This window comes from Mercenaria mercenaria, chromosome 10, assembly GCF_021730395.1.
Source record: "Mercenaria mercenaria strain notata chromosome 10, MADL_Memer_1, whole genome shotgun sequence".
NCBI classification, from domain to species: Eukaryota; Metazoa; Mollusca; class Bivalvia; order Venerida; family Veneridae; genus Mercenaria; species Mercenaria mercenaria.
Window position 1 is genome coordinate 58,491,632 of NC_069370.1, and position 72,089 is coordinate 58,563,720.

The 72,089-nt window shown below is 34.9% G+C and overlaps 3 protein-coding genes and 1 long non-coding RNA gene across 4 annotated transcripts; 3 read left to right on the forward strand and 1 right to left on the reverse strand.

Moving 5' to 3' along the window:
* Positions 1-11,524: 11,524 nt before the first annotated feature.
* LOC123561434 (uncharacterized) lies at positions 11,525-20,475 on the reverse strand. The gene is made up of 3 exons (XR_006688417.2): positions 19,651-20,475; positions 12,418-12,495; positions 11,525-12,164 (listed from the first exon to the last, which is right to left on the reverse strand). It is a non-coding gene; the product is annotated as an uncharacterized LOC123561434 (long non-coding RNA).
* A 2,570-nt stretch (positions 20,476-23,045) lies between these two features.
* LOC123561433 (uncharacterized) lies at positions 23,046-28,898 on the forward strand. The gene is made up of 3 exons (XM_045353800.2): positions 23,046-23,872; positions 24,083-24,188; positions 24,388-28,898. The coding sequence occupies exon 3, from the start codon at positions 24,808-24,810 to the stop codon at positions 27,493-27,495; it is 2,688 nt and encodes an 895-aa protein (XP_045209735.2). The 5' UTR covers positions 23,046-23,872; positions 24,083-24,188; positions 24,388-24,807; the 3' UTR covers positions 27,496-28,898.
* A 10,235-nt stretch (positions 28,899-39,133) lies between these two features.
* On the forward strand, positions 39,134-40,078 carry LOC123560692 (uncharacterized protein K02A2.6-like). Its single transcript, XM_045352859.2, has one exon. It carries the CDS (start codon positions 39,134-39,136, stop codon positions 40,076-40,078), a length of 945 nt encoding a protein of 314 aa, XP_045208794.2.
* A 2,114-nt stretch (positions 40,079-42,192) lies between these two features.
* LOC123561432 (uncharacterized) lies at positions 42,193-50,125 on the forward strand. The gene is made up of 4 exons (XM_045353798.2): positions 42,193-42,293; positions 43,686-43,743; positions 46,018-46,096; positions 46,403-50,125. Exon 4 carries the CDS (start codon positions 46,487-46,489, stop codon positions 49,184-49,186), a length of 2,700 nt encoding a protein of 899 aa, XP_045209733.2. The 5' UTR covers positions 42,193-42,293; positions 43,686-43,743; positions 46,018-46,096; positions 46,403-46,486; the 3' UTR covers positions 49,187-50,125.
* Positions 50,126-72,089: the final 21,964 nt, after the last annotated feature.

Sequence of the window (72,089 nt, forward strand, 5' to 3'; positions counted from 1 at the left end):
CACATACAGGCACTGATCCCATTCTGTTGTGATTACAGGAGCTTTCTTAGTGTAGACAATTAATTGCCTTAGTTGGAAGGCCGGTGCGCCATGCTAAATGCAAAATGCCAAATACAAAATATTTAATGAGAAATGCCGATTACTTAATGCTAAAAATGCCATTTACCTAATGCTAAATGCTACACACCAAATGTATTATGTCATAGACTTAATGCTAAATGTTAAATGTTAAATATTTAATGCTTATTGCTAAATGATAAATGCTAATTGTCAAATTCTTTAATATTACGGATTAATGATTTCTATTTCTTAACCTAATGATTGTAACTTTGAATTATACAAGAGATATAATAATTATTTTACCAGTATGACTTGAAACAAGAACATGTTCTACCGGCCATTAGAACATTAGACCGAAACTGTTTACTCTTAAAATGTTTAGATTTTTTAACAGAGACAAATTTATATAACTAAGGCCAATGACTCTTGAAAAGATGGATTGAAAGGCTGCATGGATTCATACACTGAAATATTCAGCTCTGTTTGAAATAAGCACTTAGCAATTAGCATTTGGCATGTATTGTTTCGCATTTCTCAGTTAACAATTAGCATTTATCGTTTGACGATTACCATTTCACGTTCATTATTTGACACTCAGCATTTGGCATATAGCATTTTCATTAGCTGTTTGTCATTTAGCATTTAGCATTTGGCAATTAGCATGGCGCATCGGCCTTCCATAGCTATATTACCTCCAACATGCCAAACGACATTTAAAAACTATGCTATATAAACGCAAATTCTTTCTAACAAGTCATTTCTCTGCCACATGTACATGTGCCATATACACAGACCAGGTTGTCAGCTAGTGAATATGGAACGCCAGAGCGGTCTTATGTTCGATGAATACGTAGTATCTTCTTTTTTTCACCTTTACCCCGCTAAATTTCTAAAATGGACTGGTCCATCATTCAATTTGGGTAGTACCATTTATTATTCGAAAGGGTGATCACTGAAACTTGACTGACTGAATAGCGATCTTGGTCTGTACTATGAGTAAATGCAGAATCACTTGCCGCCGCAGGCTAAAGGTTAGAGTAGTATCTTCACAAGATCTTGTTATGTCTAGTAAATTACAGTGTTATCATGTTGACTTGCAATACTTTCATGTCTAACGTATAAGCTATCTTGTCAGCGTGACGTACTATTTTTGTTAAACGACCATCCTATTTTCTCAATGTAGCATGCTATCATGTCTAGTGTGTATATTATCTTGTCAGAGTGACGTACTTTTTCGCTAAACTACCATCCTATTTTCTCAAGGTAACATGCTATCATGTCCGTTGTGTATCTTGTCAGAGGGACGTACTGTATTGTTAAACGACCATCCTATTTTCTCAAATTAACATACTAAGTGTCCAGTGAACATACTATCTTGTCAGAGTGTTGTACTATTTTGTTAAACGACCATCCTATTTTCTCAAATTAACATACTAAGTGTCCAGTGAACATACTATCTTGTCAGAGTGTTGTACTATTTTGTTAAACGACCATCCTATTTTCTCAAAGTAACATGCTATCATGTCCAGTGTGAATACTATCTTGTCAGAGTGACGTACTGTTTTGTTAAACGACCATCCTATTTTCTCAAATTAACATACTATCTTGTCCAGTGAACATACTATCTTGTCAGTGCTGTACTATTTTGTTAAACGACCATCCTATTTTCTCAAAGTAACGAGTTATCTTGTCAAAGTGACATACTGTTTTGTTAAAAGATCATCCTATTTTCTCAACTTGAGTAACATGCTATCATGTCCGGTGTGTATACTATCTTGCGTGACAGAGTGACATACTGTTTTGTTAAACGACCATCATATTTTCTCAGAGTGACATGCTATCATGTCCAGTGTGTATACTATCTTGTCAAAGTGACGTACTGGTTTGTTAAATATGGAAGCGTTAATTGACCCCCGAGTTGACATGAAAATAACAGACATGTCAGGATAGATTATCTCGACATGTCGTGTAATATCGTGGCATCTTGGAAAATATTAAGACGTCACGCCAGAACTGTTTCTGGTCTTGTTGACAAAATTTCTACAACTGGTCATGATTTATGCTACGTTTACCTAAATTTACTCGATTGTTGACATAACTGGTGTCATTCAAAATTGTTTAACACAGGAAAATAGGACGGCATGCTACACAAGCAAATAGACATCATCCCAAATATTATGTGAAAATGTAAATAACGTTATAGTTTACGTTAATATACTGTGTTATACCTTGTCTTCTTGCAAAATATTTAGACAGCATGAGCCAATACCTTTGCATTATTTAAAGAAGTCGGTAGTTTTGTATTAGCTTTGGAATTCTGCCGTTTTCTCTGGAAGGAATGACTGCATAAAACTACGGTAATTATTTCATATTAGTACTATTGTTGTTGTTGTTGGTAATGTTCTTATTCTCAAATTTCATTATTTATGATAATATTATTGAAGCTGTAAAGACCATAACTCTCCATTTACATTATTGCTTATTGAAGAGTATAATTATTTCATCGAGTTCTAGCGGAAAGGCTATATCATCCACAAAAATGCGACTAGTAAAGCAACGATCCTTCTTTAATCTAATGTTCTGATTTCATTAGTAAGTCTTCTGACACTCCAATAGGAATGCCATCACTCTTTTAGTATTCGTTTGGTAATATTCTTAACAACATCAGACTTATCATATCATTGACCCCCATGAAGATTTATTTGAAATTGTCTAAATCCTGATTTTTATGAATAATTGTTACCAGATTTAGAAAATTCTTGGCGTTTCGAATATATGATATATTGAGTATCTTGAGATATTTTTCAAACCCAAATTGATAAGGAAATCAACTGCTTTTCATAAAAAAATGCTGCTTTCCAATGAGAAATACAACTCATTTTTATTTTAAAAAGAAAATAAAATGTTTTGATATTTCTGTCAAGTGTTTACAAAATGTTATGTAAAATAATGTAAAATAACCTGTTCAAATTGCTAGTTCACGAAGGATTTTTGGCATTGGGACTGATTTATTTTCACTGCAAGTGCATCGAAACGTCATAATTACAAAACTGGCTGCCTCCTTTTGTTAGCCATTTTCTTCAATGTCAAACTGCCATGACGTTTTGATAATTTGTCTGATTAAGCAAACATAAGTGCTGAATGGTTAGATTATGGATTCCTTATTAATCAACGTGTGGCTAGATGCTCCTCCCCCTTTCCTACCTCTCTAATGAAGTAGCTCATTATACAAAATGTAGAAATGTGTTATTAATATATTAGAGCGGGTGTGGGTAATCCCGAACAGGGGGGTAATTCCGAACACATTTTTCCAATGACATTTTTGTATTCTTGAAAGGCACCAATCTAATCTACGGCGTCACATACAGGATAACAACGAATTCCATATCATATTGCAATGAATGCAAAGCTTTGTCGCGCACCTTTTCAAAATAATAGACTAGAACTTATAAGACAGCTTGCATGCATGTCGTTCTTACCTGTTTTCGTATTTTGATGTAAGTAGTATGTACGGATCTAAAAGTAGTGGTTTTTACCGCTGACAATGTTTTGATGGAATTCTTACATCACAAGTGTCCCGTGGGAAGGGAGTTAACTGCATTTCTCATTAAGGAAAACGTTGAAAGATCAAAGAAGCCGTTCGGAATTAGACACACTTGTTAATTAATGTGTGGCTAATTCCAAACAATCAATGTATGAGGAACAGTTTATCCAAAATAAGTATATATAAAGACTTAATAATATACTATATTTGAAGCAAATAACTAGAGCTAGACTATAAATTAATAAATAAGTAGATAAATAAATATATATATAAAAAAGATACAGTAACAAATAAATAAATCTACTACTTCGTAAAATGAGTTCAACTTTCTTTCATTCATATTAGCTCGTTTTAAACATGTGAAATATGATCCGTCTGTGGTAGAGGAGGCGGCGACTGGTGTAGCAATAGTATGAGCTTGACAAGAGTTGCAAGCATTTTTTGGATGCCAAGACAACCCTGCACGACAAGGTCCACGTTACTGTATGCATGTGAAAAACCCTACATGCACCAATTGTGGATGCAGATTTCACCCTAAATGTGTGGCAGATGAATTACTGGGCTATACAGACGAACTTCTGTTTGAATGCAAATACTGTTGATTTAAACACAGATTCTAAGACATTTTTAACACTGCACACTGCATCATGTATAAGGGTGTTAATACCATATTCAGTTTTCGGACATTAATCATGTAGAAAGTTGTCACAGATGTTGTGCTGTGCTTCTGCAAATTTAGGTTTAGATACAGATGCTCTGTAAATTCCAGTTATATGTTTTGTTTTATAAAGTTTCTTTGTTAAAAATGCAAGTAATACCGTAAAGAATGTCTGTGTTTATCATTGTAAACAAACAAACGTTCTGTTTTTAAGAAGTTGGAACTGTTTGGAATTAGCCCCACTGTTGTTCGGAATTACCCCCTCTGTTCGGAAATACACGTCCAATAGGTAATATCTTCAATACACTATACTGACAATATCTGTATACTTATATAGTTCGGAATTATTCACACTAAATCTGCTGGAATCACTCTATAAACAAGTTGTTTTTAAATGGCAATATAAGTGGGTATTTCCGAACATTCAACATTATTGCTTAACTGTTCGGAAATACCCACACCCGCTCTAAATGCGTAAGAAATTCCTGTTTTGCCATTTCAGTTATATGCTTGCCTGTTCTGTTGTGAAAGCTGCGTTGCCTGGTTTGGTGTAAACAAGTTCAAAGACGTGCTAGTTACTTATCATTTCCGGCTTGGATATATTTGGAAAGTTATGGTATATTTTGTATTTTACACATGACATTGCTGTAACTCTTCGACATGCAAGACAAACTGTAGGACACCTTTGGGAGAGGAGATATAGGGCTGGTTCAAGTCACCTTATGTAATAAATGAAGTGAGAAAGCTGTGCAACATATGGTATAATATGGAACATGTTTAAGTCATCAGACAGAGTAAATGAATTGCTAGAAATAGCCAGGCATATATTAAAGACCATGGATACAGTGATGTGATTATAAGGTCAAAACGTCTGTAAAACAGACGTACATATAACACAAGACAAAAGCGGGCATGCATTTAGACGATCACCTAAAAGTTTAAAACTTTTGGAATTTCAGTCGTGGGGTTATAGATGGACACTCAAGAAAAATACTAAAGTTACGAGTATGTTATAAAAATCTGCCAAATATTGGTTGACTATATTAAGTCTACACTTTAAGTTCCGAGGGTTGTTCGTGCACTTATTGCACTAGATCTTCAAATGGCATTAAAATATTATTATGGTGATAGTAGTTGGGATAGAACGCGCATTTTATGCAGGATGTCCAAATCAACCCGCATTTATGACAACTTTACAATGTTTTAGACTGTGGACATCTACTTCCGTGTGAACTAAAAGGCCGAGTGGTTCAGGTCACTGACTTCGAAGACTCACTCGGGGCGTTGAATTCTTCATGTGAGGAAGCCATCCAGCTGGCTTACGGAAGGCCGGCGTTTCTAGCCAGGTGCCCGCTAATGATGAAATAATACTCGGAGGGGCACCTTGGGTCTTCTTCCACCATCAAAGCTGGAAAGTCGCCATATGACCTTTAATTGTGTCGGTGCGATGTTAAACCAAAAAAAAAAAAAACAACAAGAAACAACAAGAATGATACATGTCCAAGACTCCGCTATAAGGATACATTTGGCAAGTGCTCGAAAACAAACTGGATTGGACAAAGATAAGTTTGAATGGTCAAGTAACACTTTTGTTCAGTGCAAAAACAATGTATCTTAACAGGTTGTAGATCTATGTATGTAATGATTCTTTTAGAAATATAAAAGACTACCGCTTAGTGTATAAATTGTCTTCCTTGAACACTTATACTAACATTGCAAGAGATGCTAACTAATATAAAATGTTGAAGATATGGTGAACAATCTAATTATAATGACTGGCTATTTTTTTAGTACTAGTATGTTAAAAATATCTTTTAAATGTGCTTTTTTTTTTTAAATGTGTTGTTTGAATATTATATTGTTATAAGTTGCTCAAAACTGTATAAGGCAGGTAAAAAGAAATACTGCTTATGACTGAAGTGTTATTCAGTAACAAAAACAATAGAAATTTGCTTTCTATTTTTATTCACTGAATAGCATGTTTCAATGACAGAATACCATAGAAAATGGATTCATTCAATATTGATTGAGAAGAGATGCTGTTAACAATGCCTTATTGTCCCAAGTGTAAAAAAGATCAAGAAAATATGCTTTAAAGGACCCTATATCTTTTGGAGCATCCTAGGCCTGCCTAAGGCATCATCTGCATCCATATTTGTTGTGTGTGTCTTAAAGATTGCAGATATCATTATAATACGATAAATAATCAATTATATATTTTAGAGTTGTCATTGTGAATATTAAAGGCCAGAAGAGATCTGCCCAAATACTTTAATGCTTATCTTTTAACAGATTTTATTATATAGTAGATGTATCTGATAATAAGTCGAACAAATGACAGCGAAATACAAATTACACCAAATACGCAAAGAACTCCTGCGCACTTCTGAGTAATATAGACCTTATTAAACTTTCCGACAAATTACATCAAATTGTAAATAAGATGCATACAATTGACATCATTAACGCGTTTATTACGATATAAAATAAATAAATTCCTTTTAAAAGTTTCAAGTAGACATGGCAGCCCGAGTATGAGTAAAATAAACGCAGTTGATTCAAAATCTATACATGGTGGAGCTGTCGTTTTTGAAATGTCCACTTTCCAACAATGGCCTCCTTCTTTGTATGCATGAAAATAAACTTCTTCTCGCACTTATGTTTCAGGCAAAGACATTAATCAAGAGCACCGCCTGATGCAACTATTTCAGTATACAAGAAAAGTGAGCCTACAAAAAATTTCCAATTTTCTTAATACATAAAAGGTCACAATTCCGACAAAATTTATGTTCTGTACCTGCATTCATGCCTAACAATGATACATTTTAAAGTAATGACTCATATTGTATTCAAGTAAAGTAGACCTTAACAAAAGTTTTAATTAGGAAATTCAATAGCCTAGTGGTAGAGCGTCCGCTTCAAGTGTGGGAGGTTGTGGGTTCGATCCCCAACGGCGTCATACCAAAGACGTGAAAAATAGTTCCAGTAGCTTCCTTGCTTAGCGCTCAGCATTAAAAAGGAAACTGGCTTCTTCTCTCATACCCTCGTGGCGATGGATTCCATCAGGAATGAGGTGCCGAGGGTGATTAATATAAGTTGTAAAACTTCCTTCACAATCGACCTGACATAAACTTTGTATAAACTTATGTACACAAAAGGCCGTAGTTCCGAAAAATGTGTGCAGGAGTTATGGTTCCTTACAAACCTAATGATTATCAGTGTACATAGTTTAAACGCTATAAATGGTCTCATTATTAAAGTGGAGTGGAGTAAAACATACAAAAAGGTAATTTCTATTTTCTGAAGTATAAAAAGGATCATACCCTTACAGAAGAAAAAGGCCTGCTGCGTACTCTTGCTGTGTACATACAGCGTATATGATGCGTACATGATGTGTACTGAAATCAATAGTACGCAGGATATACACCGCACATACACCAATAGTACGTTTGTAGTACACTTTTGACATGCAAATGAGCTCTGCCGCGTACTACTTGCTGCGTACATGCTGTGGACTACATAGTACACAGGATGTACGCTGGAGGAATTTAGTATGCGAGAAATAGTACGCAGCATGTACGCGGCACATACACTTTTCACATGCAAATGAGCCTGCGGTGTACTACCCTTGCGGCGTACATGCTGTGTACTCCTGCGGCGTACATGCTGTGTACTCATGGCCCGAGTCCTGCAGCGTACATGCTGTGTACTCCTGCTGCATACATGCTGTGTACTCTTGTGGCGAAACTGCTGTGATAATGTAAATTCCTTACCCCACCAACTTTCGTATGCAAATGCTGATCATTTGGACAGAAAAAAACAGAACAAAGATAAGTGACATGCATCAATAAGTATTTACCCTTACCAAAATAATGTAGATTGATGTTATCAAATAAATTAGTATGCTTTTCTCCATCCACTTATCAATGAAATAAATCAATTTTTGTAGCATGTAATTTGGTAAACATTTGAAGAAAATGGCGTAACTGCATCAAGGGGAAACAACTTTAATGCAACTAAATATAAGTGTTATGATTTATTATAGACGATGTGTGCGTAGTATGTATTTATTTTGATTATAATCCATCTGAGAACAATCTAGGACTGGAATTATATAAGCATTTATACACTTTTACGTCCGTAAAAAGTAGCGCACCAATAAATTTTGGATTGATTTTTTCCAATGGGGCAAGCGCAATTAGCCAAAAACGTTCTGAAAATATACGAGCGGCAAATCCGATGAACAACTTTTTAATTTGGTGAGGCCTTAATGAGTTAACATAATGAGCATTAAAGCCTTTATAAAACATGATAGAGTGGTGTTTTGCTTAAGAGTATTCAAATAACAGTGAGAGCTATTAATTCTTCTCATTCGGGCGCTGTTGAGGCATTATCTTGGTAATTATTTCATGTATTACAAAATGTAATGCAACGAAGTTCAAATAAGGCTTTTCAATTATCCAAGTTAGAAAGCTCCAGGATTAATTCAAAATGAAAAAGAATATATTTTTACACTGCATGCAAGGTGCAGCTCAGAAATCACTAAGATGTAAGCTTCACAAATGAACATTGCAAATAGTTTGGCAAATTTTTATTGTTCAGAATACCGGTAATCTGAACTATTCTATGCTATTAAGATAAAAGTTACTCGGAAATCAAGTTCTTGCTTCAAAAAAAAAAAAAAAAATGTACAAATCCTTCCTGCATGAAGTCCCTCCCGCGTATATGAAGTTTACTTCAGACTTTAACTTATAAAAAAAAAACTAAGTATAAATGCCAAAAGAAATTGTACAAGTCTTTCCCGCGTATATGAAGTGTACTGCACAAATTTCAAAGTATCTGCGGTGTACATGCAGTGTACTATTTTCTTGTACAAGTCCCTCCTGCGTACATGCAGTGTACTCCTTAAATTTTCAGAGTCTGTGCTGCGTACTTGAAGTGTACTAGTGACCTCCTGCGTACATGCTGTGTACTCGTCGAAATAGTACACGGCATGTACGCGGCATGCGGTATATGTAAAATGTACTCCTCTGGCGTACTACTGTGTTCGCGGCATATACACAGCAAATACGCAGCATGTACGCCACAGAGGCTTGCTTCTGTAAGGGTAAACATACTCATATAATGACAATATATCACTGTATGTAGTTTCAAAGCTATTGCACTAATAGTATTCAACCCAAATGGACCTAAACAAAAATTTGAACCATAAAATTCATTTGAAACGGGGCACCACAAACAAAGCAGTGTTTTTAACATTGCGCTCTTAGTCGATATCCACCAACTTTGTATTAAGTTGGAATAAAATCCCTTCAACACATTATGATGCATGTCTCGAATAGGTGTGCCTTTACCTCGTATAAGCCCGCCCGCTTAGCTTATTAGGGAGATCTACAGAACGCGGGGTCGTGAATAAGACTCCCCGGGCGTGGGGCTTGTTCTGCATGACGATTTTGGTAACAGACATTGTGTCTAAAATCATTCGTCCTCCACCTTTGATTCATGTGGAGAAGTTTCAACTTGCTTGCAGAGAACAGGTATATTTAATGGAGTTATTTCAAAAAGTGACTAAAACTGAGTTAAGGGTCAGTACAAGTCCTTCCAGTACTGTCAATCAATGTTAAATTTCTATCAAGCTCTTCTAATTGTATTGGAGATAGTTATGCTCTGCACAAATGTTTTATACGTAAACCAGATAAAGGGAGATAATTAAAACCGTCATTAAGGTAGAGTAGACTGCATTTTCTCTCAATGGTGTCTCCCATTGTGTGAAATTTAAAGTTCTTCGCCTTTACAATATCATTACAGTAGTTTAGGTAATATGAGTTCTGCCCAAGAAAGAAGAGAAATGCTATCATGGTCATAGAGTGCTCACCTGAGATTCAGAGCTTAATCTGGAAAGTTCAAGAGGCTTTATAAGTAAATTAATGTGACAGATTACAAACAGTTCAAACACTATATTATTCCTAGAATTTAAAACTGGGTGGAACTTACTCACATGTAATTGGACTGGGCTTGGGTTGTTTCCAAAGGTTCTTTGAAATGGTCATCTGCATCAAGCAACTCATAAGAAGTTGTTTAAAGATACCTTCATATTTAGCTCAAGTGGCCCCTTAATAGGGTCACAGTTGAACAAATGTTGGAGAAGACCGTACAATGATGCTACAGCCAAAGTTTGATAAATATCCATCAAGCCGTTCATGGGGAGAAATCGTTTGAAGGTATTGTTATTTTAGCTCTAGTTACCAATAAAAGGGACCAAGCTCACTCATTAAAAAAGTGGGAGAAGACCTTAAGGATGCTATATAGGGAGTTTAATGAAGATCCATTAAGCGGTTCATGAGAAGACTTCGTTTTAAGAATTTTCTATTGTTAGCTATTGCATCCTCTAGAAAGGTCTAATCATACCAATCGTAATAATTCTGCTACAGACCATGTTTGAAAAAAATCCAACGAGTGACTCACGAGAGAATTGCACGCTTTAGTGCATTCTTTGGCCCAGGATGTGTTCAGTTTTGGACCAGTATCCAGCAAAATAAAAAGCAGTAAAATCACAGTTTACTGAAATGACTTTCCGGCTTTTAACGATACAAATATATATAGATCCATTTCATGACCATAGATCCATTTCATGACCAGATAATCTCTGTTGTTGTATATTAAAGTCTAAAACCACATCAAAATTTCACTTAGGGTAATAATTGTGTGGTGTACTAATGCTTTGCAGCAAGAATACCACTCTAAAAGAATCTGGATCCGGCATACAAAAGGTTGAAGAGGGGAGGGTACTTATACTGTTATTATCTGTTTAATATTTAAAACGTACACATAAAACTTTTTAGAGATTCACAAAATCATGCCAATATAATAAAAGAGATTCCGAAAAATAAAACCTTTTCGATTTCATTTATAGTGCATATTACTTGCAATGTAACACAGTGATTTGTATGACAAAATGCAACGTGAAAATATGTGAAACGGCAAAATTCTACAGATATATAGACGGACAGATGGACACCGTAATTACTTATAGATAAGAACAACCAAACAATTTCATGAGATTAGGTTAAAAGCTTGTGAACGTAATAAGAAAAGGCACAATAGCACAGTCTTTTTTCATTTTTCTTCTGTTCATATAGATGTTATGAAATCTGCAGCTCCTCTCATGTTTCCTAGCACCGGCTTAAGCAGAATTCCTATACATTGAATATGAAATTTTCTCAATGATCAAAAGGACCAAAAATATAACAATACTACGTCAATTAACAGGGAAACTTTTATTCAACTTTTACTCTTGTTCTTCTGATAATATATGATTCAAAAACAAACTAATAACATTATAGATATTGCCTATACCTAATACAGCACATATTAAGGAAACAAATATAAACCTTCATGTGTATCTTTACAGGTATGCCATGTACGTGTCATTATGTACAATATAAACAAAGACAAAATGTCCTTTAAATTAGTAGATACAAGATGGTAGAATCTTTATAGCTGGTTCAACGTTATATAATAAGATGTCAATGACTTAACATTGATGCTGCCTTTATATCCAGAAACGCATCGGTTTCTAACATTCCAAATTCAAGAAGCATGTAAACATTTCTCCATTGTGTCCTACATTGAAAGAAGTAAACAAACTTAAAATGCTTCGCACTCTTCAGTATCTACCTTGATTGTAATTATATCGAAATTGCTGTTATATTATCAAATACTTTCTAGTTATAAATGTTTCTGACAGCTTCAATTTAACCCCACATTTAGGGCATTTCTTCCCACAGTGTTTTTGGAAATATGTAGTGCACAAGGTATACAGGCAGTATGGCCGCATAGATAAAAATACCCTGTAGGCTCTCTATCAAAACAGACTATACACAAGTTAGGCTAATGAGAAACCTAAAAACAGAAACAAGAAAACATCAAAATAGTAATTAAAATGATCCTTGTATAGCTAAATGATATCAACACATAGGTTCACCAAATAGTATCATACAAAATAAGTTTGGTTATAAAAATATACCATTTGCATGCCTTTAGCCAAGAAGTAAATCAAAATAATAAATCCAAGTTTCATAAAAATTATTCCAATGCTTTTTTTTAACAATCTAATTATAATACTGCTGAAAATGTACTAGAATTTGATATATACCCCCATTTGATTATATTGTCTTTCCACCATGCTCGTTCAGTACATCATTGTCAGTCTCTCACCACTTCCTCTGGTGGTCTGAATATATAAATGACAATTGTTTGTAAAACGAGGTTATTCTATTAAAATATGTATACAAATGTTTCAATAGCTCGGTTGAACAGTGTCGGCTATAAGAGTGGGAGCACTGGGGTTCGAGCCCCGGCCGCGTCGTACTAAAGACATGAAAAAGAGTACTTGCAGCTTCCTAGCATGGCTCTCAGCATTTAAAGGATTTTAACAGGCGGTAAAATAAGCACAGTTAAGCACAGTTAAGTATCTATTACTGAACACCTTGTTTGTCGCAAGAGAGCTTTGTGGCTTGTGTTGTTTGTGACGTTAAATAAACTTCTACCTGTTTATGGCTGATACAGTTTGACTGTTTTTATTTCATTCCATTCATAGTCTAGAATTCCTTATTCATTCAATTCCGAAAAATCGTAAATTTTTATAGTATCCCCCAAATGATTTATACATTTGTAAAGACTTACCGATACAGGCACGCCCTGCTGACTACACACTGAATAAAAATAAGGGTCAACATAAAAAATGGAGCGGTAATGAATGTTAACATGGCTTTGTCGCCAAGAATTATGTTGGAAAACTGCATTTGTTTACTGAACATACACACATTAACATTTTATTGGAATAACTGTTGTCATTTGTGCAAGTGTAAGTCGACTTTTTAATTTTCATTTTGTCTTTTTAATTCAAGACGTAAAGCTACGTAAGTTATATGGCGAGTTCACTTATATATTAGCAAACATAATGCGTTATATACAGGCATGTCGTCTTTCTATGACTGTAAATTGCTACAACAATACGTAACATATACATATTTATACATGTAATAACACCATGTCGAGATAAAATATGTCGAAAAGTCTATCGTTTTCGCATCAAGTAGGGGGTCAATTAACGCTTCCATAGTTAAACGACCATCCTATTTTCTCAAATTAACATACTATAATGTCCAGTGAACATACTATCGTGTCGGAGTGACGTACTATTTTGTTAAACGACCATTCTGTTTTCTCAGAATAACATGGTATCATGTCCAGTATGTTTACTATCTTGTCAGAGTGGCGTACTGTTTCGTTAAACGAACATCCTATTTCTCAGTGACGTACTATTTTGTTAAACGACCATCCTATTTTCTCAAAGTAACATGCTGTCATGTACAGTGTGTTTACTATCTTGTAAGAGTGTTGTACTATTTTGTTAAACGATCATCCTATTTTCTCAGAGTAACATGACATCATGTCCAGTGTGTATACTATCTTGTCAGAGTGACGTACTGGTTTGTAAAACGACCATCCTAATTTCTCAAATTAACATACTGTCATGTCCAGTGAACATACCATCTTGTCAGAGGTTTGTACTATTTTGTTAAACGACCGTCCTATTTTCTCAAAGTAACATGCTATCATGTCCAGTGTTTTTACTATCTTGTCAGAGTGACGTACTGTTTTGTTAAACGATCATCCTATTTTCTCAAATTAACATGCTATCATGTCCAGTGTATATACTATCTTGTCAGAGTGACGTACTGTTTTGTTAAACGATCATCCTATTTTCTCAAATTAACATGCTATCATGTCCAGTGTATATACTATCTTGTCAGAGTGACGTACTATTTTGTTAAAGGACCATCATATTTTCTCAGAGTAACATGCTATCATGTCCAGTGCATAGACTATCTTGTCAGAGTGACGTACTATTTTGTTAATCGACCATCATATTGTCTCAGCGTAATATGCTATCATGTCCAGTGTATATACTATCTTGTCAGAGTGACGTACTGTTTTGTTAAACGACCATTCTATTATTTCAGAGTAACATACTATCTATATAGTACATAAATCCAATGTGTACATAATGCGTTAAATGTGAAAAAAATCTAATCTGGTTATATTGGAAAAGGTTCGTTTCAACAGCTACATACTTCGGAAAGTACTTGAAACACAAGATAGAATTCGAGAAACATACTAGAGTGAAGAAAACTCACTCCTTAAACTAAACGAGGAGCCTGCAGGAAATATTTTGACTTTCGAAGAATCAACTTTAAATGTAGAATACCCACATCCTCTTTAACCTCAATAGTGTAATTTCCGCACGGAAAACATATCATAGAGTTGATATACGACTCGTGAGCAAACCTATGAGGAAAGAAATATTCGTCAACATCTTAAGGGAAATTATTCAGCATTATAGTATCCGTCATTTTAAAGCTTGTTTGTCAGAAATTGCGGATTTCCAGACCACATGATCTAAGAGGCGAAGCGATCGGACATTTGGCGACTGGTCAATTACCACATGTGAGCTTATTGACATAAATCTTTTCACAAGCCAGTCTAGCAGCTTTACCCCTAATAAAATATGCGATCCCGGTTTTCGGGATCTCTGGTCTCTTTAGCCCTCACTGGAAATTATCGAAATCTCTCGTAGACATGGGTGCCGACTTGAGACAAGTTTAAACTTTATTGTCTTTATAAAGATTTTGATTAACTTCCCTTTTTAATGTATACGTATCGAGCTTTTCTTCCGATTTCATTGATAATTTCGAGTTTTACACTTCCGTTTCATAGACATCAATTTTCAACCATCTAAACCAAACAGTAAATTTTGAAACTGTGTGTAGCTTTGGAATTAAATTAATTTATTTTCTATCTATTTTGGTTGAGCCAGAGACAAAATCTTAAAATCTTACATGAATTACGCGCCATTGATCACAAGAGCAAATGATCAGGTGTTAAAGGTTTGAACAAATGCATTACTTAATTATACCCCCATCACACCAAGCTCGTTTTCAGTACGTTCTAAAAATGTAGCCGAACGGGCTCAAACTGTGTGGCAACGGAACAGACGTAGTAGCGACGTTCTACAGTCTGTCTAAGAATTTTATGGACTGGCTCGTACGGGGTTGAAAGGGAATGGTGTTCCAGAACTTTGAGCCTACTCAAAAATGTCTGCCGATCATTTAAGAAATGAAATGATTTTTTTTCGGTGTTCATGCGAAATGAACGACAGAATAGGATCGGCAATCCATGAATCGCGCCGGAAAAAATAGTTTCATTTCTTATATTTACATTATATTTCCTTTCCATTTGTAAACAAGATAGTGTTATGAACTGCACATATTTTGCGGCGGCATTTAACATTAAAATCAGCTTCCCGGCCATTCTGTGCACCAAATGGAACAACTTCGACGTCATCTAAGGAACGTTCTCCCTGACTATACGCGGATGTCGTCAAAACAGCGGCCGGTTATCACTTAGCAACGATGACGTAACTTTCGCGCCTTTCCTTTTGCTGTTCATACGAAATGAACGTCACAATTTTCAATGGAAAAGAATAGGGCGAATGTAAATATTCCGTCCTACAGTATGACGGACTGACAACGTACTTAAAACGAGATGGACGTACTAAGAACTGAACCGCCGTACTTCGATCGTACTAGAGACGTGGTATGACGTAAAGCGATCGGGCGTCAATTTTAGTACGTGTGCACACCGACCGGATCCGTTTGTAGCTCGTTTAACCCGTTCACAGAAAGACTTAACTCGACCGCATTACATCCTTAGTGCGTCGTTATTCCGTCTGAATACGATCAAAATAAAATACTAAGTTTGCAATACGTTTCTAAACTGTTCTAAGAGTTTACAATATGTTCTCAGTACGCTCCGCACGTTTTAAGTACGTTTATTACGTTTATTCACAGTTCCTACAACATCAATCCCGTCTGCAGTACAATTACACAAGTTAGGGTATAAATACATGCCGTTGCCGTACAGGTTCAAGATTTGGGCACAAGGTTTAGCCAATTTTATGCCTTTACTTTTTTCTTCTTTAGTTTCTGACTCTGTCCTCCTTCATCCTCGGACTTGGAGACAGAGGCGTCAGAAGGTGCGGGGAATAAATTACGACGCTCATCCTCTCGACTTGCACGTTCAGGGGCTGACTGTATCGGCTTCTGTGAGACATTGGTCTTTTACTGCTTTAACACTTTACACCCCGTCTCTGTTTGGCTTCACTTTTCTTTGGAGTCATATTGATACTTGCCTACTGCTGTGGATTGTTTTGGTGTCTTGAGAGGTTGAAGAGACAAACGAGAATGAGAACTAGGCGAAACGTGATGGCTTTAATAGCCATCGGGCCAGAGCGTGCTTGCAATTTACGTTCTAAACGTACTAGGGAGAGATGAGGACGTAAACAGAACGAGTTAAACTGTCTGTGAGCGAGTTGGTCGAGTTAACAACTAGTTAGAACGTATTTCGACGTACTCGGAACGAAGAAGGACTAGTTACGAACTTCTTTAATCTGACTACAGACGGACTTGGACTGCCTTCAAACGGTGTCCACATGAGGTGAACGGGCAATTTTTAGCTCATCTGATTTTTTGAAAAAAAATGATGAGTTATTGTCATCACTTGAGCGGTTGTCGGCGTCGGCGTCGGTGTCGGCGTCTGCGTCGGCGTTGCCTGGTTAAGTTTTATGTTTAGGTCAGCTTTTCTCCTAAACTATCAAAGCTATTGCTTTGAAACTTGGAATACTTGTTCACCATCATAAGCTGACCCTGTATAGCAAGAAACATAACTCCATCTTGCTTTTTGCAAGATTTATGGCCCCTTTTGTACTTAGAAAATATCAGATTTCTTGGTTAAGTTTTATGTTTAGGTCAACTTTTCTCCCAAACTGTCAAAGCTATTGCTTTGAAACTTGGAATACTTGTTCACCATCATAAGCTGACCCTGTACAGCAAGAAACATAACTCCATCTTGCTTTTTGCAAGATTTATTGCCCCTTTTGGACTTAGAAAATCAGTTTTCTTGGTTAAGTTTTATGTTTAGGTCAGCTTTTATCCTAAACTATCAAAGCTATTGCTTTAAAACTTGCAACACTTGTTCACCATCATAAGTTGACCCTGTACAGCAAGAAACATAACTCCATCCTGCTTTTTGCAAGATTTATGGCCCCTTTTGTACTTAGAAAATATCAGATTTCTTGGTTAAGTTTTATGTTTAGGTCAACTTTTTCTCTTAAACTATCAAAGCTATTGCTTTGAAACTTGCAACTCTTGTTCACCATCATAAGCTGACCCTGTACAGCAAGCAGCGTAACTCCATCCTGATTTTTGCAATAATTATTGCCCCTTTTTGACTTAGAAAATCATTTTCTTGGTTGAGTATTATGTTTAAGTCAACTTTTCTCATAAACTATCAAAGCTATTGCTTTAAAACTTGCAACCGTTTTTCACCATCATAAGTGGACACTGTACATCAAGAAACATAACTCTATCCTGCTTTTTGCAAGAATGATGGCCCTTTTTAGACTTAGAAAATCATGGGTAGGACAATATTTCTATTACACAAAAAAAATCAGATGAGCGTCAGCACCCGCAAGGCGGTGCTCTTGTTTCCGGACTGAACTTACTATAAACGGACTTCAGACGGGATAAAGACGCGATGGACGTATTGAGAACTGTTTATGAACTAACTACGATCGCATTATTACGGATATTTTCCGGCCAAAGTACAAACGTTCTAGCCATATCGCAGCCAGTTTTACAATATTTTAGGAAGGGTTGGGACGTTTTGAGAACTAGTTTGGTGCGATGGGGGCTAAGCAATTAATCAGGTTGATAAATATGAGCCCTGAGTAACAAATTTTAAAGCAGCCGACATTCGGTTCAAAACTGTCCGCGGACATATATAAGAACGGATGCTATGAAACAGTAACCCTTAAAGGTAGTTAATCAGATAATGGTCAACTTAAGGATTTCTTCAAAACTTAATCAATTGATCTGTTACACCGAGTTCTTAATACACATCAAATTTTCACTTTGATTTTCCTATCCTGGTTGCACAACCAAGATAGCGTTATTTTAGCATAAGGCGTAATAAAAATGTTTGTTTCTGGTAACTTGCTCAAAATAATTAGGGTAGGTAGGTCGGTAATATATTTATATATTTTTTTTGGGGGTGGGGGGGGGTAGGGGGGATTTTTTTATTAAGTGGGACTTTTCGGAAATTATTTTTGTGTCAAATAATGAATACAAATACAATTAAAAAGTTGAAAAAAATCTCCAAGGCCATAAAAACATTTAGGGTCGGGCAAAAAATTTAGGGTAGGTCGGGATACCGGAAACAAACGCTTTTTACGCCTAAGTATCATCAAATAAACATGTTTTGCCTAAGGAATATTATGAATCAAAGCACAACTGCATTTAAGTTGTCATAAGTTTGCGCTGGGAAGCACACACTTTGTCAAAACGTTTAGAAATGCAAGTTTTATTACCCCTTCCCCCCCTCCCCCCACTGTCTATCTCGGTTCCGAAGCTGCACGCTGTTTTAAAACTTGCCTTTTGTTTCAGGTTGTTGTAGTATCCCAACATTTATCAAATGCAAATGTAAAACTAGAAATTATATAAAAATCAAAAGAAATAGTCCATTTTTCTACTACTTTTATATCAAAGGGAGGTATTTACAAAATTTCATAAAACGTAATAAAATATAAGCCTACATTTCTAACAGGGATCTTAATGGGTCTTATTGTTTCTTAAATAACAGATTATATATGAAAGCTGAAAAATGTCGTAAGTCGTTGCTCAAATATGATTGATAACCTTTACTGAAACGAAATTTATCTCATACGAGGGTGGGATCAAAAGTAATGTAACCAATGGTGTTAAATGACACCTAAAGGTTGGATTAAGAAAATCTTTATTTCAAACCTTCAAAGTAATCTCCTTTGACAGATACACAGCGTCTCAATCTTTTAATCCAATCCTTAAAAGCTTTCTGATAGTCTTTTTCAGGTATATCACTAAGGAGGTTAAATATGGCGGCCCCCAACTTTTGGCAAGATGTATATTTTCTGCCTGCAAGCTTTTTCTTGAGACGAGGGAAAAGGAAAAAGTCACAGGGGGCTAGATCCGGAGAAAAGAGTGGGTGTTCTAGAACATATACTCCCTGTTCATTCAAAAACGACGTCACAATCCCAGCCCTGTGACTCGAGGCGTTGTCATGTAACAAATGGATGCCTCGGATACCCGTCTTTGGTCGGCGTTTCTGGAAATACTTGAGAAGCTTTTTAAGAACTTTTTTCTTATAAAACTTGGCATTCATTGACTTGCCTTTAGGTACAGGAACCTGGATGGCGATTTTAAGTAGTGAAAAATATGGCATACATAACCTTTTTCACACTTGCAATCCTTTTGGCAATGCAAGGCCTTCTGGCATTTTTGGTGAGCCATACTCGGTTACTAATTTTTCGATGCGGTTCGAAGAAATGTATCCAAGACACATCACCTGTTACTACATTCATAAATGTTTTTTGATCGTATCTTGGAAACCTTTTCAAAAGCTTGCGCGCCATCTTAACGCGCGTGCGTTTTTGCTCATCATTGAGCAAATGCGGGACCCATTTAGCACATTTCTTCTTCAATTTCAAAATATTTCGCAGAATGCACAACACAGATGCTTTTGAAATGCCAACCATGCCCGCAATCTGCTGAGAAGTATATCTTGCGTCAGAAAGTACTATTTGTTTGATTTTTTCAACAATCCTTGGATTACTTGCAGACTTAGGTCGACCAGTTTTAGGCACAATTTTGACAGACTCCACGCCTGCACAAAATTTCTTAATCCATCTGCAAACTGTTGAAAAGGACATTTCATTACTACCATAAACAGCACACATGTCAGCATAAATGTCCTTTAAACCTCTTCCGAGTGAAGCGCAAGTCTTAATGTAAGACCTAATTTCGTTCTCATTTTTTTACACTTTTACCAACCATTTTGCCTAACCGCCTACGAGTAGGGTTTGTGCAAATGTGAATTGTGAGCGTGATATTGTGTCTACATGTATAGTTTATACGTCGATTGAAAGCTATTACAACGGGGAACAGGTGCAAGGCGTGAATTTTGTACTCGCGCTAAAAATAGCGGTTATCAATAGCCAGTGGCATTACTTTTGATCCCATCCTCATACTCGTACGTTGACCTATCAAGCGCGACAACTGTGGGCTGAGCGCCACTAAATCAGGCTTTCCTTTAATTCATATAAAATCCACTAACTAAATAGGCCTAGGGTTATTTCGACATTTTCTAGAATATCAGATTTTCAGACAATTATATTACCATAAAGAACTGTCTCACTGCTATTGAAAAAGAAGAAGAATGGGGATGATAACTTTTGTATAAGAAAGTTACACTTCATTAAATACACTCTGTTTCGATTCTTTCGATGTCTCTATTCGAGGTAAAAAATCCTTACGCCGCCAGTTTTATCTAGCATGCGATAGGAGCAGACGGATTTTGACATACTGAAACACTATAGAGTAAAAGAAAACATGACGCTGTCGAGAAAGGACATGAGAAAAGGAAAAAAGGCTAGGGCTATTTATAATTTGACAACTGGTGACTAGACCAACTTAGGCTTATATTTGATTTGGTAGTGATCAGCCTACGTATAGTAATATGTTCACAATGGTAACTCTAACTTTTAGATGAAATGACCACTATAATCTTGTAACTGTCTAGTTACACTTGTGGTATATGCATGCATGGCTCCCAGCAAACATTTCACATCAGTCCTTATATTCAATACTGATCCGATATCGACTGTCACATCGAGCCGACATCAGGAATTCCACACTCTTACACTTTGGACCAAGATCAATGGTATAGGCTTAAGGAACTTGGTCAATATGATGCCGTCTTAATATACCTGACTCAGTATATGGTTTAGAAAACAGTTTATTTAAAATAGTCTATTAATCATATCAGTTAGATCAGACGCAGGACTAAAGTTTTTTTTAATATCTACCTACTGGAGATATTTAAATAATAATAAAAAACTTCACAGACTTTAGTTTTATATAATAACTGCCTTTGAGTGATGTCGATATGAGGATTCAATAACCTTGAAAAAGTGATATTGATCCGACGACAAGATCGACCTTTTTCAGGTCGATAAAATCTCATATTAACATTCAAATTTCATATCGGGTGCTTGACATCATTTGTGACGTCAGTTTCATGCATGTCGTCACGTTTAAAAGTTCTTCTTTAAGGTATTAGGCCCCTAATAGTAATGTTTAAAAAATGGCATTTGCTGGGTATATTCTTACAGTTGACCGTTCTTCGCACTTAATTGCAAATTTTTAAAAACTTTTACCTTGCCGTTTTTTATAAATTTTGTGTAATTTATGGTATTTCCTCAAGCTCAAGTAGAGACAAATTTCAAAGTGGTGGCCTTTATCCAAAACGTTTGCAGAGAATTCATTATACCATTATTTTTTATGAAAGAAACATCAAACTATTGGTAAACAATTATAAAACTTAAAATAAAAATTGTCAGTATCATTATTTCTAGGGTGCCTCGAGTAAACGGATTTAATGAGACATAATTCTAACTCCAACATTGAAAAATTAAGGTCGAATCCTGTGGGTCTGTTTTGAATTTTGCTCACTTCATTCAAAAATAACCATGGGGCAGAAGTAAAACCTACCTACATTTCTTCCACAATATGTAATCTAAAGAATGAAGGCAAAATAGAGAACTTTTACCGCATGTAACTCAGTATTTTTAAAGATGTCTAACTCTACTCCTTCTGTTTCAGAGGTAAATTCACTTTGAACAGCAAGAAATCGCTTATCAAATGATTTTTTCCCACTTTTGTACAATAAATCAATAACAAGTCTTGAAAGAAGTAAAAACTTACAAGAAAAAAAGGAAAATAAGGGAAAAAAATTTTTGGTCCCAGTGGGGCTTGAACCTACGACCCCCTGAAAATTGCAGTCAAAGTAGGTTTATGGTAGAAATTGAATACTCTTCAAAAAGGAGGTACTCTATTATGGGCCTAATACCTTAACAACATTATTTTCAGTTTTTTCTCAAGTTAAAGAACAAATTTATATCATTTATGTAATAATTACAAGTGTAGTATGAGTATGTAATAAAAAGATTATTAGATTTGCATGGAGATATATACACTCGTTCTTTCGCGGAATATTGCTCCCCTGCAGAACTCGTGTGCATATGTATCTCGATATAAATCTAATAACCTATAAATATTAACCGAAACTAAAATGCAACAGTTGTTCTTTTTATTAAGTAATGAACTGGAGCAATGATCTTCTTTCCAGGTAATGAAGGAATGTATCAATCAAAGAAAGGTAGAGGAACAATAACTAACTAATAAAAAAGTTACTTTTGATCCAGCATCCTTCTATTTGTAAGCAAGTGTCATGAAGAAATTGTGCTTTTAGCATAATTCATCTTGTGTATCTGATTCTGATGGATGGACAAACACACAAACTAACGGACAGAAAAACGGACATTTAAAGCAACGTCTTAAAGTTACCCCTATTCACATTCCGTGTTCATGAAAAAGATCTCGTACTTTACACATAATTGTTATGAGGCTAACTGCATAAAACGTTCATAAGCTTTAACTGTACTTTCTGACTCCTATCATTGTACGATGTTTGACAGCCTGCATCTATAGTGTGACCTTAACCTTTGACCTGCTGACCGAAAACAATCTAATATAGCTATATACAGACGTTGACAGCCGTGGTAGTGATTGCCCGGGGACCAACTGGCTGATGCACAAGCAATAGATTATACAATTTTATTTGCGTAGGCGTTGGAGTATACAAGAGAGGAAATCAGTTTGTGATACAATAAACTAATTAACGGAATAAAATATGAAAGGAGACATGAATGTCAAGTATATATAATTATGGGGGAATATGAAAAGCTTTTAACGTAGGTATAATTTCCGCTTACAGGATAATTAAGATACCTATATTTTCCTGTTTTCGCGGTCGTAAACTGAACAAAATTAGTTCGTAGCTGAGAATTTGAATATTGAATGCATATGAAGATTTGCTGATTATCTTATATCTGTTTTGAACGGAAAACACTTTATAGAATATCTTCACCAACTCCCCTCCTCCACAAAGAGAAAAAAACAGGTGTTAACGTTTGTAAAATATCTAACCTTAAGGTTTAAAGCATATATAATGATGTGATATTTGAAATAAACCTGCTTGCATTTTGACCCCCCACATTTTTTAAACTTCTTACTAAATGTTAACTCCCAACTCAACTACCAGTGTATTTCACATGATCAAAAGTTCTAAATATTCCGGAAGAAAACAATCCTGACGTACTTCAGAACAATGAGAATGTGGGAGCAATTTTAATTCTGATAAGTATAAACTTATGTCACGTTGAGATAGCAGCAAAACTGTTGAAACAAAAATTGGTGGGACATGTAGATCACCAGCTCCAAGCTATGTACATCTATTAAGAAATCTATCAGGAAAGAAAATGGAATGTCGAAAATCTTCTTATGGTTGATTTAATATGAAATATGAAAAGTAGCAAGAAGCTTCATTCAAAAGTAAGTAAAACATTTACACTTATATTTTTATGACATTTTGCTAGTCATTTGGTAATGTCAACAGCAACTTACTATACTAGATAGAAGGTTTTTATTAAATCAAGGTAGCATTTTAGAAAATAATATGTAGCTTTATTTTTTATGATTGTGAAAACTTGAAACACTATTATAGTAAACCGAATCATTTGTTTTATTACATTTGTTTTATAGATAATCTAAATCCAATGGTTCATACAAGTAAAGTGATCATCGAATCAAAAAGATTACGAGCTGAGTCGGATAGTCAAGGCTGTCTTTCATATTTTCTTAGCTACAGGTAAGAAATGAAGAGTAACGTTTTCACATTTGCTAGAATAGTATTCGCATGTTAAAATATTTTTGTTGTTATAAACGTTTTATCAAGAAAATATCATAGTGCCATTTGGCGAATTAAGAAAACTGTGGTTATTTCAAAATTCATTATGTTAAAAGCTTTCAGATGGTTATATTATTGGTCTTCGTGTATTTATTTGTAGATTGCAGACCGCCTTTAATCAGGAAAGTCAACAACCCAGAAATACGTAGAACTAAATTTCGATTGGAATATAAAAGACAGCATAGTTGACGTTGACAACATGTAATGCATTTGACAACTTGTGATGCATTTAGAATCGACTTTGTGAACTAGGTGTTAACATCTGTCTTACTTCGATAGAATTTGATAACTGATTACATGAAAGTTTAAAGTACTACTTATTCAGGCAGACAGTTTACGCGAGGATGCTGTTAGTAGAAATGTATAAGTTTACAAAGTATATTATGAAGGATTCGTTGTAACTTACATAAACGACATTTAATGAAAAGTGTACCGCGCTTGGTTTTCGTTTAATCTAAATGTGAACTATTAACTCCCTCATGTTACTACACAACTGAAAGATTATTGATAAAATATAATCATGTCATTAAGTAAGTTATCCAATTCTTTACGTGAAAAAATTAATCCTTTTAGTGTAGAAGATGACCCGGAACCGAAGACAAGATGCATCTACTGCAGAACTAAAGAAAGACTGCGTTGGTTCAAACATCTACAGAAAGGCAGTCATATATGTATGGGTGGAAAGAAATTTATGCTTAGCATCGGCGGTCACCAGGTTGTTGCATATACGCATCACGCAATTGTGAAATCCGTCCAGATGATTTCTCATTCTACAGCTATGGTGACTATGATTCATTTCTATACGACACCGTATGATGTGTCAATACGGATACAAGAAACAACGGAATTGCTTGACCTCCATTACCATGAAATATATATCATACGATATCGGCACCCGACACATCAACCGGATATGATAATCGAACGGGCCGAGCGGCTTATAGGACAGAACAGGCAAGCAAAGTACTCCGTCTTTTCATGTAATTGTGAACATTTTTGCAACTGGTGTTGTGTTGGAAATGCAAAAAGTTTTCAGGCAGATGGTGCAAAGGATGCTTTGAATAGCATTTTGACTGGCATTACAAATGTTTGCGGTAAAAGTTTCGGTGTTGTCTGTCGACTAGTATTATTGTCACTTGAAGATGTATCAAAATTAAGTTCATCTTGTCTGATTAATGTTCCTTGGGGCGTGCTATCGGTGTTGACGATCCTTTATCTGCTGTTCGTAATTTATCAGACTTTCAAACTCAATGAGGACAGAAAGAAGGGAAACACATGTTCGTCTTGTACCAGTCGCAAAAAAGTAGACATTTGGATTCAGTTTGTCGCATATTGCGGGCTTCAAGCCGGTGGTCTTGGGCTGCTATCTTTGATTATGTCTGTAGGAGCATCTAATGGCATTGTTCTCGGTTCACTCCTTGTATGCAGTGTGTTGTCTTTGGTTTGCATATCAGGCATTCCGAAACTTCGCAAAGCGTTTCTTTCTCCCTTCCGAGGTCGATTACTGGAAATAAAGAGTTTGAGAAAAGTCTGGTTTGGCGATGTCATTTCTTTTCGATCTTGGAATTTGTCGCATTCTAGCGTAGTTAGTGCTGTAAAGGTGTTCCCTGGTACAGACAACAAAAGAGGGGAAGTGAGGATCGTACACTACTCTAAACCCGGCATATTTGGCCGTAGGAGTATTGTTGAGGAGGATAAAACTATTGATCTTGACATTGACAGTGTCTTTGGACATGATTATTCCGGATATAATGTACATGATCCAGAAATCGTAGTATACAGAGCAAGGCAAAGACTTGGTGAAACAAAGTTCAAGATGGTCTCCAATCGATCTTGTCATTTCTGCCACTGGGCTAAAGTAAATGAAGACTTGAGTGATAAAATGAATGGCGAAGACAAAACTTTCGAGCATATTCCTGCACTTGTTTATTTGAGAGAAGTAGATCCAGCGGAAACATTATCTAACTTGCCCACTCAGTCTGTTCATATCGACCACACTAGAGGTAGAAAACATGCCAGTAAGATTATCGGAAAAGTGTGGGCCCGCATCAGAGACGATGTGCAGGCAGGACAACTGATCGAGTTTAGGCACAGAGGGCTTTGTCATAAAGCTGTAACTACTAGTGTACAGTTTGATGTCAATGAATTTTCAAAGTTATCTGTTACACTTGTTCATTATGGAAAGGAAAGAAAAATCTGTGAAGAGACATTAGACTTTGATCTTAACAATGAAGACGTATGGATTTATAAATACCATCCGTTGTACCAGCATAGAAAAGACGATATCATTAAACGAGCGAGAGCAAGAATTCATGAAAGAAAACACAACATATTACAACATCGATCTTCTCATTTCACGAGAGAAGTTGTTGAAAAGGGACATATTTCCACTGTATTGAACATAGCAGAAATCAATCCAGGTGACGTCGTATGTTTTCCATACTGGTCCTTTTCACATGAGGCGATCGTTTCTAATGTTGTACCAGGCGATTCAAAAGCAAAGTCTGTCGGAAGGATGACCGTCATTCATTATACGATTGATGTATTAGCTCCACGAACTATAAAAGAAGAAACTATTTTAATAGATCTTCAAAAAGAAAGGTTAAGTCTGATAAATTATGATGGCTATGTTACATACCCTCAGAACAAAGTGATCGAACGGGCAAGGTCAAGAATAGGCGAGCAACGTTTCTCGATCTGCGGGAACACGTCAGCTGACTTCGTGCACTGGGCCAAAGTGGTACAATATCCTGTGATAATGTCAGAATTTCATCATTCTCAAGGGGTTAAGGGAGATAGTCGTCTGCTCGTTCCGAAGGCTGGACTTCGCGTGGAAGAGTTCCAGCGTTTTAGTGCTAGGGCTTGGTCTGACTTGTCTCCAGGTATTATTGTGGAATACAGATCAAACTTATGTAAAAATCAAGGTATCTTGTCCCATGTCGATGAAACAAGAAACACAATTGAAGTGGTTCAATACGGTGCAGACAGACTTTTCTCATCAAAGGTTCTCCGGGTGGAAAACATGAAGTTGGACTTCCGTCATGATAACATTTGGATTTATCGTGGACATCCAAAGCGATGTTACAAAACAGAAGTCGTTCTAGCTAATGCTTTTAGGCGCCTGGGAGAAAGGAAAGCTGACACAGGAAAGAGTTCCTGGGATTTTTGTAAGGAATGTGTCCTCAAACCACAGTCACCAGAAATATAGGGATATTCTTCCATTCTGTACTACTTTAGGCTATTTTATTGGCTTTATTTCGGTTTAGGGCTAGTTAGGTGGTATATGATGCTTTGGTGTTTCAATATTTATATTTTTATTTTACCAAACTCTTGTAAAATAATCAAGGTTAGACAGTACACTAGCTACACACCTGTCAAGTTGATATATTGTTGATGCATTTTTGTAATTGTTTATTATATCAAACCCTCACGTTTTATACGTCAAATTGTCAGACAGGGCATCTTAGAGAATTACTATATATTGATGTTTTAGATATCTCGAGTCAGGAGGGCTTAGAAGTCCGGCTGGACTTAGACCTAGGAATGGGTCTCGTAGATATTGTAAGGTTTTGAATATGACACTTGTTAAGACTTAAGAAGTTACAAAATGAATTATGAAAGTTATGTACGAAATATTCTACTGTGTAAATAAACTTCAAAAACGTCCAGACTCGTGTCGTGTTATGTTACGTGACACTCTGCAGTACGTCCGTGACAAACTGACATGTTGTGGGCCAGAATTCAAATAAAGTTCACTGTTTTGTTATCTACATCGCTTTTGAATGTGCTACTCTGTTCAAAATATTTTGTCCCATTCTTTTTTCCCATTGGATGTGTGTCTTGAAGTTTGTATCCATGTGCCACTAACTTATCTATATCGACAATATATCAATATTTCATATAATGATGGAAAAAATGACACCAACAATCATCGAATAGAATAACAAGATGGTTGGTTTTTAAATCGCCACTGTCAGGTTATCCTTTTTTAAAACACATAAATTGCAAGATACTAGTATTGGCTTCCAATACTAGACTAATACCAGGCAATATTGGGCAATACTAGACTGATATCACGATTTTGTCTTTTGATAAAGTATGTTAATGCTTCAAGAGTTGAAAAAAGAGAAAATTGTAACTATTGTTTAATTGGTCATACCAGTACATATTACAGCTACATGTATGAGAAAACAAATGACTGTATACATGAAACGACTGAACTGCACAATGTTGATTTCATTTCATGAATACGAGGTATCATGCAATTGACATGCTCTAATGAAGTACTGGTATGTACTTATTTAAAACGTTTAAAAAAACTATTGTATTATTTGATTTGAACAATGTTAGTCCCAGACAATGAAATATAGTATGTATGGATATTACCTGAGCTTACACCAACCATGCGTGTTATACTTTATTGTTTCATTTTCAGCGTATACTTAACGAAATATATAAAAATCATAGGTGACCGATTATAAATGTCTATGAGTGTATGTATTACCTCATGTTGTAGTAAGACGTATACTCAGGTTAGATTTGCGAGAACTATTTTCTTGTTCTCAGTTATTATGAAAACTGTAAATGTATTAACAATAAATATATATATATATTAAAACAGCATTGTGTTTTATGTAACATTTTACTTATTACGTAGCTTTTTAGCTCACCAGAGCACAAAGTACTCAAGGTGAGCTATTGTGACCGGTCATTGTCTGGCGTCCGTCGGTGTCCGTCGTGCGTGGTGCGTGGTGCGTCGTTCGTCGTCCGTCAACATTTGCCTTGTGAACACTCTACAGGCCAAATTTGTGACCAATCTTCATGAAACTTGGTCAGAATGTTTGTCTTGATGATCTCTAGGTCAAGTTCGAAACTGGGTCATGTGGGATCAAAAAATAGGTCAGTAGGTCAGATCAAATGAAAAGTTGTGAACACTCTAGAGACCACATTTTTGATCCAATCTTTATGAAACTTGGTCAGAATGTTAGTTTTAATGATATCTAGGTCAAGTTTGAAACTGGGTCATGTAGGTTCAAAAACTAGGTGAGTAGGTCAGATCAAAGGAAAAGCTTGTGAACACTCTAGAGACCACATTTTTGACCCAATCTTTATGATCTTGGCCAGACTATTAGTCTTGATGATCTCTAGATCAAGTATGAAACTGGGTTATGTGGGGTCAAAAACTAGGTCAGCAGGTCAGATCAAAGGAAAAGCTTGTGAACACTCTAGAGACCGCATTTGTGACTTAATCTTTATGAAACTTGGTCAGAATGTTAGTCTTGATGATCTCTAGGTCAAATTCGAAACTGGGTCATGTTGGGTCAAAAACTAGGTGAGTAGGCCAGATCAAAGGAAAAGCTTGTGAACACTCTAGAGACCACATTTGTGACTTAATCTTTATGAAACTTGGTCAGAATGTTAGGCTTGATGATCTCTAGGTCAAGTTCGAGACTGGGTTATGTGGGGTAAAAAACTAGGTCAGTAGGTCAGATCAATGGAAAACCTTGTGAACACTCAAGAGACCACATTTTGACCCAATCTTTTTGAAACTTGATCAGAATGTTAGTCTTGATGATCTTTAGGTCAAGTTCGAAACTGAGTCATGTAGAGTCAAAAACTAGGTCAGTAGGTCAGAGCAAAGGGAAATCTTGTGAACACTCTAGAGATCACATTTTTGACCCAATCTTAATGAAACTTGGTCAGAATGTAAGTCTTGAAACTGGGTTAGGTAGGGTCAAAAACTAGGTCAGCAGGTCAGATCATAGGAAAAGCTTGTGAACACTCTAGAAACCACATTTGTAACCCAATCTTTATAAAACTTGGTCAGAATGTTAGTCTTGATGATTTCTAGGTCAAGTTCGAAACTGGTTGTGGGGTCAAAAACTAGGTCAGTAAATCAGATCAAAGCAATAGCTTGTGAACACTCTAGAGACCAATTTTTTTGTGATTCAATCTTTATGAAACTTGGTCAGAATGTAAGCGTTGATGATCTTTAGGTCACGTTCAAAACTAGGTCATGTGGGGTCAAAAACTAGGTCAGTAGGTCAGAGCAAAGGAAAACCAATCTTTATGAGACTTGGTCAGAATGTTAGTCTTGATGATTTCTAGGTCAAGTTTGAAACTGGTTTATGTGGGGTCAAAAACTATGTCAGTAAATCAGATCATAGGAATAGCTTGTGAACACTCTAGAGATCACATTTGTGACCCAATCTTTATGAAACTTGATCAGAATGTAAGCGTTGATGATCTGTAAGTCTTATTTGAATCTGGGTCACGTTGGATCAAAAACTAGATCAGTATGTCAGATCAATGGAAAACCTTGTGAACACTCTAGAGACCACATTTGTGACCCAATCTTTATGAAACTTAGTCAGAATGTTAGTCTTTATGATCTCTAGGTCAAGTTTGAAACTGGTAGGATCAAAAACTAGGTCACCTGGTCAAATCAAAGGAAAAGCTTGCGAACACTCTAGAGGCCACATTTGTGTCCCAATATTTATGAAACTTAGTCAGAAAGTTGGCTTGATGATTTCTAGGTCAAGTTTGAATCTGGGTCATGTGGGTCAAAAACTAGGTCAGTAGGCCAGATCAACTCTGGTTACCTGGTCAAATCAAAGAAGACACGTGAAAACTTCAGAGGCCACAGTTGTTACTTAATCTGTATGAAACTGGGTCAGAATGTTTGTCTTAATCATTTCTAGGTACAGTTTGAATCTGGGTCATGTGGGGTAAAAAACTAGGTCAAAAGGCCAGATCAAAGGAAAATCTTTTCAACACTCCAGATACCACAATTTAAGTTTGAAACTCATGAGAATTAGTCAGAATGTTTGTTTTGATAATCTGTAGGTCAAGTTGGAATCTGGGTCATGTGGGGGTCAAAAACTAGGTTACCTGGTCAAATCAAAGGAAAAGCTTGTGAAATCTCTAGAGGCCACGGTTGTAACCAAGTCTTAATGAAATTTAATCAAAATGTTTGTCTTGATGATCTTTAGGTCAAGTTCAAGTCTTGGTCATATGGGGTCAAAATCTAGGTCAGTAGGCCAGATCAACTCTGGTTAGCGATATATAGGGCCATCACGGCCCTCTTGTTACAACTTTGCAGACAATGTTACGAATGTAAGTGTTTTTCCGTAACGTAAATAAATATGTTAAACGTATTGAAACGATTTGTTTATTTAAGATTACTAACAAAGAAAGTATTTTCTCCAATTCACAAACTATTAAGTCCAACAATCACAAGCAGGTCATCCACTCCCCCTCCCCTTTTGTTAAACCCAAAACAAACAAACAAAACATTCTAGGAACGATCAATTAACAACAAACGCGTTAGAATATATAGTCTTATGTTTGAATCAGTAGTCTGATGTTTGAATCAGAAATTCTATAGATTTCAGCAGTTGTCAGTGTCATTTAAAACAGTCAACAAGATAAATTACCGCCTTATCATCAAGCTCTTAAGAACAATGCCATGCTCTATTCAGCTTATGTTGGGCTCATGCCAAATCCCCTTATGCGTTTGCTTTTCAGACTGCTTAACGTTTAGGGGGATTGTGACACAGAAAAATAATAAAGTGGTAGATATTGGTAAAAGTAAAGTAAAATGAGCCGCACCATGAGAAAACCAACATAGTGCATTTGCGACCAGCATGGATCCAGACCAGCCTGCGCATCCGCAAATGCACTATGTTGGTTTTGTCATGGTGCGGCTCAAATAATAATGTTTTTCCGCGTTATTTCAGAAGCGTTATTGCGGTTAACTACCTTTTGCAAAATATTTTGGTTATTTATAAGAATATCTTGCAAATATTTTATGTCAAAAAGTTTGTACCACTAGTCGATTTAAAACTTACTTTTTATGAATTTTTGAGAGAAATTGTTCGCCTAAAATGTGTGTTAGTCAGAGCTTAGTAACCTAAAAAGTATTTTTTACGATTGTCGTGATTTTGTTTCCTGTTACGTGTAAACTAACGTAATGCGGATACATGTTCTTCAGATTCATACTACTCCAAATATATTTTCCGTATTGACGTGTACACGGACGTTAACTTTCTTGAGTTGATAATGAGTTGGTGATGACGCATAAATAATTTAATTGTATTTTTAAACAGTAATTTGCGTTTTATTTATTCAAGTGGTAATTGATAATGATGCACAACTATTTTAGAATTATCCCCGTTTTACTCAGGGAGTAAGTGGCACAGTGATTACAGAGTTCCAGGTTACCAATACTAGTTTCATTTAATATTCTAATAAGTGGTCAATGACGGGTTAATTACTTAAAAGTTGTTTTGTTCACATTATATCGGCCTAGACGGGATGTTTGGATGTTAGGAAGCTAAATATGACACCTGCTATGGGCTCCTTTGTCCAGTATGATCGCTTACATACGCAGGAGAGGACATTTAGCAAGAAATCAAACTCAAAATGTATTTTGAACACTTCCTTCGATTACATAATTAAGGTCGGTATTTGAATAGTTTTAAACTAAAAGATAATAAGCTGTTCATATCATACAAAAAGTATTAACTTAAAAATGTATGAAATACGAGGGGTACCCACAAAATACGCGAACTTTCACCATAATCTTACGAGTAGAGTGATGATAAAATTAATGTTCTTACTTTAGTTTACCAATATGAAGTATATTTAATTCTACACCAAATATTGGCACGGTAATAAACAGTTTTAGATATATGTTTTTGTACAAAAGCAGGTACAGTTTTGGCCACAATTTGATATTCATTTTATTTCTTTAAACATACTACTCATAATGGAGGTTAAAGGTGGTCTAGTGGTAACACGCTTGACTCTCAATCCAGAGGTCCGGGGTTCGAATCCCGGTCCAGGCACTGGAGATTTCTGAGATGCTCTTGAGTGTCTCCCACCTAACTAAGAGGTATGTACTGGTTCTTCCAAGGAAAGACGGCTTCGCGTGTATCGGTGCTATACACCGGGCACGTTAAAAAGAACTGACTGTCTATTCGCAAAGTGCTAGGCTAAGTTAGCCAGACAGGTCTGTACCTAAAAAGGATTTCTCTCTATCTTTTTTTTTTTTTTTTTTTTGGGGGGGGGGGGGGGGGGGGGGGGGGGGGATATCTCTCTATCTTTTCTGGTCTGGGGGGAGCTTAATTATCTTACTCTGTCCCTCTGGTCAGATCGCTTTGTGTCTGTTATAGTAGAGGATGAATTTCGCGCCCCATGTGGCTGCGTTTGCTATATGTAAAGCGCCTCAAAAAAAGGGCGCTTTATAAATCTGGTGTAATAATAATAATTATTATTATCATTAAAAAGTGTCATTAATATTTTCAAGCTTTCATATACCTTTCCTCTAGTACTCTCAAATTATTCAAGTGATCCGTCTCTCAGTTCTTTGAATATATGTTCTTATAAAATTCAGTTTCCTTCAAGGTTCTGTCAATATTGTAAAATGAAACAATCTAGCATAAAACGTGTAACATTAGCTAACAAATGAATATTTTGTCCATCAGCGTGTCATAAAATGCTCATGAAATGTGTGGGAATTTCAGGGACGTTTGATATTACATTGAAGTAATTTCTTTTTTAATTATTCGTTATAAACGGAACGCACATATATAAAAGCGTTAATAGCGCGTTAGCGCGAGAATATCTCTGTAAATACACGTTTACTTTTCTGATAAAACATCTTCTTAAAAACGACAAAAAATTCTTATGCTAGAATATATATTGTAACTTGTAGATATCTATTGTTGTTATGTAATTTCTGTAAAAAAAAATACGCTGTCGAATTGGCTTGCATATTATCTACTGACATAAGCCGTTCAATCGTTTAAGGAAGATACTAACTGCGGTACTTCAAGAGGCGGTTAGATGATAAATGAATGAATTCTGCGTGCTGTTTTCACTAAGATATAGCTATATGAATTTTTTAGAAGATAATTTCAAGCGATTCTTAATCATCTCTAGCATGTCAACATCAAGCCAGCATGAACAAATAAGGCAATAAAATTGTGCAAACTCTTCACGTGACGACTTAAGATTTTGTTTCAAGTTTCAAGTAAATAAATTGAGGTGTGGTCATACAACCACAAACAAATACAGACATGAAATCTACATGAACATATTGATACTAAGAATGAACATGAGTCAATAGGATGTGGCCGCCAGTTAGAAACGCAATTCTAATGACTCTAATTAACAAGCCCTGATAAAAAAGTTAAAAAACTGAGGAAGGAAAATGATCAAATCGAAGAAAATATTAATAGAAAAGGTAATGAAACGACAGGCTATTGTCACAGTATATGTATTATGCCCTGTACTTCTTAAACATAACATAACGGTTAAAACATGACACGTGGCACAGCTGTGATTACTTATGATATTTGTTTTAAAACAACTACATCAGACCATACCATATTACATTATATCAGGTTTACATAGCACTCTTTCATGTTCAAATGTGCTTTTCATACAAAGGACACCAAATTCATCCCCTACGGGACAGACACAGAGCGGAAAGACAAGAAGGAAAGAGCAATACCAAAACCCCCTGAACAGAGGAAAAGATCCTTTGGAGGCATAGAACGCAACCAAGCGACATTACAGCAGACTAGGTTTGTTTGAGTCCGTTCATGAGAGGCATTGCACCGGCTTAAGCAGTTAAGATACTAGCATTCCCCTGATACGACTGGACCAGATCAGTAGAATCCATAGTAAAAATAATGTTTCTTGTAACTGGTGATGCCTATTAAACAGTTTTGACGTCGATGCATCAACTTTGAAATTTAGGTGTTAATCAAATGTCCTCCTTAAGCCTGTTTTTTTCATGTGAGGAAGCCATCCAGATGGCTTAAGGAAGTTCTGTGGTTCTACCCAGGTGCCCGCTCGTGATGATAATAAAGCACGGAGGGGCACCTGGAGTCTTCCTCCACCATCAAAGCTGGAATGTTGCCAAATGATCTATAATTGTGTCGGTACGACGTTAAACCCAACAAAATAAATAAAATTAGGCCTTTTTATTTTTTGTTTTGGGAATGTGGTTTTAACGAATTATAAAAAATTCAAAAACATTTTAAACATATACAAATCAACTCTTTTGAAAGTTCCAGTGGTGTTGTAAAATCACCTCACGTTTGGCTTGGTTTTCAAAAATGCCTCTATTCAAAATCTGTATGCTTATTAAATGAAAAGTATTTTCTAGCCGCCATCTGTAAAGGAAGATATGTTCATTATTTCACCTAACAAATCCCATAGAATTTCTCGCAGGTCGAAAAATAGGATTTTTTTTCGCAAAATGATCAATTCATTTTCATTCATGAATATTTCAAAAAATATACGTGAAAGCTCAAGTTGGACCGAGGGTCCTGCGAGAATTTAGTGAGCCTTTATATATCATATATAACAGAGATGAAATGAATGATTTTTAAACAAATGGGAAGAACTCTTTCTACATCATGCAATGTTCGTGTCAAACTCTGGATGCCGCAATTAGCGGCCGTCTTGATTGGCTATTCAGGCCCTTACTTACTGGTTTAGAATTGTAAGCGGTCGTAAAGCGCTCAAAGAGTAAGGCGGATGTTGTGGGTCAATGGGAATCAACTCTTATTCCATAGGGCTACATTGTAATAATTTGGGTTATGGCCCTTTACTAACATTTAAACTTTTGTTCCCACCTTCACAGGATGAAAGAATTATTCAAGACCTACCAGAAACCAACAAAGAATATGCCTGCTGACTATTACTTTAAGGAACTTTTTTCTCCTGGAAGCTGGGAACACTGTCTGGCAGTGATATTTTTTATTTTTCATGAAAGTGATCCATTGATAAAACATGCATATTTCTCACTTAAAAACATCATTCAGTTTTATTTTGAACATTAATGACTGTTAACGACTTTATTCATGAAATAAAACAGTTTTCAAAAACATCCAACAGATATTTCGCCAATGGGAGGCCACTTTACATTATAAATATAATCTCGGAACTCCCTGTAGTTTTCAACCAATTAGAAGCCATTTGAGTTAAGAACAATTGTTTCACTTAGACCTGAAAATTTTCGACAGATTAAATGCTGATATTCGTCTCTTTTTTACAAATCTATCTTAGTGTATGTGGTAAAAAGTGTAAATATGCTGAAATAATTGATAAATAACATTAAAAACGTTACAAAACCTTATTGCGTTGATATGACTACAATACGTGTCAGTTATCGCGCAAAATTAATAGCTTTCATTTGTAAAGTACTTGCTTTCATGCAATATCTTTACATATCCTTTATTTCATTTTATTTATTTGTAGCGACCAAACGTTGCAGCTTTTGGATATTGTTTTTGATATGACTCCGTTATAGAAATGGCAGCTGACGTCAGATTTTACAAGGAATATAAATGGATACTAATTTCTTTTGCCTGTTTTTCGTTTATACTTACTGACAGTAAGATTCATCGCTCATACTTAGCACTTTCAAAAAAGCCAAACCACAGGGTTTTACTATGATTACAGATATCCATAAAAAAGAACGAAACTTGGTTGCGTTCTATGCCTCCTTATGAGATCTTCTAATAGAGTATATTAACTATTACAACAACAGTTTTTAGTGCTATATGGACACTTTAAAATCTCCGCGTATTTTGGCTAAGTATTGTTGTATTTTCTGGTCCTTTAGGATTATGAAGTACATTCAGTTTTACTATAATAGTTAAAATTATACCGCTTAGGCCGGTGCTAGGGAGCGTAATGGATGTTGCACATTTCATAACATCTAATGAACAGACTGAATCAAAACTAGTCTGCTACCTATTATTTTTGCTTGGTTGTGTTCTATGCTTCCGAGATATAATTGTTCTATTTCCATCGATATATCACTTAAAGTTAATATTTTTCAGTTCAGTCACAGCACGTTGTTTCACCTTTACCCTGCTAAATTTCTAAAATGGTTCGGCATTCAATTTGGACAATACCATTTAATTTTCGCGGAGGTGTGCAATGAAAATTTACTGACTGAATAGCGAACAGTACAGACCACAATAAACCTGCACGGATGTGCAGGCTTATCTTGGTCTGCACTGGTCGCAAAGGCAGAATCACTTGCCGCCAACAGACTGAAGCTTAAGCATACTCAGAACTATATGCATTATTAAAATATCGTCGACTTATTATCTTTTAAGTAAACATTAAAAACCTATATGGACCGTAGACTGACATTAAAACACAAACTTAGCATCTAATCCCATATTAAGTGTAAATGATCTTGTTATCAAAGTGTTCCCAAAAAGTTTTGGCAGAACCCCATAAAGCAACATTACACCATACCGTTTAGCCATTTTATAGGAATGTAATATGTATAATGTTCTGACAAAAGGTTAGGTTAGTATAACCATACTTTCAAAAAATATACATTAAAGAATGGCTTGAATCAGATATATTTCAGAGTCTGTAATTTATCACAGGCGCTCGAGGTCTGCAATGAGTCACGGTCCTAGTCTGTTCCACTGATCTGTCTAGCAATACAGATAATATGTAGTATAAACTCTGATACCAGTACGAAAAAAAATCATTAAAAAAATACAATTTTGAGAAATTCCAGGGACGTGTTGAGCAGATGTATTGCATATACTTAGCACTTCGTCATGTAACATTTTCCTTCAGCCTGCCGATTCCGTTATTTCTATGATAAAAACGAGTAAAACTCCGATTTCAGGACACTAAATTTTGAGGCCATAATAGGCCCAAAATGCACACCTTGCGCGACCTGTACCGTATTACCTGCAAATGACTGACCTAAAACATAGATGTATTTTTAAAGCATGTTACCAGACGAAAATAATGGTGGGAAGAAAAGTGTCTCATAACCGTTTACTTTTTCTGCAAATTTGGGATGGATGGATGGATGGATGGATGACCGTTTCTATTTCTTCAGGTAAGATTTTAGACCGGCCGTCTACATCGATTCAAGCATACCGGTATATTTATTTTACACAATAATAATTCGTACGCAGGAATACTTATTTCTATAAACATCATAAATAACCAGTTGAATATAAATCCCTTTAAAGTACAATTACCTATTTTATTTCACAGAAACGTAAATACGAAACTAGTCCCTGCCAGAGGCGTAGCTGAGAATATCGCTGGGGACATGCTCCCCCATATCTTTTTTTTAAAATGGTGCAGACTAGCGAATCTCTGATTTATTTTTGACTTGATATTAACTAGCGAATGGCTGTTTGTATGACAAGTTTGGCGCTCAGCTTCTGTATTTTCAAATGGTGTTGACTATTCGTTCCCATGACTCGAACGTGACTGTAGTAAGCAAGTCTTTACATTGTTGAAAATTGATTGTAAATGTAAATGTAAAGAATATACAGTCACCAAGATTAGAACGTTGGCGTTTGAAGTTGTTAACGTATGATTTCCAGACGATTTATAGACCAGGTAGTTTAATGATCTCAGATTATCTTTCCAGACATCCGCACGCGAGACACGCGACCAACACAGTAGCCGAACAATATATCAGTTTTATCACTGATAACACTTTGCCAGATGCATTGAAGCTATCAGACGTAGCAAAAACTACTAAATCAGACTGTGTATTAAGTTGTGTCAAGAATGCAATAGAAACAAATGACTGGAAAAATCAGAAATGCCAATCCGATGAAAGTTTTCGTTTATACGAAAATTTAAACAAGAATCAAGAACTTGCAGTTGCATATACCGATGAAGGATATGTGTTGTTACGGGGTACACAGCTTTGTATACCAGAAACTTTGTAAAAACAAACAGTGTTACTTTCGCACGAGGGTCACCAAGGCCAATCAAAGTGCAAAGGATTACTTCGGGAATATTGCTGGTTCCCGCATATGGATAAAATGGTTGAAGAAGCATGCAAATCATGCATTGTGTGCCAAGCTGCATCACCAGGATGTACTCCAGATCCGATAAAACCAACACCTCTGCCACGAGATGTGTTTTCTGAAGTGAGTTGTGACTTTTGCGGACCATTCCCGGACGGGTACCTGTTATTAGTGGTAATATGCGATTATAGTCGTTTTCCAATAGTTGAGAGAGTCAGGTCAACATCCGCAGAAACTGTCATACCGCGTTTGGAATCAATATTTTCGATATTTGGATATCCAGACGTATTGAGAACGGACAATGAACCTCCATTTCAGAGTCGTACTTTCAGAGAATATGCTGATAAGTCGGGATTTAAACATAAACGAATTACTCCATTGCACCCACAAGGAAATGCAATAGTCGAGCGATTCATGGCACCATTGCAAAAATCAGTTAAAACCGCAATAGCATCAGGTCAAGATTATAAGAGAGCGTTGAATAGATATCTAATGAATTTTCGCAATTCGCCACAATCTTCAACACAAAAAGCTCCTAGTGAATTAATGTACAATCGGAAAGTAAAAACGAAATTGCCATCAATGACATTTGAAAAGCAAGACACAGATGTTCGCGACAGGGACAGTCTGTCAAAATCGAAAAACAAACTTTATGCGGACAAAAACAGAAGAGCACAGCCAAGTGCATTGAAAATTGGAGACCGTGTGTTACTAAAACGAGAACAACGTAACAAATTTGAGACAATGTTTGACCCTACACCTGGCATTGTCATTGCTAGGAAAGGTTCAATGCTAACAATCAAGCACAGAGGAAAGGAAATTACACGAGACGTGTCAAAGTTCAGGGTAGTTCAAGGTGGTCATGAGCCGGCGCAGACGAAACCTGCAGATACTGTATTTGCACCACGTCAAAGGTCGCAAAGAAAACGACGACCGCCTAGACGTTTTGTCAATGAATGATTGGATTAATCAGTGACATAATTTCACATGTTTCAGTGCACAGGATAAGTCACCTAAGTGTTGTGTGGGCCATAATAATGCCCTATTTGCTACCATAGCAGTGTAGTCATTTTATATTCGCTTGCTGGATTTATTATTCTTTGGACAAATGATCAGTGTGTGAAAATATTATGTTACTCTTGGGAATTATTACTTGTCTGTTTCACAATTACATTATAATTAGTACTTGGGCGGTAGAACTCAAAACTTAATTTATAATTTTGATAAAAATAACAGTTGATTGTACACATTTTAGGGTTTTGAGATAAAACACGAAACTGTTAGATAACGACGGGACATTCCGAGGACTTTCCCAGGATATTTCAATTTACAGTGACATTGTAAAAGTACTTAGCTAAAGCAGATGCTCTATAAACTGATTATGTTGATAACAAGGGTTAATGAACTTTGCTGAAAAAAGAGGAGATATTATGATAATAGACTTGCTAACTAGCTTATTTCATTAGAAAGAATTTTCTTGTTTTGAGTATATATTTGAACTTTGATTATTTTAAACAATTTATGTGTTCTGATTATTGATGAGTTCTAATCTAAAGGTAAAGGAGGATGTAGTAAGCAAGTCTACAAGATAGATTAAGCTCCGCCTATGATATCATATTCCATTATTGTTTCTGTATGTAAGATATACATATTTCTATAGAGAGTGTGTGAGTTTATACTTTGGATGCAACACACATATTAAATATATAAACCATCCTTCGGGTCTTGTTCTGTTTGTGTGTCAATAAGCCATCTCAATAAATTAATACATATATATTACAATGACGATATATATTACAGTGACAAGCATTGACAACGATGTATACTTTTAGTGTACTGATGACTGTTTCTAGATTATCAATAGGAAACTTTTATTATCATTGTTCTACAGCTTCTGAATCTGATCGAATAACGTGATTTTGCAGCAAGCCTGAGTATATAAGCATTACGAATTGAGACGCCAGGATGGGGTAGGTACGGGAGGGCTCTGATTAATTTTGAAATCCTAGAAGTAGAATGGTGCATTTTAGGATATTTAAGACAACATTATATTGAGCAAAACTATTTGTGATCTGGTAGAAAAGTACACTTCATCTGCGAGATTTCTTGAAAATATGGAACTGTTTGCCTGAAGAAAACAATAGCTGACTTAGCGTGTTTAAGTCAGGATATAAAAGCATGGCACGTGGTGGCACATGTGGCAGTTATGTAGTGGAGAGAGTGTTCTGGAAAAATTGAAATGGAGCAAGTAGAAAGATGCATTTTTAATCTGGGAAATGTAAAGAAGACTTCCAAAAGGTTTGTAAGTTGTGTGCACAACAGTCTCACCAGTGTAGAATTTCGAAAACAAAATCCACAACTTAAAACTTAAAAGTTACCTTTTATACGGTTGTTTCATTCAATGTTTTTCGTCACTATCACACATTAAATCTAAAGTAGTCAAACCAATTGTAGGCTATAATAGAAATTCCTTTCCTTTTCAATTTATATGGATATCTTTTGAATTTATCATCAGGGGGTTGTTTCTGCTAGTGAGTCATGGCCTATGTCTGCTGTAGATTTATACCCAAATTAGAAACGCAAGCCGAAATGCCTTATTTCGGCCGACACAGGCCAAGGAATAAAATTTTCAAATGAAATTTACATTAGTATTGCGTCATTTAGACATTATTTGCGAGCTGACTTGGAGAAAATGTTCCTGCGAACCGCTGTAAATCCTGGCTTGATGCAAGGGCCATTTTTGAGAAGTTCCAGCGATACAAGTCATTATCAACACATTAAGACACGCGCAATACTTACATTTTGTATTATGTGTATAAGCATGTAATGCTAATATTACTGCCTAAAATACTTGCGCAGTTGTTTTGTCTAAAATATCTTTTACAGCATTATTCAGTTGTTGAGTTATATTATTTAGGTGATAAAGCCTATACATTTAGTCCCTCAGCTCACATCCCTTATGCTTTTATTGATTGCATTTTACGTAGATCTATATTAACCTTTTTTTAATTTTTGCTGGAAAAGTGTAGGCCCGGGCCTGTAGTGCCTACAGGGCGCTACGCCGATGCAGTGAGGCCGCCAATTTAACTGAAGGGGAATTCCAGTGCACTCAGGCGAAGAAATAACAGTCTATTTTCGTTTTAGAAAAGATTGCAACACACAAGATATTAACGATGTAAGTAAAATTTTTTTTTAACTAGTTTGTGAAGGATTTTACATAATATCTTTCCTTTTCTCTAACTTAATACAGATATACAATACCTAAAATTGAAGATTATTTTGAAAATGATAATTAGGTTTTCAGCGAATCTACTTTCATTTTTACTTCTTTCGTTTTGAGTTGAACCGATGTCATTGAAAATTTGTATATCACGTAGCTTATCATAAAAAGGGTACATATATGGTAGCTTCGAATGCAGCAGTACTTGCATTCTATTTTCGTTCTAAAAGGGAAACCAAACACGCTTTATACCTCTACTTTAGCATTTAGTATTTCACAATACCAAAAAAGCAGTGTGTATCTATTCATATCTTATACCTTTACCTAAAGTTTAAAAAGCCCCAACTTTTACTACCCTGGCAGTAAGTTTTGTAGAAGGAGCCTATCAAATACCTATGCTACTCTAGGCTGTCTGTTAGCTAAAAATAGCTCACTTTAAATGATTCACAGGCAAATGTAAACAATGGTCAGTTGAAGAAGAAATTTGAACTAGTTTGCATGTTTTGATGGTAAAAAAACTATTATTATCCATATTGTGCATGCATATCAGTATCAATCCTATGAAAAATTGAGTCAAGACTAGCATTCCTGATTTTTAATCTTGTTTATGTAAATTGAACAATGAAACTCAAAATCAAACATTTATTTAACTAAAATTCTGTCATTGCTGGCTGGTCCATTAATTGAGATAACCTAGCAATAAATGTAGAAATAATAAACTTTAAGTCTGGGATGCAGAACAATACACACAAATTAGCAAGTGCTGCTGTGATAAGGACTAATAAAAATGATAAGCTATTTGAAATTATATTTATCACTGTATGTCTGTAGTTCCCTATTTCTTTAAAACATTTTTTATGATATGACATATAAAAATATAACTGTAGAAATGACTATGATATTCTATTTGGTTTAAAAATTCAAAATTACTTTCTGGAGAAGTTTTGCAATGCACTCTAGCTAGGTGTTAATTCCATTGATAGGAAGCCTTCTGACGATCAGGTTTGTTGATAAAATTAACCACGTGGGAATTGTTTACATTCTCTGTTCCTCTAGGGTTCATGACCTCATTAGCTCCTCCCGGCAAATTCAAATTTTTGGCAGTTAGGTTTAAATAATTTTTTGAAACTATACTTCAACATTTTTTGTTTTAAAAAATAAAAACACCAATTGATAAAGAATATTTCAATGTGTATTTATGCAATTTTTCATAACTTTTTATTCAGTGGTTTATTTAAAATTTTGAAAAAGGGCTCTCTGATGTGAAACATGCATAATTTATATAAAAAAGGATAAAAGGGAACATAAAATGAATTGGTCTACTTTCTTTTTCTATTTCATGTTCAGCTGAGTCATGCGAGAACAGTCTGAGATCGTCGAGAATTTGGTACCCATTGAAAAATAGGTAGTAAAAATTAAATTGTTTATTTATTATTCCGGTATAATTCTAACAGCTTACCATCTAATAGTTTGTATCTTGTGATCAATTGCATTTAAACTTGTCAGTGTTGTGTATTCTATTTATAAATGTGTAGCAGTGTGGAAAAAACTCGTTCTTTTTATTTTAGTGAGTGGGGTTGTACATTAGTCCAAATAATACTGTACTCGAGAGTTGAATATCGTTATATTTTTAGCTCGACTATTCAAAGAATAGTAGAGCTGTTGGACTCGCCCGTGCGTCGGCGGCCGCGTCCGCGTCCCGATTTGGTTTAGTTTTTGTATGTGAGCTGGTATCTCAGTAACCACTTGTTGGAATGGATTGAAACTTCGCACACTTATTCACTGTGATAAACTTACTTACATTGCACAGGTTCCATAACTATATTTTGCTTTTTTAAAAAAAATTAAGCCCCTTTTACGACTTAGAAATTGTTGGTTAAGGTTTTGTAAGCTGGTATCTCAGTACTCACTAATGGGAATGGATTGAAACTTCACACACTTGTTCATAGTCATCATCTGACATGCACTAAGCAGGTCCCATAACTCTACTTTAATTTTTTCAAAATTATGCCCTTTTTTTCACTTAGCTGTTTCTGGTTAAGTTTTTGTATGAAAGCTGGTATCTCAGCATCCACTAAAGGGAATTGACTGAACTTTCACATACTTGTTCACTGTCATGATCTGACATGCACTATGCAGGTCCCATAACTCTATTTTGCATTTTTTCAAAATTATGCCCCGTTTTCGACTTAGAAAATTTTGGTTAAGGTTTTGAATGTAAACTGGTATCTCAGTACCATTGATGGGAATGGATTGAAACTTCACACACTTGTTCACAGTCATCATATGACATGCACTATGCAGGTCCCATAACTCTATTTTGCATTTTTTTTTTCAAAAGTATGCCCCTTTTTCGACTTTGCAGTTTTTAGTTAAGTTTTTGTATGTAAGCTGGTATCTCAGTACCCACTAATGGGAATGGATCGAAATTTCACACACTTGTCTTCTGTCTTTAGCCGATAAGCACTGTGAAGGTTCCATAACCCTATGTATCCTTTTTTAACAAAATTATGCCTCTTTTTCGACTTTCGTATTTATTTAATTGACAGGGATGTTGAATAGTCGAGCGTTGCTGTCCTCCGACAGCTCTTGTTTTGACTTGTCGATACTCTAAGTAGACAACGTAAAATATCAAAATGTAAAATCAGTCTACCCGAGGTCTCATTATTTAGACTAGGTTGTACATGTACCGTCTCTCTGACCATACATGTAAATTTACACTATGTATGGTATTGGAAAAGAATTTTAGAAGCCGGGTTTATAATAGTGGCCTTTATTCAAAGGTGGTTTTAGCACAGTTTTGACTTGTATGAAATGATTAACAAGTAAAGAAGTAGATTGTCATGATTATATTTTTAGAAGGTAAGTCAAAATGTTCATCTAGTGGGCCTCAAATGCAAAAAAATAAAAATATCATATTAAATTGTGCAGTCGAGTAAAAAGATGTATTAATGAAACAGAATGTTGATTTATATCATGCTTATACAGTAAATTTAATTTATACGCAAAACATGCATGTTAAAAGAGAAATATTTACTTCTGGATACAATAATGTCTATAAGTTAAAGTACATTTTTAGCACATACCTGAATTACGTAAATGATAAAATTGGTATTTTGCCACTATATTTCACTAAAATACACAATAAAGATTGGAATTTTGAGACTAGGGAGTTTTTTTAGTCTTCGTTACTATTTGCTATGTATTAGTATAGAGTATGGCATGATTCAGATGTCGCATAACTGTCTCATATATTTTAAATAAGCCTCATTCTAAAGACTGATGTTTGTAAATAACTGAAATGGGCTACTTTCAATTCAAAATAACCTGTAAGGCTTTGGTACTTTCGATTTGAAATATCGATAATTCACCTAGTTGGTATCTCGTTTATTGTTTTCATACATTATGTTCTTCTGTATGCATTATATGTTAAGATTTAATACAGTTAACAAGTTGATGCAAATGTATACACTATAATATCCTTTTAATTTTCGTAATTCATCTTTAAATAATAGGTTAATGTCATGTTCTTATCATAACCTATGTCATATACGTCCTCTAGAGGCTTTATTGAACAGACGAGAAATGTCTACGAAATTATATTGTTCTTACACAGTAAACTCACAGCATACATGTATACAGTAAAATTATCAAGATATAACCTACCATTTCATTTCAGCAAAGCATTGCATGATAGCCATTTTGTAAATGGACGACACGGCACATGAGCAATGTTAAGCAGTTTGCTGCCTTTATTTGTAAGTTGATTCAGGTTTCTAATATATTTCATGGTATATTTTGACATCTGTTAGAGGGAGCTCGAAAGTTTTTAGTAACATTAATATGGATTCCTATTATAGTTGGTTATGATTTTTGAATATCACATCTATGCTCTCATTTTGCGACTTTTTCTGATATTGACTGACAACATCTTTCTGTTTACCATTTGTCTGGATAGTAGGTAATAGCATTACTGTCCTTGTAAAACCAATCCAACATATGTTATGAACATCAGATGCTATGTAAGATGTTGGAAAACATTATTTATTGTTTTATTACTTCAGGAAACCGTCACATAACAGGACCTGCTTCGTTGCTGATATAACGGATTACCTGAATTTACACGATAAAAGAGGTTAGATTCAGAAATGGCAATATTCAGTAAATTGTACAATGCACTGAGAGCAGAGATTCGGTCTAGTGGTCTGTCTGGAGAAACGGAGCTGGACGTGAGATGTATATGTTGCTCGCGAAAAGAACCACTTCTCCGTTTTACCGACCTCCAAAGAGGAGATCATATATGTATTGGTGGTCAGTACTTCGCGTTTAACATTGGAGACCGCCAGGTCTCCGCGTACACACATCATGCGATTGTTAAGGCTGTTGATGTTCTTACCCCAGCTACAGCTCGTGTGACACGAATTCACTTTTACACAACACCGTACGACCTGTCAATTCGAATACAAGAAACAATTGATCTTCTTGACTTACATTATCACGAAATAAACATTATTCGATACAGGCACCCAACGCACAAACCTGAAACTATTATTAAAAGGGCTGAAGGACTGATAGAACAAAACAAACATGCAAAATACTCAGTATTGTCTTGTAATTGTGAACACTTTTGTAACTGGTGCTGTGTTGGAAGTGAAGATAGCTATCAAGCTGATAACGCCAGGGAAGTATTGAGAGCAATTTTAGCAGGAACAGTAAATATAGGTGGCAAGATTTTAAAGGTTGTTTGTAAACTGCTTTTGTTATCAGTTGAAGATTTATCAAAGGTAGCAGTTGGTGCTCTTGTTGCTGTACCATGGGGTGTTCTTGCAGTAATGGCGATATTGTATCTTATTTACACGATTTACCGCCATCATAAGTTAGATACAGATTTAAAGGCTGGTAAAATTTGTTCCGCTTGCTGTCTGCACAGAAAGCATGAGTTGTGGATTCAGTTTGGGGCATATTGTGCACTTCAAGCAGGTGGACTTGGTTTGTTATCAATGATCATTGCTGCTGGAGCTACTGGGGGCATTGTGGCTGGAGCTTTGATCGTATGTAGTCTTTTGTCCTTGGTATGTATTTCTGCGGTTCCAAAGCTTCGCCAACTGTTTTGTTCCCCTTTTCAAGGTCGGTTGGTGAGAGTTAAAAGTATGAAAAATATCTGGATCGGGGATGTAATTTCGTTTGATCATTGGAAGATTTCTCATGACGGAATAGTAACCGCCGTCAAAATCTACCCTGAGACGAGAAAGAAAAAAGGTTATGTTAAGGTCATACATTACTCCCTCCCAACTCTATTTGGTCGTAGAACTGTTGCTGAGGAAAGAGTTGAAATTGATCTGGGAAAACATTTAATTCTTGGCCACGATTATACTGGCTACAAAGTTCATGAACCGGAAATTGTAGTTCATCGAGCCAAACAGAGGTTAGGTGAAACGAAATTCGGTCTGATGTCAAATCGTTCCTGTCATTTTTGCCACTGGGCGAAAGTTAACGAAGATCTGCATGATGAAGATGTTATTGTCCCAGAAACAGACCAGACTGTGATGCAGTATTTGAAAGAAGTTGACCCAAAAGATACAATTTCTAATTTACCAGAGCACTCACTTCATGTTGATCACAAGAGAGGAAGAAAACATGCATCAAAGGCTGTTGAAACAACATGGGCACGAATAAGAGACGACATAAAACCTGGACAAATAGTAGCGTTCAAATACAGAGGTTTCTGGCATAAGGCTGTCAGCACCAAAGTTCGCTTTGACAAGCATGTCCAATCAAAGGTATCTGTTACTCTTGTTCACTATGGAAGACAGAGAAAAGTCTGTGAAGAGACCTTACAATTTAATCTAAATTATCAGGATGTATGGATTTACAAATATCACCCACTTTACCGACACAGAAAAGATGATGTCATCAGACGCGCGCGAGCCAGAATTGGAGAAGAGAGTTACAGACTGTTATATCATTGGTCTTCTCATCTTGCAAGAGAAATTGTTGTCAAGGACAAAGATGCAAAAGTGACGGACATTGACGAAATAAAGCAGGGGGATGTGATTACCTTCTATTACTGGTCGTTTGAACATGATGCAGTCGTAACAAAGGTCACTCGAGGCGAATCCAAAGAAAACACGATTGGTCAGTTGAGAATAATTCACTACGCACTGGATCATCTTTTTGCAGTTAGAACCGTTAAAGAAGAATTTATGCCGGTGAATTTGAAGAAAGAGCTTGTATATTTGAAGGGGTATGACGGTTATATTACTTATCCAACAGAAACGGTTGTAAAGCGGGCACGATCGAGATTAGGCGAGCAACGATTCTCACTCAGTGGAAACACGTCATCGGACCTTGTTCATTGGGCGAAAGTAGTACAAACTCCAGTGGTAGTTTCGAAATCGCAGATGCAAGCCACCCAAGCACCTGGCACCGAAGATGACACTTATCTTCTTGTACCGAATGCTGGCGAGCAGTGCGAGGAGTTTCAGTATTTTCGCGCCACCTCATGGTCCGACTTGTATCCAGGTATAATAGTTGAATATCGATACTACTGGATTTGGCACCAAGGAATCCTTTCCTACAAGGACGAGAAGAGAAAGAGAATCAAGGTGATCCACTACGGAGCAGACCATCTGTTTGCAACACGAACCATCATGGAGGAAAGCATGCAGTTAGACTTGCGTTATGATAACATTTGGATATACAGAGGACATCCGAGGCAATGCTATAAGGCGGGAATAGTTCTAGAAAAAGCTCGAAAGCGACTCGGAGAGCAAAGATGGGAAGCAGGAAATAGGTCTTGGGACTTCTGTAAAGATTGTGTTCTTAAAAAGAGGTCGAAGGAGGTGTAAGGTGTAGAATAACTAAGAGATCCCTGAATACTGAAAATAATTATTGGCATTAGAAGACGTCTTCTTTCCTTTCTTAACAGATATGAAACGTATTTTTTGGGATTCTACTTTCTTCTGATATCTGTGATACAAAGAAAATTAAAATCATTGATTTCTTGATTGATAATCTGTGTAAGATATTTCGACATGTTGCCGTTACTGTTCATATGCGAAGAATATGTGTTTGGACAGAAAATATGTTTGAATAGTATATATATATATATATCATCTTTATATATTATATATCATATTATATACCATCTTTTGATACATTTACAAAGATGAATTGTATTTAGTATTTTTGCACTTTTCTATCAACTGATGTGCGGTTTATACACTGTAAATTATTGTAATAGGAAGTATCAGGGTTCGCTTGTATAGATACACTTGTATACATACATATATACACATCGTCGCCTCAACGCAATAAAGTCGTAACTTATATTAAATTTATAATAAGATACGACTTTGTTGCGTTGAGGTGACGACATGTGCACTAGAAGAATCTCGTACTTAACTTTCGTGTAATCTTATATGAATCTCATAAAATGTGTAGATTTTTAAGTTGTATGTATTAACTATATACACAGTTTATAGGTGATGTCGTGAGCCATTGTGTTCTCATTCAAGATAAGTTACAGTTGTGTTTTTACTGTGATGATTGTGAAGTTTTGACTTGATGCAAGATTTAATGTAATGTATTGCGCCAGTTTGTCCTCATTCCGCATGAATTACTATTGTTGTTTCTTACTATAGTCACTGTGAAGATTTAACTTGATATATATATATCGCTATTTCTTACTATAATGATTGCGAAGTGTTAGATTATTGTAGTGTTCTTATATAGTGCACCAACATTTCCGCATTCGGAATAAATTATGTTTGGTAGTGAGCCACTTATCCAAATTGGATGTCTTTTATTATAATAATTGTGAGGAATTTGATGTATTATATCTCGTATTTGCCAATATTGCTTGTTATAGGGGGGAGATGGAATGAAATTGTCTCATTTACATTGGTTTTAGAAAAACATGTATTAGAGGGTACATTTATCTCAGTGTTTTTGATTGGTCATGTTAATTTTGCTTTTAAATATTCTTTACATAAATTGTAGCTTACCTGAACGCAAAGTGCTCTTGATGAGCTTTTAGGATCGTTCAATGTCCGTCGTCCGTCATTCGTCCAAACTTTCTTGAAAGAACATGTCTTAAACCACAAAGCCAATTTCAGCTCAGCTTACAGGAATGTTTCCTGTTTAAATCTTGTTAAATCTGGTTGCCATTCTGGTTGTCATAGGAACCAAATGGAAAAGGTTTGCAAATATTTTTCTCAGAAACAGTAGGCCCTCTTTCAAAATAATTCCACAGCAGTTAGGTGGGTGACCCTCTTTCAATACCTTAAAGTTGTTTTGATACTTAAATATATAGCCGCATGTTGGCGGGCTAGTATTTTTCTGTATGACTGTATGGAAATGAAATGAAATCTCCTCTAAAATCACTTGCGGGATTTAAGTAAAATACTGATTTCCTTCAAGCTATGCTGATTTGTAAAGCAGCGTGGCTGCCAGATGATTGTGCTAATTTTCTCTCTATTGCTGTATATGGGAAGGTTTAAACTCTTATTAAGCCATAAACCCCTGGTTCGATTTTCAAATATTCCTTAGGTGACGACTTACATAACTACTTTTGATCAGCCCACTTGTAAATTGCCAGCAGGGGATGGGCACGTTTTCATGTTTTATGTCGTGTGTAAGGTAAAATCTGAGTCGTGGTTTCGGGAACTGCTGGTATGACGTAGATATAATTTTGATGAAACGTTCCTAATGTGAGTGTTCAAATTATTTTGATTTGTCAAAGACAGCGTTTTTACTTTGCGTTTTAAGTAAATATTAGTAGCTTTTTATATTATTCCCTTCAGAAACCGTTGGTCCTGTTTTGAAAAACTCCATACAAATGTTCTTTCAGTGACGATTTTCAATGTGTGTTCAAATTTCTCTAATTCTTGTAAAAAAGAGACATGGTCACCATAGTCAAAAGTAGAAACGATCACCTTGTTCCTCAAAAGAATACAGATATGTATGTAGAAGTAGACCTAAACGTATCTTTCCTGAATCGTTGTTTTGATTTTGAAATATTTCTTGGAAGATGGTCGTTCAAGAATATTCAAGTTCTTTTTTATTCGTCAAAAACAAAGCTCAAAAGCTAAAAATAGACAAAATAATCGTCAAATATCATCTTCTGTCGTGTCCCGATACAATTTGTTCTAATTATACCCGTTTTTTAAAAAAAAACATTGCCTACCAGAGGGCAAAGTGTTTTTTCTCATCTTGTCCAACAATTGAATAAATTTGATTACTTTACTGTTACACGTACTACAGAGTTAATATCGAAGTTGACTGATAGAAATATTGATATTCCACTTACTTCGATTCCAGATCATTCAGTTTTGACTCTTATTGTTGATTTAATGGAGGAAGATTCTCAAAGTTCTAGTCATTTAAGTTTTGATACTGAAAAGAATGATTATCAAGCATCTAACTCTTTTGATAAATTTGATCTGAAATCTGTGCGTCCTGATTTTTTTACAATATGACAATGTAAATAGTCTTTACATCAGCATGTTTTTAACTTGGAGCAAAGTTTAAGACATAAACAAGATATTGTTCCATACCTCATGTTTTTATTCCGATGTAAATGAGATGTAAACCCAAAATTTGTAGGCCTGTTTGGCGCCATATAACCTATACTGTGTTGGTGCGCCGGAAAACCCAAATAAATAAATAAATAAATAAATAAATTGATACTACTTACTAAATATTGGCATAAAATAATGTTAGAACCAGATTCCACCATATATAATGTATACCAAGCACAATGTAGTGACATGAATCGGTCTAACTGTAAATCATGGGCCAAATATGTACAATCACTATTAAACAGCCTAGGATACAGCTATATATTCAATGGTTTTGATCGAAATATCAATTATTTGTTTATATTATGTAATCGCTTGCACGACCTGTTTCAACAAGAATGGCATGATAAAGTCACTGGAATGCAAAAACTTGATTATTATGTAAGATTTAAATAGATAAAACGTAAACATGGAAAAATCTAGTAGATAGAAAAATCAAAAGTTTATTGACCTTTAGTTAGTTTGAAGAAGATATATAGAAGTGGAACCACAACAACTCGAACATATCAATATATCGGTAAACATAACGAATGGACAATAGAATGATTTCGATTGTCAGTTGAATAAATCGAAAACTGCATGTTAAAACATATGGGTGGGGTTGTATTTGCTGAAAAGTAATTGGTATACAGAGATTACGCAAATCTTCCATCGTCACGCATGACTGATTATTGAACTGATTAATGGACAAAACTAATTGCCGGCGGATAACAGGACAATAGGCAAAATACGTGATTAGCGATTAGCGCACGGTACATTTAACTGAGTTGCAATTTGTAGAAATATAAATAGAATCAAATTTAAAGGGATGAACTCAGAAAATAAACGAAAACATTCTTCTACAACGGGAAGTGAATTGGAAGACAGTATTGTCTTCCAAGACCCTGAAAGTAAATCTAAATCAAAGAAACAAACAAAGAAAAAAGCAAAAATGCCAAAAGATCAAAACATACCGGAAAACAATGAAGGTACAGAAACACAAAACACATGTCCACTCTCCAAAGAGCCATCGCAAATAATAGACAGTAAAATAATGGCAAACTTACAAGAAATAAACAATAAATTAAGTTCTGTTCTAACAAAAAATGACAGGACTTTTATAAAAAACATCATACATGATACCATTGAGGAAATGAAAGATAAAATATTAGGATCTGTTGTCCACAGAATTGAAATCTTGGAGGCCGAAACACACGAAAAGGGCATTAACATTGACCGCTTACAGAAAGAAGTAGAAAATCAAAAGAAAATAAATGAAACACTTAAACAACAAAATGAAAAACTTCAGTCAGGTTACTGTCACGAAAACGATCACATTAAAGAACGCTTGAATGACCTGGAACAATACGGCAGACGGAACAACATCCGCATTACAGGTATCGCTCACGACTCTGACAAACAAACCTCAGTCCAAACTACTAAACATGTGCTTGATATGTTTAAACTGAGGCTAAACCTATATATATCTGAAGAGGACATTGACATCGCCCACAGAATTGGAAGCTTTGACGCCAGTAAAAACAGACCTATCATCGTACGGTTTGTTCAGAGACAGGTAAAAATGGATGTTATGAAACACACTGCCAATCTCAGGAAAATGAAATGTGGGATTTATATGAACGAAGACTTGACTCCCCTTAACAACACAGTACTTGCTTCGGTTCGACGCAAGGCCCCTGATCAAGTCATTAACAGTTGGTCCTTTGAGGGAAAATTGTTTGCACGTTTCAAAGGGGAGACAACCAATGGTTCGAATGAAAAAAAATTACGAGGACACATCATTTGTTAAACAAATAAAATACAAAGATTACATGCACTGGTTGAATCTTCCATGGCCAGAAAGTAACACCGATGTGAAACAGAGCTACAGTGACAAAGTTAAAAAAGGCAATGAACTGATGAAAAATCAGAATAAGAAAAAGTGACTGTAAAATAGTTAAAATAAAACACAGTGATCAGTGACAGTAAAATATGTTGAGGGAGTACCTTATTCTATTTACTTAATTTACTCTTGATGATATATTTTTTTTATGATATACTTCAGTTAAACTTCTGTTTTTGAACAATACTTACTTATCTTTAATAGTGTATTTATTTATCGAATTCGAGCCAGTAATACAGAGGTTAATATTTCGTACCTCTACAGACGAGTATATAAATTCTATTTTTATATTTAGAAATGTTTAGAACAGTTGCACTTGATTTTTTACATATATATGTACCTCGTTTAAATACATTTGTAAGTCGAATATGATTTTGAGAGCGGAATCTCCATCACCAGATGTTTACATAGATAGGAACGCGCACACGTGCACGCATCGAGAATCGACCTTCCTGCTGTGGATATCAATTTTATTTTTGTCACATATTCTGTTAGTCGTTAGAAATGTTCAGAGGATTAAATTTTCCTCAGATTTTCAACGACTTTTTTTAGATCTCTTAAACACACCTATAAGACAAATACGATTTTGATCGGACTCTTTTTTTTCAGCAGACGCTTACATAGCAAGGAACGCGCGCACGTGCGCCCACTGGGTTTCTTCTTTGTATATATATATAGAATACTTAGATATAAAACACTGTGTTATAAATGTGTTTGTTTATATGATTTTGAGAGGGGAATCTCCTTCATCAGACGCTTAAATAGATAGGAACGCGCGCACGTGCACGCACCGAGATCCCAACTTCCTGCTGTGGATATTAATTATATTTTTTGACACATATTCTGTTAGTCGTAAGAAATGTTCAGGGAATTAAATTTTCCTCAGATTTTCAACGCTTTTTTTTAAGATCTCTTAAACACAACTATATAAAACAAATACGATTTTTGAACGGACTTGTTTATTTTTTCAGCAGACGCTCATGTACATAGCAAGGAACGCGCGCACGTGCGCACACCGGGTTTCGTCTTTGTATATAAATAGTATACTTGGATATAAAGCACTGTGTTATAAATGAGTTTTCAAGTTTACTTGTACTTTGGAAAACACATTCTAACCACTTGAGATGCATAATAAAGTTAAATATATATTACAAACATTATGAAGGCAAATGATTTACTAGTAGATAGCAGTTTTAAGGGAGATAACAAGTAAAAGTATTGAAAAATCTTGACTGTATTTTCTCCCATAACTGTCCATAAAGTTATCCCTCACATTTTAATATGTATACATGTGCGTTTATAACTTTAGAAGGGAGGGGCTATTAAATGGACTTAACTCGTTTGGTTGCTTATTACACTTTTGAAGAAGACAACATGTATTCTTTTCTCAGTTTCGTTTTTCGGGGGAAAAGAGTTGCATACATTTTCTCCATAATTATATACTAGGATCAATCTCAGTTTGAAAGGCAATGAACATTTTTAAAAAGAATTATTTTTATCTGTGTAAGATATAAGTAAATGTACACCAAACAACGAATATTCACTATGTATCATTTGCTATCTACTGTATGTGATTTTATTGTTATGTTAAGATACATTTAGTACATACGATTGTTATTAATTTGTAATGCCGAACTATCTTTTTGTAAACACTTTCCCTCAATGCTGTTGTTATTGTAGCAGTTTTTAGCGTAACACGACACTATGCGCTGTCAATTTTGAAAATGTATGTTTACATTGTAGCAGTATTTTGAAAGTGTATGTTTATAGAATACCTGCAAATAATTTACCGTAGGGCAAAATGATCTTAAATGCTATCAATACATATATAGTCCATCTCATAGTTGTTGAAACTGTTGTTTTCTCTTATATTAAAATGTAACATTTTGAGGTAGCACGGGTATATAAACACTAACTGACCAATTGTAATTCGTTTCAGATTTTTTTATGATATACAAGAAAACTACTTTAATGCAATATGTAAAAAATTATGTTTATTGTTCGTTGTAGATAAGACATACATACTAATATTGTTCAGTCGTAATCTGTTTCATTTTTCTATGTTGTTGTTTTAAAATACAGGAAAATTACATAAATGCAATATGTATGTCGCAAAGCAGCAAATTTGAAGATTATATCCATTGTTAGTTGTAGTACACTTATCCACCTATTATTATCTTTACAGTTTCTGAAGGTCTTAAAACTTTTTAAAGATACACATAGATATGCTTCAAACGTTTTTCTCTATCGGAAATTCTTCTATTAATTCTTTCTTTTCTTCCTTTTCTGAGGTTTCATGGAAATCATATCCTCTGCTTAAAGGTCAGGCAACATTGAATATTGACGAAAATGAACCAACGCTCAGCCGATCTCTCATTTTTTCTTGTAAGCATGGTATTTTAACTGAATATGACTACTAAAATATGTTCTTTGAATACAAAGGGACTCGGGGACATCAAAAAGAGAATTCATGTCTTAAACTGGTTAAAAGATAGTGAATTTGACATTTGTCTTCTTCAGGAATTGCACTGTAAGAAATCGGAAAGTGAAAAATGGAAAAGTATATGGGGTTCAAATGTTTTTCTTAGCGGAAACAGTACTAACAGCAAAGGAGTCGGTATATTATTAAGTGATTCATACGAAATAATAAAACATGAAGAGATAGTGGAGGGCCGACTGCAATGTTTAACGGTAACAATAAATGAAACGGTACTAGTTATAATTAATGTATATGGACCAAATATGGAAGATATAGAATTTTTCAATACTCTCGAACGACTCATAGCGGATAATGATGACAAAACACTTATAATTGGGGGAGATTTTAATGTTATTCTGGATACTGATATGGATAAGAAAAATGGCAAAAAAGACACAAATATGCGCTGTAGAAATAAAATAAAAAACATTGCTGAACACTTTGAATTAGTAGATATATGGCGTGTTTTACATCCACAAACAAAAAAATTTACATGGCACTCTAATCACAAACCTCCTATTTTTTGTCGGTTAGATTATTTTCTTATTTCATCAAATATTTCTAACAGAGTTAAAAATACGAAGATAACGACCGGTATCAGGTCAGATCATTCATTAGTCACTGTTGATATTGACTTAACCTCTCAGTCTCGTGGCCCAGGTTATTTTAAACTAAACAACTCAATCTTATTTGACGAAAAATATCAAACGGATATAAAGAAAGCAATAAATGAAACTGTGGAAATAAATCATGAAGCTAATGCCAATACACGTTGGGAGTTAATAAAAGGTTCTGTCAGAAATGTAACAATAAAGTATTGCTCCTTTAAAAAGAAAAATGATTCATTAAGGGAAAAGCAGCTTATAAAAAGTATTGATACCTTACACGAACAATTTGAGAACAATGAATCAAATGAACAGCTAAATGATCAAATTAAAAGTAAAAAAGAGGAACTAGATAGCATTACTCAATATAAAGCACAAGGCTGTTTCATTAGGGCAAAAGCACAGTATATAGAAGGCATGGACAAAAATACCAAATATTTTTCTAACTTAGAAAAAAAGAAAAGTGAAAACAAATTAATAACAAGATTAAACGTACACGGAAATGAAATAACAAATGAAAAAGAAATATTACAAGAAACGAAACTTTTTTACGAAAAACTGTATAAAAAAGACACGCTGTCAAATACTGAACTTTACAACTTTCCAGAAAATAACAAAAAACTTAATGAGGTTCAAAACCAGTCGTGTGAAGGTTTCTTAACAGAAAGCGAATGTGCAAATGCACTCTTAAACATGCAAAACAACAAGAGCCCAGGATCTGATGGACTAACTACAGAATTCTACAAAATATTTTGGCCAGAGCTAAAGAAACATTTTATTCAGTCCATCAATTATTCTTATAACTTAGGTCACTTAACTCAACTACAAAAACAAGGAATTATAAATCTGATACCAAAGAAAGATAAAGATCTGTCATCTCTTAACAACTGGAGACCTATATCTCTTTTAAACATTGACTATAAAATTGCAACTAAAGCAATAGCAAATAGAATAAAAAATGTACTGTCTGATATAATAGATGAGTCGCAAACTTGTTTCATTAAAGGGAGATATATTGGAGAAAATATAAGATTAATTTATGATATAATTGATTTTTTAAATGGAAATAATAAGCCTGGCCTACTTTTCTTCGCCGATTTTGAAAAAGCATTTGACAGTCTAGATCACGATTTTCTTATGAAAACTCTTCAATACTTTAATTTCGGAACTTCTTTAAGACAGTGGGTGACTACTTTTTATAACGATATGCAAGGCTGTGTTTCAAATAATGGACATCTGTCTGAATATTTCCGTATAAGTCGTGGCGTAAGACAAGGCTGCCCTCTCTCTCCCTATCTCTTTATCATAGCGATAGAAATTCTCTCTCTAAAAGTAAAACATGAGCCCCATATAAAAGGTGTAACCCTAACAAACCATGAGATTAAAGAATCACTTTTTGCTGACGATGCAACGTTCATCTTAGATGGGTCAGAAAAATCTTTTAACTGTTTGCTAAGCAAAATCGAAGAATTTAGTCAATTTTCCGGATTAAAACTAAACACAAAAAAGTCAACTATTTTACGAATCGGGTCCCTAAAACACACAGACAAAATATTTTGCAAGATGAAATCATTTAATTGGACATCTGACAAAGCCACAACGCCAGGAATTGTATTTACAAATCAAAAGAATATAGTGGAGTTGAATTTAAATAATAAATTAGAACAGTTATATCTCTGCTTAAATAGATGGCAAAAACACAAACTAACTTTACTTGGAAAAATTACTGTTATAAAGACCTTCGCTCTACCTAAAATAATATACCCTTTAACGGTCCTTGAAAATCCTCCAGAACATATACTGACAAATATAACAAAACGTATATATTCTTTTCTGTGGGATAATAAACCAGAAAAAATCGCACGAAATGTAATAAAAAAAGAATATGCAGAAGGCGGACTTAAGATGATAGATATAAAAGCATATATAAGCTCAATAAAAGCAAGTTGGGTAAAGTGCATAACAAATATTGAAAATACAGGCTTCTGGAAAGATATATACAAAAAAGAAATACAAAAATTTGGCGGTAACTTGTTATTTGAAGCAAACATCTTTGAAAACGATATAAAAGGAAAAATAAAAAACACATTCCTAAAAGACGTACTTATAAGTTGGGCACGTATAAACTTCAACTCAGATGTAGGAAGTGTGTCAAATGAAATCATATGGAACAACTCTTTTATTAAAAATGAAAATAAAACCATGTACTATAATGAATGGTTTACAGCTGGAGTTAAATACATTATAAATATATACGACTTTAGAAAAAATCAGTTTTTGCCATTTGTAACAGTTCAAAATAGGTTTAATCTAAACAATTCAGAATTCCTTAATTATCATACAATCGTCTCTAATATTCCAAGTGAATGGAAGGAAAAGCTAAAAAATGATAATCAATATGATGAGGCAGAGACATTATTTGCAACTATCCAGAAAGTTAAAAAACCAAATAAATTACTATATAAACAATATCAGAGAAAACAAAACACAATGACAATAAACAAATCTGAAATTAAATGGAATAGTGTTTATGAAAATTTAAATTGGAGAATGATATATAGTGCGACTTTTTCTAGTTGTATAGACTCAAAATTAAGGGTTTTCCAATATAAATATCTTAAAAGGATTATAGCAACTAATCAGTTTCTGCATAAGTGCAAAATAATAAGCTTATGCGATTTTTGTAACATGGAGATAGAATCTTTGAACCATCTCTTTTGGGAATGCCAAATCGTACAAGACTTTTGGTCATGTATCAAACAATTCTTAAATAACAAAGGTATAGAATATACATTAAACTTCCAAAATGTTTCATTTGGTTCTCAAACAAAATCTCCAACTCAACAGATAATAAATTACATCATAATCTTAGCAAAATACTTTATATATAAATGCAAATTAGGAAATCATAATCCAAGGATTGAATCGTTTATTAATTATCTCAAAACAAAGAAAGAAATTGAAAAGCACATAGCATTAAAAAAGAATAAAATAACCAGCTATAACAAAAAATGGGATCTGCTGCCGCTATAAATTGCGACATCCCAACATTTAGGAGGTCTAAGTGAAGGATACTGTTACTTTCTTCGGACCATTTTAGTTACCTTTTCTCCTTGAATTATCTCTTTCCAACTCATACTCTAACTCTCTGAAGCCTTTAGACTCTTATCTCATAACAAAACATCATACTTTACACGCCCACATTCGAATCATCATACAATCATAATATATTGAACTACATACTGATGTATATTTGAAAGTTCTTATAGTTTTTTGTTTATAATCATATTATACATGTTATATTGAATTACGTACTGATTAATTATATCTAGATAAGATTGAAAATGATTTGTTAAGAAAATTGTTTACATGTTTCAGATTATCATCGAATAGTCTAGCTATTGAAACCGGGCGTTACAACAATATTGAAAGAGCAAACAGGATTTGTCATCAATGTAATTCAAATATGGTTGAAACTGAATATCATTTCTGAATGATTTGCCAGAAATATAAAGATCAACGTATGAAATATTTACCAAAACTCTCATGGCCAAATTTGGTAAAATTTGATAATTTGTTATCGACAGAAAATAGGAAAACACTAATCGATCTTTGTAGATTTCTAAAGGCAGCATATAATCCAAGAACTTAATTGCATTTAGTGTATATTGTATTAAATGATCTTGCCATATTCACTCATGTTTATGTTTATGTTTATATGTATATTTTCACTGTTCTTTAGCCAAAGACATATGTTGTGTCGAGTTTGCTAAATAAATGTTGTTGTTGTTGTTGTACTCAAGTATTTGTGGTATTTTGAAGCAAGAAATCTATAGTAAGATTGATCACAAAACTGTTATAGTAAATAATAGTCGGTCTAATAAGAAACGAAAGATTAGTAAACTATGTTGGAATGATAATCTTTCTAGCCCATGGAATACATTTTGTGAGGCTAAAAGAAATTGGCTAAAATGCACCAGTCCACATAATAAGGCTAGGTTAAAGACTGTTTTTATAGCTGCTAGGAAATCTGTTGAAAGGGAAGTCCAGCGAGCACAACGGGCTTATGGTTTAATGTTGTTATTATTTGCCGGCTTCGGATTGGTTGAAAAATGTGTAGGGGAACCCGTAGCATTCAATGAGACTTCAGCTGATTGGTTAAAAATGTGTGGCCTTGAATCATGAAAAGATCCTTTAAATCTTGAAATGTAATGTTTTCTGTGCATTTTGAAGTATTTTATAGCTGCCTGGCTATATATTTAACTCTGAAACTAGCAATTTAGTGAAGTAAGTACTTGTTGGAATTCACCACTAAATTCCATGCACAGTTGAGGGTGGTTGTATTTGAATGGAAATAGAAAAAAAATGGATCGGGCATCCCCATGTATAAATGTTATTATTTTTAGTGTCTGGAAGGCTATTTGACAAGGTAAATGGCACCTCATGTGTCAACAAAAGTTTTAAGGGGGTCCTACAGAGTCATTTCTTACAATGTAAGCCTATGGAAAAAATAATAGCAGTGTCTGACCTAAAGAAGGTTTCATTTCAACTGTGACTTAGCTGAAGTAACAGATACAGAAAATAGATTTTGCTATTTAACATGCTTCAGCTGGTGTTTTTAGCAGAATCAAAGCTTCCAAGGTTGTTCAGTACTATAATTGCAGGAAATTAAACAAGTAGGTAGATACTTTTAGCCAATATCAAGACCAGAGGTGCTCAAACTTTTTATTATCAATATTTCAAATATGTGTTTTTCATGTGATCCAAGTGATATTTCAAGTTTTTGGTCTCTGCATGGATTCAGAATTTTCTCATTGAGCAGGATATTAAGGAGGGGTATAGGGTGTTGGATGAATGCATTGTTATTTTCTTGTAAATCTTTTATTTAGGTCTCAGAACATACTCAACCGGCTGTGGTTCCATGAAGATTTTTGAACAAGATTGTAGGACAACCATGTACTGACAGTGCTAGAATGCTTACTGATAAATAAATTGTAGAGGTATGACACTAAAAATACATATTTATAGGCAGACTTAACTTAAGTTTTGCCCCTACAACCTTCAAAATTATATACATAATTTTTTCTCTTTTCCTTGAAGCAATGGAAGTCTTCGGGGTGCCATTTTTGCCATTTTTATATCTCTTTTTGTGTGAACAAAGATAATGTATCACTTATTTCAGATTTTTTTACTGATTCAGGTGCTCAGAAGCTCAATTGGAAGCAGGAATAACATTGGAAGTAGAATATTAAAATATCTGTAAGCTTGCTGCTCACAATATTTTATCAAAACAGTACATTAAAGGACACATGGAGATTGTGTTAAGACTCAACTAGATAGACATAATGCTCTAGAATCACTTATTTAGTAAAATGTGTTGTTTGTGGGGTTCAGCTGGAAGTTATATTACAAAAATTAGTTATTTTTACTTTTATTGTTCAAGTGGCCAGTCTTCAGTTACATTATATAGGCATTCTAAGGATCAAACAGTAGTCTATCGTGCGCTGTCTTGTTGGATAGAGCAGGAGAGGTATTTGTCATTTGAACACATTTCTTTGGGTATAAATTTGATACAAATTTAATTTGCTTATCAGCATGATGTACAGCTTTTATAACTCATTTTAGTCTTGTTGTTAGTCAGGTTGTCAGAAAAATGCCAAAATTGAGCCAAGGAGTTATCAGAAATGAAAAAGTAATACATATTTTAAATGAATTATCTCCCTTTAATTGTTTGTAATTCTTATATTTCTGCTTTTAACTGTTTCAGTGAAGTATTTTGGGCTCTACAGTATTATTTTCATGCAAGAGCAGTTTGTCAGGCATTCTTAATTGAAAAAATATGTTCTAAAATATGTAATTTCCATTTCCATGGTCAAAATATATGTGAAAATACCCTTAAAATGGCACTTCAGAGGTGGTTGACTGTCATTTATTTGAGAGTACAGCAATTTTCAATAGCAAATTTGATATACCTGGCAAGATTATGCCTCCTTTTGCTTACATTTGCATCATTTTTATATAATTTGTTGTCTTTCAATAGGAAAAATGCTTATATCTATGACACAGTAGCCAAAAACTGATGAAAATAATATGCAGCAGAGGTCTGTTTGAAAGACATGTAAGGTGCAAAATGCTCTAATGACAGTGTTATGTCGTGTTGTGATACTAAGTTTTAAGACAATAAGTTTTATCTACTGCTGTAGAAGTTGAACCAAATTTTAATAATCTTACATATGATGAGAAAATAGTGTTTTATTATCCAACAATGATATGGTAAAATGTATAGCCAAAACTGTTACTTGGTGTTACAGTTGAGAAAATATATTCTCTACCAATTGCCATAGGTTTGACAAATGTTTTATGGTCTTATGTAAATATTGTAAAACACTGAAGTTTTATTGTAACACACTAATTTTTAATAGAAAATAGATATTTTAGATTAATTGTAAAATGTAAGATAATATGTACATATTACTATAAAATGTTGTTGTTATTAACAAATGTATATTACAGTCTCTTGCAAATCTTTATAGATTTGCTTTGTGGTACAATGTTAATATAGATCTTATACTTATAAATGTGCACAAAGATGAGACTCAAATAAAATGTTTATCTGAACTGAACTGTCCAAAAATTTAATTGCGTTCTATGGAATCCTGTCGTGCAATTTTAATTCTCACCCAACCAACAAGCGACAATTGTCGCTTTGTTTCAAAACATATATACTTCAAAACATATATACATGCGAGATTTAACAATCCTTGCGAGGTTTTTAAGGAGATAATTATCTTCTTAATTATCGATATCTTTCTAAATTCTCGCATCGAGAAATTTACTTATAATCGCATTGTCGCGTGTTGGCGAGGCGAGAATTAAAGTGGCACGAACAGGATTCTGTGGCTTCCCAACATTTCAAAATTGTTTCACATTATTTTTCTTTAGTGCTAGCCAGCTTTAAAATTCAGATGAGCAATCCAGGGTCATACTGATACTTTTGTAATATTTCAAAATGTTTTGTTGGCATCTAGTTCTATACACATTTATACCTTTTCTTGTATTTGTTTACGTGTTTAGATTAGTATTAAGTAGAGATAGTATATGAACTTCTGCTGTAGGCCTGAGAATTTTTATGGAGACAAATTCTTTTCTTTTTCTTTTGTATGAAAGTTAGATTTTGTTTTCAAAACTCTAGGTCCGATTTCGTTTTCCAGAGTAAAGCAAAGCAATTCTTCTCAGTTTTTGTTATACTTTTGTTTTTTCAAAAACTAATTAACACGATTAAATACACATTCTGTATTCTTTAGTCTGTCTAAGTACATGAAATAGTTAGATGCAAACCTTTTGCCTTTTTACTACTGAAGTTAGCCATCAGCTGCTATCAGTTATTGTTTACGTGATATAATGACGAACTAGGCTTGAGAAAAAGATATTTTAACAGGAATTTTGTCAGGGTGTGAGACCCAGGTAGAAAGTGATTCATAGATGAATAAGAATATTTCAAAAGCCAAATGCTGAATTCGAGTTTCAGGACAGAATTATCAGTATGATTTTATCAGTACAAAACAAATAACTATATATAAAAAATCATATAAAAAATATGTTGTTTTGTGAATGAGGGGACTATATATTGAAAGATATAATAATTAAAGGGCAATTACACTGAGATCCTGATGAAAGTTGCACGTGAACCACCACATTCCAGTTGTCTATATTTGTACTAAGTTTCATGAAGATCCGTCAATTGGTTACTTTGTTTTGTGGAGTAAATGAATAGTAAAACCATTAGAGGGCAATAACTGCAGTTACTGAAGAGATCCTGAAGAAACATGCGCTTGCACTACCGCCCTGTAGTGATCTATATTTGTGTGGAATTTCATGAAGATCCATTAATGAATTACTTTGTTATGTGGGAATATATGGATTGTAAAACAATGGAAGGGCAATAACTCTGGTTACTGAAGTTTAAGAAATTTATGCGTGCACCACCGCCCTAAAGTGATCTACATGTATGTAATGTTTCATGAAGATTATCAATAGATTATATAGAAACAGTAAAAAAAATCTTCTTTTTTACCAAATCAAGGGAAAAACTGCTTTTTCTAGGCCAAGCAAAGGCCATGTGCAAATTATCACGTATATACGGTTTGGTGATTATAGCTTATATACTTTTTGAATTATAAACGTTTTCAATTTCGGACGGACGCATGCACACACGGTAGTCTATATCCCTCCACTTTTGGCGGGGATAGTAAACAGTAACTTCAAAAGATAGCTTCAAACTACCATGTTAAAGTGCCTATTATGAAATTATTACATTTTAGTAATTCAGTCTTGCACTCTACTTCGTTAGTGTTTAACGTTTAAATCAATTATGGTATGTTTTAATCACTATACACCTATTGACGCAAAACTCGCTTTGTATTCAAGATGTATCAATGTATTGCTATAATAGCTGAAATAAAACGTAGAATATGTTAAACAGAGGATCTAACAAAAAGTATCTTTAATTTATTGGACGATTTGAACGAATTGAAAAAAATGTATTAAAATGTTAAGCTCATGAAACAACTATAGCGTACATATTGAAACATCATTGCAATATTTTGCTATGTATTTCATGTACATGTATGTGTTTAAGTTTTTAATCTCGTAACGGAGTTATTACACCATATGTTTGTCTAAAATTAGTGCATTGTCTTCGAAATTAATTAAACTTTTCTGAACAGTTTGGTTCTTTACATAAACTATATGTAGTATTTGTTCATATTTTTAAATATAGAATTTGTGTCTGGTATACCTTTAACAGATTCTATTTTAGTAAATTCAGCCGACCTGACTTTTGTTTTCGTTGATAATTCAGTTCCATTTGATATCAAATCAAAAATTGGAATTTGAATTTGGTCTGATGAGCACAACATCTTTGAATGTGGCAATTATTTTCAACTGTTGTTTCAATCAACAGCATTAATTTGTAGCATATATAATCCGTTTGTTTAAAACCTTCTGAGAGTGATTCGAACGCATGTCTTGACTTGTCTATCAAACGCTTCAAACCAGACGATTATATTCATTACATTAACTAGCATAAAAAAACCATAACCAGACTATTTTTAAAAGTTAAGTCACAGTTCAGTATACAACGCGAATATGCGCATAACACATGTTATGGTTCAATTACTTACAATGACCTTGAAAATATCAGTGACTGGGAATTCCCCGATACTTTTATGCGTCATTCTGATACATTGCCAGGAAAGTAATACTTCCGAATTTGTGTGTCGAATGTTTTTTAATAAATGACTAAACTGACCAAATTAAAATGGGAAAAAAATTAGAAAAATGTTCAAATATAGAAAATGATATGGATCTAGCTTAACAGAATGTTGCAAAATCTTAAGTATTTGCCCTTGATCGGCTACGCTATAGTCAAGAAATGATACACTATCGAAGAGACACAAAAAAAAGGGCGGACGAATTCATAATAGTAAACCATTTTCTGTAAACAACATAACAACAGGTGGTAAAGCTGAGGGAACAGCTCTGACTTTGAAAGTGATAATACCGTCTTTATGCTATTAAGGAAAAACTTGTGTTGAGCCTGGATTACCATGCCTAAGCCCTACAGTACTTCATCTAGACAAGACAGGTTGTTCACCGGGATATACCCGTGTAAAACTCGTGCATATTGGTGAAAGTAACCGTATCCTAAACAAGCACTTAGTATCCGCACAAAACGAAATATATGTTGCGAACAGTTATTCAATTTTTTGGGAAAATGCATACATGCATGACATAAACGGAGAGAGGATAACTAAACAAGAGAAGAGCGGACCATCTGCGCCTTATGGAAACACGTCTTCAAATATGACTTGTGTTTTGGTTTGAGTGCATTGTCAAGATTTGTTTGAGAAATGGGTTTAAACGACCAGGAAAATACGAGTGGCCAGGCCTAGATTAATAAAACACATATCCACCCTCGAGGGACATGTGGTTCAGTCGCAAACAAAGGCGTAGTTTCCACTCACAGAATGGAGAATTTGTTCACCAAGCAAAATTTGATGCTTGCATTCTTTGGATGAATGTCAAACGAAACTATATATACTTCTGAAACTTACTGCAAAATCTCTGTTTAAAACCTTTGTGTTCAGAAATGTCCTCTTATATCATAAAAAAATATTGTGTTCTGGATCGTAGAAACAAGTCCAAAGAGAGGTTTTCGCAAGGATCTTTAATTACAGATTGGTTGATTCCCTTATTATCTAAAAGATTTTTAAGTTCAAATGTTTGAAGAGTTACATGATTGCTGAGAGAAATTTGTCAAGGGCCGTATTACCGAAGTTGAAAAGAGGGTTTCTTATAAAGACAAAAGATGAATTAGTCAATGAAAAAGAGACCATGTTTCAACATTGTGACAAGATACGTGAAGCCATGGCTAAATTGAAAGAATCGCCAGAGGATTTTGCAAACGACGCAGATAAACGTGACAAAATTGAAAAGCTTGTTTACAAAAAGAACATTATCTTTAAAGAAACAGACACTCCTGGTCAAGCTGTGGAAATCTTTCAAGATCGCCTTAAGCGGAACGAAGGACACATACGATATGAAAAGGAACTCCATGAGCTAGTTGTACCAGATTTAATAGATACTACTGATCAAGGCCAGAAATTTGAAGAAGTGTATAGAGATAGACTGTCAACTATTTTGTCATAGTACTGAATAACTTTTGGATGAATTACTTGTATAAAATTCAGTCAAACGTTTTAAGTTACGGATATAACATTTGCATTTATTTCTGTTTTCTATGTTAGTAAAATATTAAAGCTGAGTGATTATTGCAAGCGTGCATTGTATTTAGCTATTTAAACTTGATATTAGCCATTGAAACATGTAGATTTATCAATACATTTGCATTTGTATATTCTGAAATATTACAGTGTAAAATCTTTCGATAACGTCAGGTTTTTTATAAAATTTGGTTTATCTGTTTGCCTGATTGTACCATTTTGGGATTACAAACAAATGATAATATGCTATTAATAAAAATACAAATAGAGTTATTATTATTTTTCAATTTCATTACTAAAATTCTATGTGCAATAGCCCTAGATACAGTGGGGTGTGTTATGATGTCTATTACCATTTCGTGTGTCTGTACTGCCTAAAAACACTAGACAAGTAATTGAATAAATTATTTAAGTCGTCAAGAGAGCAAATAAAAACAATTTAAAGTATTTTTGAGCCTGTGAAACTGTTGAGTAACGTCCAGTATAAATTTCAGCAAATGAATTGAAGATAATAGTGATAATGAACGTTTATAATAGTGTACATACACGTATGAACAAATTTGATTTTAAAAAATAAATACTATGCGAAAAGTAGCTTACTCGATATATTCGTTTACTCTACATTGTAACCCGCCCGCTTAGCTCAGTATGGAGAGCGTTGATCTATGTTCTCCGTGACGTTTTGAGAAAAGACGTTGTGTCTGAAATCATTCGTCCTCCACTTATGATAATTCAAGTGGGGAAGTTAGCAGTTACTTGCGGAGAACAGGTGTGTTTTGAGTTTAACGCCGTTTTTCAACAGTATTTCAGCCATGTAACGGCGGGCAGTTAACCTAACTAGTGTTCTTGGATTTTGTACCAGTACAAACCTGTTCTCCTTAAGTAACTGCCAATTTCCCCACATGAATTATCATAGGTGGAGGACGAATGATTTGAGACACAATTCTTTTTTAAAACGTCACGGAGAACATACGCCCCTGCCCGGGATGGAACTCGCGACCCCGCGATCCGTAGACCAAATTTCCTTTTTCATTTTTGGGGCTCTCATATTTGTATATATAACAATAATTGGGTCTCCCCAAAGAATTCATTCCGTAATTGCCGGTCATTTTCCATTTTGTGTCATTTTCCACTTACTAGGTCTTTTATGCCAGTTTTATTGTATCTTTTCTAAACAATACATAGACCAAATATATATGTAGAGAAATTAATTAATCGAAATGAAAAAGCCAATACTAACCGATTCAGAAAAAGGCGCAGTTTTAGGTGTAAATGATTATTTTAGTAGGTCACACACTAGTAATAGCTTTCCCTATATATTATATATAAAACTGACATTTTAAAGAACTATCAAACATAGCTAGACCCATTTCAGAGAACAAATCCTCACCTCATTTTAAAGAGTTATGATAAAACTGATATAAAATAAAGGGAAAAGTAGAGTCAAGTATCTTCTAAGTGAGATTTTTCTTGTCACATTTGCTTACTGTAAAATCACATCAAAATCACACAGCGGTGACCTGGAAGTACTAACCATAATAAACTTTAGTTTCACTTCACCAAATACATTATCCTCTCCAATTTTTCCTACAGAAATGTCGTCAAAATACATCCACAATGAAATATAAACAGAAAGCCATGCCTATGGCAAGCCAATTGTTCAATAATTACGTGAACCCTGGTTCACGGTCGAAAAACTAGTATTAACGATCGATAAACTAGGTTTTTCGAATGTAAAACTATGTTTTTCAAATACTAACCTATATTTTCGAGTGAAAACATCAGATACCGGGCGTAAACTATAGTTTACGCTCGTGAACCCAGGTTTACGTTCGAGGTTTCTCGATTGAACTATGAATTTCGGTCGTTATCCTATGTTTGCGACCGTAAACTTAGGTTTATGAACGTGAACCTACGTTTACGAGCGTGAACAATGGTTTACGACGTTATCCTATGTTTTCGCTCGAAAAAATAGGTTAGTATTTGAAAAACCTGGTTTTATCGAACGTAAACCTAAGTTCACGCTCGTAAACCTAAGTTCACGTTCGTAAATATAGGTTCACGCTCGAAAATATAGGTTCAGGTCCGTAAGCTATGGTTCAAGGTCGTAAACATAGGTTCACGTCCGTAAACATAGGTTCACGGCCGTAAACCCATGTTCACGCCCGAAATTCATTGTTGATTCTATAATCCTAATATATCGACCGTAAACCATGGTTTACGTTTGATAAACTAGGTTTCTCGATTGAACTATGAGTTTCGGTCGTTATCCTATGTTTACGATCGTTATCCTATGTGTTGCCCGTAAACCCCGGCTCACGCTCGTAAACCATAGTTTACGAACATGAACCTATGTTAACGACCGTTAACTGGGGTTTACAATCGTGAACCTACATTAACGAGCGTGAACTATGGTTCACGGCATTATCCTATGTTTTCGGTCGAAAAGATAGGTTAGTATTCGAAAAACCTAGTTTTACGTTCGTAACCCTAGTTTATCGATCGCTAATCCTAGTTTTTCGACCGTGAACTAGGGTTCACGTAATTATTGGACAATTGGCTTGCCATATTGTTACAAATCGATAAACACGGTTTTACGAAGGTAAACTGTAGTTCACGGCCGTAAACCTAGGTTCACGCTCGTAAATATAGGTTCAAGACCGTAAACATAGGTTTACGGCCGAAGTTGATTTCATAATCCTAGTATATCAATCGTAAACCATGGTTTACGTTCGATAAACTAGGTTTCTCGATTGAACTATGAATTTCGGTCGTTATCCTATGTTTACGACCGTAAACTTGGGTTTAAGAACGTGAACCTACGTTTACGAGCGTGAACTATGGTTTAAGACGTTATCCTATGTTTTCGCTCGAAAAAATAGGTTAGTATTTGAAAAAACCTGGTTTTACGTTTGAAAAACCTGGTTTATCGGACGTAAACCTAAGTTCACGCTCGTAAACCGAAGTTCACGTTCGTAAACATAGGTTCACGCTCGAAAATATAGGTTCAGGTCCGTAAACTATGGTTCACGGTCGTAAACATAGGTTCATGGCCGTAAACCCATGTTCACGCCCGAAATTCATTGTTGATTCTATAATCCTAATATATCGACCGTAAAACCATGGTTTACGTTTGATTAACTAGGTTTCTCGATTGAACTATGAGTTTCGGTCGTTATCCTATGTTTACGATCGGTATCCTATGTTTACGCTCGTAAACCCCGGTTCACGCTCGTAAACCATAGTTTACGAACGTGAACCTATGTTTACGACCGTGAACTGGGGTTTACAATCGTGAACCTAAATTTACGAGCGTGAACTATGGTTCTAGGCGTTATCCTATGTCTTCGCTCAAAAATATAGGTTACTATTCGAAAAACCTAGTTTTACGTTCGAAAACCCCAGTTTATCGATCGTTAATCCTAGTTTTTCGACCGTGAACTAGGGTTCACGTAATTATTGGACAATTGGCTTTCCATACATGCCAAGTGAAAAATTAGTGTTTAAAAACCTGCCCGCCATTACGTGATAGACCAGATGGTTTCCACGCTGGTTCCTTTACTGTAGTAGGATCTTAGTAAGATTTTGTGTACCACTTTTTTACCAGTAACGATGTCTATAAGGCAGGGGTCGAGTATGCGATTTTTTTTTGTTATACGGAAGGGTGACCTATCGTGAGCACAGGAACAACAGTACTAAATAGGTAATGGCGGAAAGAAAAAATCTCATTTTTTTCAGCTAAAGTGGCACTGTCATGTTTTATTTAAGTCAACAGCATTTTCAAGGAGATTTTTTCCACACATTTTAGCTGTCAGTTTGGAAAATATTCCGTAGTGTTGACCTGTCAGACAAAACATACATGACCCCTACTTTTCTTGGTATGTTTTGGTGGTTTATAGGTCATTTAAAAACATAAGGCTAGGCATTTATTTTTAAAAATGAGTCTGGCTATGTGTTACAGCTCTAAGAAGTTTGTTAATTTTATATAGAACATATAGCAAATTCATTTACTACTGTACAGTCTATACTCCCGTCGTTTGTCCGTTCTTCAACAGTTATACAAAAATGTACTGTTAACGCACTAGAGGTTATGTTTCTTCATCGTTTAAATACACCCAATACCTTTTCATAAAACTTCTTATCTCGAAAAGACTGTACATATAATATTACAAGGTTCATGTAACTTATTGACTTAAACAATATTGCCAATAAGAATTGCACATGCGCTATGAGTATATCTTAATATTTTTTGAATAACAAAACTGTTATTCACAAGACATACCTTGTCGAAGCATTGTTATAAATGTAAGATTTAAAACTTTGCTTCAGATAATGCAGAAATCTTATTGAATTTTGAATGGATAATAAATCAGCGAACGAATTTACTGATACACACGGATTAAAAGGATTTTGTGGACGT

Bases quoted from the DNA above. Each gene is read 5' to 3' on its own strand.
- LOC123561433 (XM_045353800.2), top strand. From the start codon at position 24,808: ATGTCATTAAGTAAGTTATCCAATTCTTTACGTGAAAAAATTAATCCT.
- LOC123560692 (XM_045352859.2), top strand. From the start codon at position 39,134: ATGGTTGAAGAAGCATGCAAATCATGCATTGTGTGCCAAGCTGCATCA.
- LOC123561432 (XM_045353798.2), top strand. From the start codon at position 46,487: ATGGCAATATTCAGTAAATTGTACAATGCACTGAGAGCAGAGATTCGG.